A 72,089-nucleotide genomic window follows, 5' to 3' on the forward strand; every position below is an offset into this window, starting at 1 on the left:
AACAGGCATCGAAGGCCTAAAATAAAAAAATTGGGCTGGCTGTAGGCAATTTTAAATTGGTTCCAGGGGTACACGGGCAGCAGTGGTGTGGTCAGTGGAGGCCTAGTGGAAGGAGTGACCGCAGACAGGCATCGAAGGCCTAACATAATAACACATGGCTGTAGGCAATTTTAAATTGGTTCCGTGGGTACACGGGCAGCAGTAGTGTGGTCAGTGGAGGCCTAGTGGAAGGAGTGACCGCAAACAGGCATCGAAGGCCTAACATAATAACACATGGCTGTAGGCAATTTTAAATTGGTTCCAGGGGAACACGGGCAGCAGTGGCCTGGTCAGTGTAGTAGTAGTAGAAAGAACGGACCGCAGACAGGCATCGAAGGCCTAAAATAAAAAAATTGGGCTGGCTGTAGGCAATTTTAAATTGGTTTCAGGGGTACACGGGCAGCAGTGGTGTGGTCAGTGGAGGCCTAGTGGAAGGAGTGACCGCAGACAGGCATCGAAGGCCTAACATAATAACACATGGCTGTAGGCAATTTTAAATTGGTTCCGTGGGTACACGGGCAGCAGTGGTGTGGTCAGTGGAGGCCTAGTGGAAGGAGTGACCGCAAACAGGCATCGAAGGCCTAAAATAAAAAAATTGGGCTGGCTGTAGGCAATTTTAAATTGGTTCCAGGGGTACACGGGCAGCAGTGGTGTGGTCAGTGGAGGCCTAGTGGAAGGAGTGACCGCAGACAGGCATCGAAAGCCTAACATAATAACACATGGCTGTAGGCAATTTTAAATTGGTTCCGTGGGTACACGGGCAGCAGTGGTGTGGTCAGTGGAGGCCTAGTGGAAGGAGTGACCGCAGACAGGCATCGAAGGCCTAACATAATAACAAATGGCTGTAGGCAATTTTAAATTGGTTCCGTGGGTACACGGGCAGCAGTGGTGTGGTCAGTAGAGGCCTAGTGGAAGGAGTGACCACAAACAGGCATCGAAGGCCTAAAATAAAAAAATTGGGCTGGCTGTAGGCAATTTTAAATTGGTTCCAGGGGTACACGGGCAGCAGTGGTGTGGTCAGTGGAGGCCTAGTGGAAGGAGTGACCGCAGACAGGCATCGAAGGCCTAACATAATAACACATGGCTGTAGGCAATTTTAAATTGGTTCCGTGGGTACACGGGCAGCAGTGGTGTGGTCAGTGGAGGCCTAGTGGAAGGAGTGACCGCAAACAGGCATCGAAGGCCTAACATAATAACACATGGCTGTAGGCAATTTTAAATTGGTTCCAGGGGAACATGGGCAGCAGTGGCCTGGTCAGTGTAGTAGTAGTAGAAAGAACGGACCGCAGACAGGCATCGAAGGCCTAAAATAAAAAAATTGGGTTGGCTGTAGGCAATTTTAAATTGGTTCCAGGGGTACACGGGCAGCAGTGGTGTGGTCAGTGGAGGCCTAGTGGAAGGAGTGATCGCAGACAGGCATCGAAGGCCTAACATAATAACAGATGGCTGTAGGCAATTTTAAATTGGTTCCAGGGGTACACGGGCAGCAGTGGTGTGGTCAGTGGAGGCTTAGTGGAAGGAGGGACCGCAGACAGGCTTCGAAGGCCTAACATAACAAAATAGGGCTGTTGGCAATTTAAAATTGGTACCATGGGTACACGGGCAGCAGTACAATGGTCAGTGGAGGCCTAGTGGAAGGAGGGACCGCAGACAGGCTTCAAAGGCCTAACATAAAAAATAGGGCTGTTGGCAATTTAAAATTGGTTCCAGTGGTACAAGGGCAGCAGTACAATGGTCAGTGGAGGCCTAGTGGAAGGAGGGACCGCAGACAGGCTTCGAAGGCCTAACATAAAAAAATAGGGCTGTTGGCAATTTAAAATTGGTTCCAGGGGTACACGGGCAGCAGTACAATGGTCAGTGGAGGCCTAGTGGAAGGAGGAACCGCAGACAGGCTTCGAAGGCCTAACATAACAAAAATGTCAATACAATGGTATTGTCAGTGCCAGGCATTGAAGGATGTCAGCGCATAGACTAAACATTGGTGGAGCTGTGAGAGATAATTTTGCAAGTGGTAGAGCACTGTTTGAGCTGGGGGGGAAGGAACTGTCTTGTGGCCGGCGGTACAGGCCCAGGGCCCCTCATATTACAACGGTGTGTCTGACGTTGGGTGCGCACCACCACCGCCAGAGACACTTTATTGTACTATGAGGGACCCAGTGGCAGTGCCGTCGACCAAAAGCGGGCACACCCACCTCTTCAGACAAACAGCACTCTCACAGGTGCTGGCGCCAAGTGGCGATACCACGGCCCCGTGTGGGGAGTTTGGCCATTTAGTGAGGTGTAAACATGTCGTATGCTGGACAATCAGGTGCAGAAAATTACGAGATTGGAAAAGTCATTCAGAATAGTCCACAGGCAAGACCTTTTCATAGGAAAGCTAGGTGTCAGCCGGGCAAGGTGGGGCAAAAGATTTCGAAATCCAGTTGTGGTTCATTTTAATGAAGGTTAGATCATCTACATTTTGGGTAGCCAGACGAGTCCTTTTTTCTGTTAGTATTGAACCTGCAGCACTGAATACTCTTTCTGATAGGACACTAGCTGCCGGGCAAGCAAGCTCCTGCAATGCATATTCTGCCAATTCTGGCCAGGTGTCTAATTTGGATGCCCAGTAATCAAATGGGAATGACGGTTGAGAGAGAACGTCAATAAGGAATGAAAAATAGTTTGCAAGCAAGCTCCTGCAATGCATATTCTGCCAATTCTGGCCAGGTGTCTAATTTGGATGCCCAGTAATCAAATGGGAATGATGGTTGAGGGAGAACGTCGATAAGGAATGAAAAATAGTTTGTAACCATACTGGACAAATGTTGTCTCCTGTCACTTTGAATTGATGCTGCAGTACCTGTCCTGTCTGCGGTCATAGCAAAATCACTCCACAACCTGTTCAGAAAACCCCTCTGGCCAACGCCACTTCTGATTTCTGCCCCTCTAACACCTCTGGTCTGCTGGCCCCTGCAGCTCGTGTGAGAACGATCACGGGCGCTGTGTGCAGGGAATGCCAGAAGCAAACGGTCAACAAGAGTTGATTGTTTGGTTGCTAATATTATTTCCAAGTTGTCATGTGGCATTATATTTTGCAATTTGCCTTTATAGCGAGGATCAAGGAGGCAGGCCAACCAGTAATCGTCATCGTTCATCATTTTAGTAATGCGTGTGTCCCTTTTGAGGATACGTAAGGCATAATCCGCCATGTGGGCCAAAGTTCCAGTTCTCAAATCTGCGGTTGTGCTTGGTTGAGGGGCAGTTTCAGGCAAATCCACGTCACTTGTGTCCCTCCAAAAACCAGAACCCGGCCTTGCCGCGCCAACAATTTCCAGTGGCCCCGGAAAAGCTTCCTCATTAAAAATATAATCATCCCCATCATCCTCCTCGTCCTCCTCCTCAAGCCCGCTACCTCGTCCTGTACACTGCCCTGGCCAGACAATGGCTGACTGTCATCAAGGCTTTCCTCTTCCTCAGCTGCAGACGCCTGATCCTTTATGCGCGTCAAACTTTGCATCAGCAGACGCATTAGGGGGATGCTCATGCTTATTATGGCGTTGTCTGCACTAACCAGCCGTGTGCATTCCTCAAAACACTGAAGGACTTGACACATGTCTTGAATCTTCGACCACTGCACGCCTGACAACTCCATGTCTGCCATCCTACTGCCTGCCCGTGTATGTGTATCCTCCCACAAAAACATAACAGCCCACCTCTGTTCGCACAGTCTCTGAAGCATGTGCAGTGTTGAGTTCCACCTTGTTGCAACGTCTATGATTAGGCGATGCTGGGTAAGGTTCAAAGAACGCTGATAGGTCTGCATACGGCTGAAGTGTACGGGCGAAAGGCGGATATGTGAGCAAAGTCCACGCACTTTGAGGAGCAGGTCGGATAACCCCGGATAACTTTTCAGGAAGCACTGCACCACCAGGTTTAAGGTGTGAGCCAGGCAAGGAATGTGTTTCAGTTGGGAAAGGGAGATGGCAGCCATGAAATTCCTTCCGTTATCACTCACTACCTTGCCTGCCTCAAGATCTACAGTGCCCAGCCACGACTGCGTTTCTTTCTGCAAGAACTCGGACAGAACTTCCGCGGTGTGTCTGTTGTCGCCCAAACACTTCATAGCCAATACAGCCTGCTGACGTTTGCCAGTAGCTGCCCCATAATGGGAGACCTGGTGTGCAACAGTGGCAGCTGCGGATGGAGTGGTTGTACGACTGCGGTCTGTGGACGAGCTCTCGCTTCTGCAGGAGGATGAGGAGGAGGAGGAGGGGGTGCGAACGGCTACAGCCAACTGTTTCCTAGACCGTGGGCTAGGCAGAACTGTCCCAAACTTGCTGTCCCCTGTGGACCCTGCATCCACAACATTCACCCAGTGTGCCGTGATGGACACGTAACGTCCCTGGCCATGCCTACTGGTCCATGCATCTGTTGTCAGGTGGAGCATCATCTCTAACGAGATTAGTCTAGCTATGTGGGCGTTCAAACCCTGTGTACGCGGATGCGAGGCTAAGTACTTCCTTTTTCTAACCATAGTCTCATGTAGGGTGAGCTGGACTGGAGAGCTGGAGATCGTGGAACTAGCGGTGGTGCCGGTGGACATGGCAGACTGAGAGACGGTGGGAGATGGTATTATTGCCGCCGGTGCCCTAGATGCAGTGTTTCCTACTACGAAACTGGTGATTCCCTGACCCTGACTGCTTTGGCCTGGCAAGGAAACCTGCACAGATACTGCAGGTGGTGCGGAAAATGGTGGCCCTACACTGCCGGAAGGGATGTTGATGACTAGCTTCATTGGCCGAGGGTGCTACAACCTTAAGGGACGTTTGGTAGTTAGTCCAAGCTTGCAAATGCATGGTGGTTAAATGTCTATGCATGCAACTTGTATTGAGACTTTTCAGATTCTGCCCTCTGCTTAAGGTAGTTGAACATTTTTGACAGATGACTTTGCGCTGATCAATTGGATGTTGTTTAAAAAAATGCCAGACTGCACTCTTTCTAGCATCGGATACCTTTTCAGGCATTGCAGACTGAGCTTTAACCGGATGGCCACGCTGTCCTCCAACAGGTTTTGGCTTTGCCACGCGTTTTGGGCAAGATACGGGCCCGGCAGATGGAACCTGTTGCGATGTTGATGCCTCCTGCGGCCCCTCCTCCTCCGCTTCAGAACTGCTGCCGCCTGCACCCTGTTCCCCCAATGGCTGCCAATCGGGGTCAAGAACTGGGTCATCTATTACCTCTTCTTGTAGCTCGTGTGCAACTTCGTCTGTGTCACCGTGTCGGTCGGTGGTATAGCGTTCATGATGGGGCAACATAGTCTCATCAGGGTCTGATTCTCGATCATTACCCTGCGAGAGCAATGTTGTGGTCTGAGTCAAAGGACCAGCATAGTAGTCTGGCTGTGGCTGTGCATCAGTGCACTCCATGTCAGATTCAACTTGTAATGGGCATGGACTGTTAACTGCTTCACTTTCTAAGCCAGGGACGGTATGTGTAAAGAGCTCCATGGAGTAACCCGTTGTGTCGCCTGCTGCATTCTTCTCTGTTGTTGTTTTTGCTGAAGAGGACAAGGAAGCGACTTGTCCCTGACCGTGAACATCCACTAACGACGCGCTGCTTTTACATTTACCAGTTTCACGAGAGGAGGCAAAAGAGCTAGAGGCTGAGTCAGCAAGATAAGCCAAAACTTGCTCTTGCTGCTCCGGCTTTAAAAGCGGTTTTCCTACTCCCAGAAAAGGGAGCGTTCGAGGCCTTGTGTAGCCAGACGACGAACCTGGCTCCACAGCTCCAGACTTAGGTGCAATATTTTTTTTCCCACGACCACCTGATGCTCCACCACTACCACTACCCTCATTACCAGCTGACAATGAACGCCCCCGGCCACGACCTCTTCCACCAGACTTCCTCATTGTTTTAAAAACGTAACCAAACTAACGGTATTTGTTGCTGTCACACAACTTACACGGTGAGCTATAACTTCAGTATGATTTAGCTACCCCTTTACAGGTGGGTGAGACCACAACGAAAATCAGGCACAATGTTACACACTCTGTGTTTGGTGGCAACAAATGAGAGAGATGCCACACACGCAGGACTGTCACTGAAGCACAAATGTAAATATTAATCTCCCACTGATTTGATTATTTTTTTTTTTCAGGGAGACTTTAGAAAAAAAAAATAATAGAATAAAATGATTTTTTCAGGAAGAATTTAGAAACCAAATAAAATAAAATGATTTCTTCAGGGAGAATTTAGAAAACAAATAAAACAAAAAATAGTCTTTCTATGGCCCACTGAGTGAGAGATGAAGCACACAGGAGTCAGGAGTGGCACACAAGCCCAGAGGCCAATATTGTTCTCCCAATAATTGATGTAGTGATTTTTTCAGGTAGATTTTGGAACCCAAATCAAGCTAAAAAAATAATAGTCTTTCTATGGCCCACAATTGGAGAGAGAGAGAGAGATGGCACACCCAGGAGTCAAGACTGGCACACAAGCAGAAAGGGCAATATTAATCTCCCACTGATTTGATTTTTTTTTTTTCAGGGAGACTTTAGAAAAAAAAAATAATAAAAAAAAAAAGATTTTTTTCAGGAAGAATTTAGAAACCAAAGAAAATAAAATGATTTTTTCAGGGAGAATTTAGAAAACAAATAAAACAAAAAATAGGCTTTCTATGGCCCACCGAGTGAGAGATGACGCACACAGGAGTCAGGAGTGGCACACAAGCCCAGAGGCCAATATTTATCTCCCACTGATTGATTTAGTGATTTTTTCAGGTAGATTTTGGAACCCAAATCAAGCAAAAAAAATAATAGGCTTTCTATGGCCCACAATTGGAGAGAGAGAGAGAGAGATGGCACACCCAGGAGTCAAAACTGGCACACAAGCAGAAAGGGCAATATTAATCTCCCACTGATTTGATTTTTTTTTTTTTTCAGGGAGACTTTAGAAAAAAAAAATTAAAAAAAATGATTTTTTCAGGAAGAATTTAGAAACCAAATAAAATAAAATGATTTTTTCAGGGAGAATTTAGAAAACAAATAAAATAAAAAATAGGCATTCTATGGCCCACTGAGTGAGAGATGACGCACACAGGAGTCAGGAGTGGCACACAAGCCCAGAGGTCAATATTGTTCTCCCAATGATTGATGTAGTGATTTTTTCAGGTAGATTTTGGAACCCAAATCAAGCAAAAAAAATAATAGGCTTTCTATGGCCCACAATTGGAGAGAGAGAGAGAGATGGCACACCCAGAAGTCAAGACTGGCACACAAGCAGAAAGGGCAATATTAATCTCCCACTGATTTGATTTTTTTTTTTTCAGGGAGACTTTGGAAAAATAAAAAAATAAAAAAAAATGATTTTTTCAGGAAGAATTTAGAAACCAAATAAAATAAAATGATTTTTTCAGGGAGAATTTAGAAAACAAATAAAACAAAAAATAGGCTTTCTATGGCCCACTGAGTGAGAGATGACGCACACAGGAGTCAGGAGTGGCACACAAGCCCAGAGGCCAATATTGTTCTCCCAATGATTGATGTAGTGATTTTTTCAGGTAGATTTTGGAACCCAAATCAAGCTAAAAAAATAATAGGCTTTCTATGGCCCACAATTGGAGAGAGAGAGAGAGATGGCACACCCAGGAGTCAAGACTGGCACACAAGCAGAAAGGGCAATATTAATCTCCCACTGATTTGATTTTTTTTTTTTTCAGGGAGACTTTAGAAAAAAAAATAATACAAAAAAATGATTTTTTCAGGAAGAATTTAGAAACCAAATAAAATAAAATGATTTTTTCAGGGAGAATTTAGAAAACAAATAAAACAAAAAATAGGCTTTCTATGGCCCACTGAGTGAGAGATGACGCACACAGGAGTCAGGAGTGGCACACAAGCCCTGAGGCCAATATTTATCTCCCACTGATTGATTTATTGATTTTTTCAGGTAGAATTTAGAACCAAAATCAACCAAAAAAATAAATAGGCTTTCTATGGCCCACTATTTGTGAGAGAGATGGCACGCTCAGGACTGGCACACAAGCCCAGAGGCCAATATTAATCTCCCACTTTTTTTTTTTTTTTTCATGAAAAATTTATAAACCCAATAAAAAAATAATAAATAGGCTTTCTATGGCCCACTATCTGAGAGAGAGAGATGGCACGCTTAGGACTGGCACACAAGCCCAAAGGCCAATATTAATCTCCCTTTTTTTTTGTTCAGGGAGAATTTATAAAACCCAAAAAAAAAAAATAAATAGGTTTTCTATGGCCCACTATTTGTGAGAGAGATGGCACGCTCAGGACTGGCACACAAGCCCAGAGGCCAATATTAATCTCCCACTTTTTTTTTTTTTCAGGGAAAATTTATAAACCCAATAAAAAAAATAATAAATAGGCTTTCTATGGCCCACTATCTGAGAGAGAGAGATGGCACGCTTAGGACTGGCACACAAGCCCAAAGGCCAATATTAATCTCCCTTTTTTTTTTCAGGGAGAATTTATAAAACCCCCCCAAAAAAAATAAATAGGTTTTCTATGGCCCACTATTTGTGAGAGAGATGGCACGCTTAGGAATGGCACACAAGCCCAAAGGCCAATATTAATCTCCCACTGATTGATTTATTGATTTTTTCAGGTAGAATTTAGAGCCCAAATAAAGCAAAAAAAAAAAATAGGCTTTCTATGGCCCACTGAGTGAGTGATGATGCACACAGGAGTCAGGAGTGGCACACAAGCCCTGAGGCCAATATTTTTCTCCCACTGATTGATGTAGTGATTTTTTCAGGTAGATTTTGGAACCCAAATCAAGCAAAAAAATAAATAGGCTTTCTATGGCCCACTGACTGAGAGATGGCACACACAGGAGTCAGGAGTGGCACACAAGCCCTGAGGCCAATATTTTTCTCCCACTGATTGATGTAGTGATTTTTTCAGGTAGATTTTAGAACCCAAATCAAGCAAAAAAATAAATAGGCTTTCTATGGCCCACTGAGTGAGAGATGGCACAGACAGGGATGGCACTCTAGCAGAAATGCCAATCTTAATCTCCCACAAAAAAAAAAAAAAAAAAAAAAGGAACTGTCCTTCAATTACTATCTCCCTGCAGTAATCTCAGCCAGGTATGGCAGGCAGCAATAAGGAGTGGACTGATGCACAAATTAAATAAAAAGTGTGGACAAACAAACAAGATAGCTGTGCAGAAAGGAAGGACACAGTGGTGTTGGACAGTGCAAATCGCTACAGCACAAGCGGTTTGGTGGTTAATGGACCCTGCCTAATGCTATCCCTGCTTCTGACGAAGCGGCAGCAACCTCTCCCTAAGCTCAGATCAGCAGCAGTAACATGGCGGTCGGCGGGAACGCCCCTTTATAGCCCCTGTGACGCCGCAGACAGCAAGCCAATCACTGCAATGCCCTTCTCTAAGATGGTGGGGACCAGGACCTATGTCATCACGCTGCCCACACTCTGCATTTACCTTCATTGGCTGAGAAATGGTGCTTTTCGCGTCATTGAAACGCAACTTTGGCGCGAAAGTCGCATACCGCATGGCCGACCCCGCACAGGGGTCGGATCGGGTTTCATGAAACCCGACTTTGCCAAAAGTCGGCGACTTTTGAAAATGAACGACCCGTTTCGCTCAACTCTAGTCTTGACCGATCATAAGAATCTGATTTACCTCGAGTCTGCCAAATGGCTGAATCCTAGACAGGCTCGATGGTCCTTGTTTTTTTCCCGTTTTGATTTCGTAGTTTCGTATCTTCCGGGTTCTAAGAATATTAAGGCTGATGCCCTCTCTAGGAGTTTTTTGCCTGATTCTCCTGAGGTCCTTGAACCGGTCGGCATTCTGAAAGAAGGGGAGGTCCTTTCTGCCATTTCCCCTGATTTACGACGGGTTCTTCAGGAATTTCAGGCTGACAGACCTGACCACTGTCCAGTGGGGAAACTGTTTGTTCCTGACAGATGGACTAGTAGAGTGATTTCTGAGGTTCACTGTTCTGTGTTGGCTGGTCATCCTGGCATTTTTGGTACCAGAGATTTGGTTGGTAGGTCCTTTTGGTGGCCTTCTTTGTCCCGTGATGTGCATTCTTTTGTGCAGTCCTGTGGGACTTGTGCGCGGGCCAAGCCTTGTTGTTCCCGTGCTAGTGGGTTGCTTTTGCCATTGCCAGTCCCTGAGAGGCCCTGGACGCATATTTCTATGGATTTTATTTCTGATCTTCCGGTTTCCCAGAAGATGTCTGTTATCTGGGTTGTTTGTGACCAGTTCTCTAGGATGGTTCATTTGGTGCCTTTGCCTAAATTGCCTTCCTCTTCAGATTTGGTTCCGTTATTTTTTCAGCATGTGGTTCATCTGCATGGTATTCCGGAGAATATTGTGTCCGACAGAGGTTCCCAGTTTGTTTCTAGGTTTTGGCGGGCCTTTTGTGCTAGGCTGGGCATTGATTTGTCTTTTTCTTCTGCATTTCATCCTCAGACAAATGGCCAGACCGAGCGAACTAATCAGACTTTGGAGACTTATTTGAGATGCTTTGTGTCTGCTGATCAGGATGATTGGGTGGCCTTCTTGCCATTGGCCGAGTTTGCCCTTAGCCCTCCGTCACATACAACTGATCTGACAGGCGCTTCTCTTTTACTTTCATTTCTCCTTCCTCACCAGATTGTGAGGAAACCCCCTCCCTCCAGGTAGTCTCCTGTCTCTTGAAGGTCTGTGAAACCTGATATCACAGTTGGATTTCAGAGCTTCAGGGGAGAGGATATAGCTGCACAGATCTCTCAGGCTCATTGTATGTGAATACGTCACATTCAGTAAGGTTGGTATTTTATGTTTTTATTCATCACAATAGTTTATTTAGCTTGTTTTATGAATGTATAGCACAAAATGTGAGGATATTTCATAGAAATAAGGGAGATTTTATAAAAGAAAGTGTGCTGCTCAGGCATATACAGTAGTTCCCTAACATATTCCTTCTCTTGCTTCAGATTATCTGCTGAAATGGAGAGGAAAATGTACAATTTATCCAAACAACTTGATGTTGAGGAAGTAACAAACATGCTGTTAGATGATAGAGACCTCACACTGAATGAGGATTTAGGAGAGGAAAGTGAGATTGATTCTCATGATGAGGTAGAAGAATGTGTCCTGGATTCTGAAACAGAGCAAGATGGTGACAGTGGTGAGGATGAAGAAGTTGGATCATATTATATTGGAAAAGAACTAGTACTTGGAGAGCTACGCAGGAGAAGCGTGAAAACAATCGGTATCCCCTCTCGCCTTCAAGTTCAGCTCAAAAGGTTCCGCCCAGAAGATGATGGTGAAAAGTCACCATCTGCACCACCTCACAAAAGAAGGAGATGCACCACCTGCCAAACGGAAAGCGGAACCAGAAGGCTTTCAAATTATGAATGTCTCAAATGTCATAAAGCAATTTGCCTGACACATGCAAAAATGGTGTGTAATTCTTGCTATTTGCTCTGCAAGTGTGACTTTTCTGGGGAAACCTCAGCATCTACTTCTGATTGAATATGTTTTTAATAGTACTTAAGGTACCTTAAAATTAAGTTTGTGTTCAAAAATGTTCTTTGTACATTTTTTTGAGAGAGTCGAACTGGGGACTATTTGGCGGGAGTTTTGAAAAGTTTGTATTTCATAGTTATTAGTTTTATGTTAAGTAAATGTTTTTTTTTGCAACTGATTATGTGTAGTCTCTTTTATTACATCCCTATGAAGGTCACTGATCACTTTTAGAGCACTGAAATTGCAAACATTAGATATTATAGGTATTTTTCCAGCAGGCGCCTGACAGGCACATTGTATGTGAACTCGTTAGTCCGAATATTGTATGTGACGGAGGGTTAATAATCGGGCTAGTTCGGCTACTTTGGTTTCGCCTTTCTTTTGTAATTTTGGTTTTCATCCTCGTTTTTCTTCTGGGCAGGTTGAGCCTTCTGACTGTCCTGGTGTGGATTCTGTGGTTGACAGGTTGCAGCAGATTTGGGCTCATGTGGTGGACAATTTGGTGTTGTCTCAGGAGGAGGCTCAACGTTTTGCTAAACGTCGTCGGTGTGTTGGTTCCTGGCTTCGGGTTGGGGATCTGGTCTGGTTGTCTTCCCGTCATGTTCCTATGAAGGTTTCTTCCCCTAAGTTTAAGTCTCGGTTTATTGGTCCTTATAGGATTTCTGAGATTATTAATCCAGTGTCTTTTTGATTGGCGCTTCCGGCTTCTTTTGCTATCCATAATGTCTTCCATAGATCTTTATTGCGGAAATATGTGGTGCCCGTTGTTCCCTCTGTTGATCCTCCGGCCCCTGTGCTGGTTGATGGGGAGTTGGAGTATGTGGTTGAGAAGATTTTGGATTCTCGTTTTTCGAGGCGGAGGCTTCAGTACCTTGTCAAATGGAAGGGTTATGGCCAGGAGGATAATTCTTGGGTTTTTGTCTCTGATGTCCATGCTGCTGATTTGGTCCGTGCCTTTCATCTGGCTCGTCCTGATCGTCCTGGGGGCCCTGGTGAGGGTTCGGTGACCCCTCCTTAAGGGGGGTACTGTTGTGAATTCTGCTTTTGTGTTCCCTCCAGTGGTTGTAGGTGGTAATGCAGTTGTCCCTTAGTTGCAGTCCTGGTCAGGTGTTTCTGCTGATTGCAGTTCTGACTGGGGTATTTAGGTGTGCAGGATTCATTAGTCCTTGCCAATTGTCCATGGTTCTGGGAGGTTTTGGATCTTTGTCTGGTTCCTCCTGCCTTGCTGCCAATTCAGCAAAGATAAGTGTCTGGTTTTTGTTTCTGTGGCACACATGCTGTGTGCTTAATAATTCTGTGCTATTCATTTGTTTTCTCTTGTCCAGCTTAGACTGTGTCAGTTTTTTCTCAGTCTTCTTGGATTCTCTGGAGTTGCAGATATACGCTCCGCATCTTTAGTTAGATGGTGGAGTTTTTTGTATTTTCTGCTGTGGATATTTTTGGAAGGATTTTAATACTGACCGCTTAGTATTCTGTCCTATCCTTTCCTATTTTAGCTAGAGTGGCCTCTTTTGCTAAATCCTGTTTCCTGCCTGCGTGTGTCTTTTCCTCTACTACTCACAGTCAATATTTGTGGGGGGCTGTCTATCCTTTGGGGTTCTGCTCTGAGGCAAGGTAGAATTCCTATTTCCATCTATAGGGGTATTTAGTCCTCCGGCTGTGTCAAGGTGTCTAGGATTTGTTAGGCATACCCCACGGCTACTTCTAGTTGCGGTGTTAAGTTCAGGATTTGCGGTCAGTACAGTTTATACCAACTCCAGAGAAGGTTCCATGTGGCTCCAAGGTCACCGGATCATAACAGCCTGCCCCTCTCTCCCTTTCCCCCTTTTTGTTTATGTGTTAAATGGTTTGGCTCATTTTTTGGTTGGTTCCCGCCCTCCTGTCCATCTCAGCCCTAGCCCCATTCCTTCTCCTGCACTGCGAGCAGGGCGTTCATGTGACCGCAGGGCAAGCAGGGCAAGCAGGGCAGCCCCACCCACACCAGCTCTGTCTGATGTAGCTCTGCCCCCTGTCTTTCAGAGCACGGTAACTCCGCCCCCTGCCTTTCATAACGTGGAAGCTCCACCCCCTGCCTTTCATAGCGCTGTAGCTCTGCCCCCTGTCTTTCATGGCGTGGTAGCTCCGCCTCCTATCTCTTCGATCATTGCTGCTCAGCCTGCCACTACTAATGTTTTCATTCCTTCTGTCAGTCGCTCACATGCATGGAATTCAGAAGGAGGGAGCAAACTTAATCTTTCCCTGGCCACTCTCCCTGCTCCGCAGCCTGCTGAGTTAGTAATGATTCACTCGGGCCGGACAGAGCGTGTGGCTCTGCCCACTGTGCCCCAGCCCAGTCTCCCCCCTCCCACAGGTCGACGTGCAGGGCACTGTGGACTGGACACCATTACTGAGGCTCCAATTTTAACCCCTCGGCCTCAGTATTTATTGATCAGAAGAATTCAGTTAAAACGGTTGAGCTACCGCTAGCCAGTATATTTAAAGATTCCCTATATTGCGGGATTAGCCCACTTGGTTCTCATTTAGATAGTGAAACTAAGAATAAAATATGGTCGAACAATTATATAGATACAGTATATGGTCATTAGTATCAGTGGATCAGCATATGATCGATAAGGAGAGGTGAATTAATGATAGGCCGTTTGATAGGAGCAGGTAGAAGGTCGCAAAAACCATGAGTAATTGGTTACAGGCTTTTTCGATTTTGGGCTGTGTCATGGGCCAGAAACATCTGGAACAGTGTTCTGATTTGCTCATTTATCAGGACATGATTTACACTTCTTACAAGGCCCACAGCGGTTCCGCCTGGGGGCGCTACGATGAGGAGTTCCGGAGGCTGCTGGCCCTGCAGCCTGAAATTGGTTGGGGGTAAAAGCTACGGACATGGGGATCAGGTTAATGTTTTCCCAAAACCTGCCCTCCTTTCCAACAGTGGCAACTAGTCACCCCACAACAGCAGGTCACAACTCAGTGGTCGTCCGGAGACCTGGAGCCTGCTGGTTGTTCAATGAGGGACACTGCCATTTCTTTGGGTTATACAAGTACAAGCATGCGGAGGAGCTCATCCTGTGGCCTGCTGTCTTCATCCAATGAGCAAACTGCCAGTCAAGCCTGCCTCTAGTGAAAGCAGGGAATATAAGGACCTCGGTGAACATATCTGCGATGGGCCCTTGGCTAGACCGTTATCCTAATAAAGACGCGGCTGGCCAACTTGGTTTTGCATATGGGGTTTTTATCCCTTTCAAATTTAGTGGATCCCCTTCGTTTGCTGCAAATTTGAAATCTGCCTGGGACCACTCTGAGGTTTTACGCGAGAAAATCATTAAAGAAGTGAAGCTAGGCAGGATTTCTGGCCCGTTCAAAACTCCTCCTTTTTGGAACTTTAGAGTTTCCCCTTTGCGTTTATTTCTGAAAAAGGAACCTGGCAGTTTTCGTCTTATACACCATCTATCCTACCCCAAGGGTGAGTCTGTTAATGATGGAATTTCCACGGAGGACGCACCGGTATCATACATTTCATTTGACAGGGCGGTGGCCTTAGTCCGCCAGGCTGGCGCCGGCGCCCTCCTCGCGAAGTCTGATATCGAATTTTGAACTCTTCAGTTCCTTTTTGGATTGGGTTGTTGGATCCGGAACGGGTTACAGGTCTGTCACACACTTGGATGATTATCTGTTTGTGGGTCCTAAAGATTCAACCGTTTGTGTGCAGTTATTGAATTTTTTCAAGGAAATAGCACACCAGTTTGGGGTCCCGTTATCTGCGGAAAAAACTGTGGGCCCAGTTACAACCCTGTCATTCTTGGAGATTGAAATCGACACTGTGAATATGGTTTATCATTTACCTTCGGAAAAAGTGGAGAAGCTGATTGCATGATTGAAGGTTTTTGTTCAGTTAAAAAAGTTACCCTCCTACAAATGCAATCCTTACTCGGGCTATTGGTTTCTGCCTGTAAAGTCATGCGGGCGGGTAGAGTTTTTTAACGGCGTTTGTCATTAGCAACAAGAGGGGCTACCTTCCCAGTCATAAAATCTGGTTAACAAGAAGTTTACGGGCTGATTTGGCGGTTTGGAAAATTTTTTTGATTTCATTCAATGGCCGTAATTGTTCTATGTCCTCAGAAATTTATAGCAAGGAGTTAAAATTATTTTGGGATGTGGCCGGGTCAGCTGGCCGGGTCAGCTGGTTTTGGTACCATTTTAGGAGATCAGTGGTGTGCGGCCCTTGGCCAGAGTCGTGGAAGTTGCAAGGGCTTTGAAAAAACCTTACGCTATTGGAACTTTTTCCCATTGTAGTAGCTGTGGAGATATGGGGCACTCAATTTGCCAACAAAAAAATATGCTTCTTGTGCGACAATCTCAGGGTGGTCCATTGTATAAATCGCTTGTCTTCATCTTCTCCTCCGGTTCTCAGTCTACTTCGTCACCTAGTCCTTGTCTGTTTAAATAAGAACATATGGTTTTGGACCCGCCATGTTCCAGGAGTGGAAAATGATATCGCTGATGCTTTGTCACATTTTAATTGGCAGGTCTTCAGGGAGCTTCTCCCCAGTGCACAACAGGAAGGCTTGCTGTGCCCTTCTTCCCTATGGGACATTGTGGCCAACAGTTAATCCCATTGGTCTGTTCGTCAGTGGCTCCCTCTACTTAGCAGTCATACGGTAAGTCTTGGGTGGAATGGTGTCATCTGATCAATGGGAGACTGTTATGGACCTGGTGGTTAGGAGCGCCCGGAACGACCTGATGGTTAAACTCACACAGGACAAGCTCTGGGAAGTGGGAACTCTGCTGACCGCAACCCCTAATCCTATCACACAACTAGAAATAGCCATGGAGCGTACCTAACATGACCTAGACACCTCTTCACAGCCTAAGAGCTAACTAGCCATAAAGATAGAAAATAAAGCCTACCTTGCCTCAGAGAAATTCCCCAAAGGAAAAGGCAGCCCCCCACATATATTGACTGTGAGTTAAGATGAAAGTCACAAACACAGAAATGAAACAGGTTTCAGCAAAGGGAGGCCAGACTTACTAAACAGACTGAGGATAGGAAAGGTATCTTTGCGGTCAGCACAAAAAACTACAAAAGACCACGCAGAGTGTGCAAAAAGACCTCCGCACCGACTCACGGTGCGGAGGTGCCACTCTGCATCCCAGAGCTTCCAGCTAGCAAGACAAAATCATGATAGCCAACTGGACAAGGAAACAATGAACAAATAATTAACTAGCAGGGATTTAGCTTCTGCTGGAGTACACAGGTCACCAGAAAGATCCAAGAGCGAACTGAACCAGTACAAGAACATTGACAGCTGGCATGGAGTAATGATCTGAGTGGAGTTAAATAGAACAGCCAGCCAAAGAATAAACTACGTCACCTATGGAAGGAACCTCAGAAGCAGCAGCTCCACTCACAGCCACCAGAGGGAGTCCATGGACAGAACTCGCCGAAGTACCATTCATGACCACAGGAGGGAGTTCGAAAACAGAATTCACAACAGTACCCCCCCCCTTGAGGAGGGGTCACCGAACCCTCACCAAAGCCCCCAGGCCGATCAGGACGAGCCAAATGAAAGGCACGAACTAGATCGGCAGCATGAACATCAGAGGCAAAAACCCAGGAATTATCTTCCTGACCATAACCCTTCCACTTGACCAGGTACTGGAGTTTCCGTCTCGAAATACGAGAATCCAAAATCTTCTCCACCACATACTCCAACTCCCCCTCAACCAACACCGGGGCAGGAGGATCAACAGAGGGAACCATGGGCGCCACGTATCTCCGCAATAACGACCTATGGAACACTTTGTGGATGGCAAAAGAAGCTGGAAGGTCCAAACGAAATGACACAGGATTAAGAACTTCAGAAATCTTATACGGACCAATGAAACGAGGCTTAAACTTAGGAGAGGAAACCTTCATAGGAACATGACGAGATGACAACCAAACCAAATCCCCAACACGAAGTCGGGGACCAACACAGCGCCGGCGGTTAGTGAAACGTTGAGCCTTCTCCTGGGACAATGTCAAATTGTCCACCACATGAGTCCAAATCTGCTGCAACCTGTCCACCACCGTATCCACACCAGGACAGTCCGAAGGCTCAACCTGCCCTGAAGAGAAGCGAGGATGGAAACCAGAATTACAGAAAAAAGGCGAAACCAAAGTAGCCGAGCTCGCCCGATCATTAAGGGCGAACTCAGCCAAAGGAAAGAAGGACACCCAATCATCCTGATCAGCAGAAACAAAGCATCTCAGATATGTCTCCAAAGTCTGATTAGTTCGTTCGGTTTGGCCATTTGTCTGAGGATGGAAAGCCGAAGAAAAAGACAAATCAATGCCTATCTTAGCACAAAAGGACCGCCAAAACCTCGAAACAAACTGAGAACCTCTGTCCGAGACGATGTTCTCCGGAATGCCATGCAAGCGAACCACATGCTGGAAAAACAATGGCACCAAATCAGAAGAGGAAGGCAATTTAGATAAGGGTACCAAATGGACCATCTTAGAGAAGCGATCACAAACCACCCAAATGACCGACATCCTGTGAGAGACAGGGAGATCTGAAAAAAAATCCATGGAAATATGCATCCAGGGCCTCTTCGGGACCGGCAAGGGCAAAAGCAACCCACTGGCACGAGAACAGCAGGGCTTAGCCCGAGCACAAGTCCCACAGGACTGCACAAAAGAACGCACATCCCGTGACAAAGAAGGCCACCAAAAGGATCTAGCCACCAAATCTCTGGTACCAAAGATTCCAGGATGACCCGCCAACACCGAACAATGAACCTCAGAGATAACTCTACTAGTCCATCTATCAGGGACAAACAGTTTCTCCGCTGGACAACGGTCAGGTCTATCAGCCTGAAACTTCTGCAGCACGCGCCGCAAATCAGGGGAGATGGCAGACAAAATTACCCCCTCTTTGAGAATACCCGCCGGCTCAGGAACACCCGGAGAGTCAGGCACAAAACTCCTTGACAAGGCATCAGCCTTCACATTCTTAGAGCCCGGAAGGTATGAAACCACAAAATCAAAACGGGAGAAAAACAGCGACCATCGAGCCTGTCTAGGATTCAACCGTTTGGCAGACTCGAGATAAGTCAAATTCTTGTGATCCGTCAAGACAACCACGCGATGCTTGGCTCCTTCAAGCCAATGTCGCCACTCCTCGAATGCCCACTTCATGGCCAACAACTCTCGATTGCCAACATCATAATTGCGCTCAGCAGGCGAGAATTTTCTAGAAAAGAAGGCACATGGTTTCATCACCGAGCCATCAGAACTTCTTTGCGACAAAACAGCCCCTGCTCCAATCTCAGAAGCATCAACCTCAACCTGAAACGGGAGCGAAACATCTGGCTGGCACAACACAGGGGCAGAAGAAAAACGACGCTTCAACTCCTGAAAAGCCTCTACAGCCGCCGAGGACCAACTGACCACATCAGCACCTTTCTTGGTCAAATCAGCCAACGGTTTAGCAACACTAGAAAAATTAGCGATGAAGCGACGGTAAAAATTAGCAAAGCCCAGGAACTTCTGCAGGCTCTCCACAGATGTCGGCTGAGTCCAATCATAAATGGCCTGAACTTTAACAGGGTCCATCTCGATAGTAGAAGGGGAAAAAATGAAACCCAAAATTGAAACCTTCTGAACCCCAAAGAGACATTTCGACCCCTTCACAAACAAGGAATTCGCACGAAGGACCTGGAACACCATTCTGACCTGCTTCACATGCGACTCCCAATCATCCGAAAAGACCAAAATATCATCCAAATATACAATCATAAATCTATCCAGGTACTCTCGGAAGATGTCATGCATAAAGGACTGAAACACAGATGGAGCATAAGAAAGCCCGAATGGCATAACCAGGTACTCAAAATGGCCCTCGGGCGTATTAAATGCTGTTTTCCATTCATCGCCCTGTTTAATTCGCACAAGATTATACGCCCCTCGAAGATCTATCTTGGTGAATCAAGTAGCCCCCTTAATCCGAGCAAACAAATCAGACAGCAGCGGCAAAGGGTACTGAAATTTGACTGTGATCTTATTAAGAAGGCGGTAATCAATACAGGGTCTCAAAGAGCCATCCTTCTTGGCCACAAAAAAGAACCCTGCTCCCAACGGTGATGACGACGGGCGAATATGACCTTTCTCCAAGGATTCCTTTATATAACTCCGCATAGCGGCGTGCTCTGGCACAGATAAATTAAACAGTCTGCCCTTAGGAAACTTACTACCAGGAATCAAATTAATAGCACAATCGCAATCCCTATGAGGAAGTAGGGCACCGGATTTGGGCTCTTCAAATACATCCCGGTAAACTGACAAAAACTCAGGGACTTCAGAAGGAGTGGAAGGCGAAATTGACAGCAATGGAAAATCACCATGTACCCCCTGACAACCCCAGCCGGACACAGACATAGATTTCCAATCCAATACTGGATTATGGACCTGTAGCCATGGCAAACCCAAAACGACCACATCATGCAGATTATGCAACACCAAAAAGCGAATATCCTCCTGATGTGCAAGAGTCATGCATATGGTCAATTGAGTCCAGTACTGAGGCTTATTCTTGGCCAAAGACGTAGCATCAATTCCTCTCAATGGAATAGGATACTGCAAGGGCTCCAAGAAAAAACCACAGCGCCTGGCAAACTCCAAGTCCACCAAATTCAGGGCAGCGCCTGAATCCACAAATGCCATAACAGAATAGGACGACAGAGAGCAAATCAGAGTAATGGACAAAAGAAATTTAGACTGTACCGTACCAATGGTGGCAGACCTAGCGAACCGCTTAGTGCGCTTAGGACAATCGGAGATAGCATGAGTGGAATCACCACAGTAAAAACACAGCCCATTCCGACATCTGTGTTCTTGCCGTTCCGCACTGGTCAAAGTCCTATCACATTGCATAGGCTCAGGCCTATGCTCAGAAAATACCGCCAAATGGTGCACAGCTTTGCGCTCACGCAAGCGCCGATCGATCTGAATGGCCAAGGACATAGACTCATTCAGACCAGCAGGCGTGGGAAATCCCACCATGACATCCTTAAGGGCTTCAGAAAGACATTTTCTGAAAATTGCCACCAGGGCACACTCATTCCACTGAGTAAGCACAGACCACTTTCTAAACTTCTGACAGTACACCTTCGCTTCATCCTGACCCTGACACAAAGCCAGCAAGATTTTCTCTGCCTGATCCACTGAATTTGGTTCATCATAAAGCAATCCAAGCACCAGAAAAAACGCATCTACATCACGCAATGCAGGATCTCCTGGAGCAAGGGAAAATGCCCAGTCTTGAGGGTCACCACGCAACAAAGAAATAATGATTTTTACTTGTTGAACGGGGTCACCAGAGGAGCGGGGTTTCAAAGCTAGAAACAGTTTACAATTATTTTTGAAATTCAGGAATTTAGATCTATCCCCAGAAAACAAATCAGGAATTGGAATTCTAGGCTCTAACATCGGATTCTGAACCACAAAATCTTAAATGTATTGTACCCTTGCAGTGAGATGATCCACACAAGAGGACAGACCTTGAATATCCATATCTACACCTGTGTCCTGCGCCACCCAGAGGTTAAGGGGAAAAGATAGACAAAAAACACTGCAGAGAAAAAAAACAATGGTCTCAGAACTTCTCTTATCCCTCTATTGAGATGCATTAATACTTTGGGCCACCTGTACTGTTATGGACCTGGTGGTTAGGAGCACCCGGAACGACCTGATGGTTAAACTCACACAGGACAAGCTCTGGGAAGTGGGAACTCTGCTGACCGCAACCCCTAATCCTATCACACAACTAGAAATAGCCATGGAGCGTACCTAACACGATCTAGACACCTCTTCACAGCCTAAGAGCTAACTAGCCCTAAAGATAGAAAATAAAGCCTACCTTGCCTCAGAGAAATTCCCCAAAGGAAAAGGCAGCCCCCCACATATATTGACTGTGAGTTAAGATGAAAGTCACAAACACAGAAATGAAACAGGTTTCAGCAAAGGGAGGCCAGACTTACTAAACAGACTGAGGATAGGAAAGGTATCTTTGCGGTCAGCACAAAAAACTACAAAAGACCACTCAGAGTGTGCAAAAAGACCTCCGCACCGACTCACGGTGCGGAGGTGCCACTCTGCATCCCAGAGATTCCAGCTAGCAAGACAAAATCATGATAGCCAACTGGACAAGGAAACAATGAACAAATAATTAACTAGCAGGGACTTAGCTTCTGCTGGAGTAGACAGGTCACCAGAAAGATCCAAGAGCGAACTGAACCAGTACAAGAACATTGACAGCTGGCATGGAGTAACGATCTGAGTGGAGTTAAATAGAACCGGCAGCCAAAGAATAAACTACGTCACCTGTGGAAGAAACCTCAGAAGCAGCAGCTCCACTCACAGCCACCAGAGGGAGTCCATGGACAGAACTCGCCGAAGTACCATTCATGACCACAGGAGGGAGTTCGAAAACAGAATTCACAACAGGAGACCAGTTCATTCTCACTGTCAGGCCAGACTTGAGGTGACAGTTGAATTTTTGTTGCTAATCTGGAATTCCGGAATTTCTGGTTTTTCAGCACAACAGTGGTTATCTGGTTTGGCCTTTTATTTTCAGTTGCTAGGTTGGCCAGATGTTACAAAGGCCTTTATAATCAGGCAGGCCTTTAAAGGGTGGAAGAGAGCTCAACCCTGTAAAGAAAGTAGACGCCCCATTACCATTTCTTTATTACATCAGTTGGTCCCATCCACCCCTGTTATTTGCTCTTCACAATATGAAGCTGCTCTTTTTTTCCGCTGTGTATGTCATCCTGTATTTTGAAGCTTTACGCATTAGTGAGTTAGTCCCTAGATTGAAAAATATGCCAGATAAGGGTTTATTGAGTGAAGACGTGGTGGTAGTAGAAGATGCGATACATCTCCGTATTCGCAGATCAAAAACAGACCCTTCTTTGAGGGGTGCCTGGATTCTGGTAAGCACAGTTTCAGGATGCCCAGTTTGCCCAGTTAAGACGGTTTTAAAATATCTGGAATTCAGAAATAATGGAGAATTTTCCTTGCACATGCGGATGGGTCCTCATCGACTAAATTTCAATTTCAGTCGGTTTTTCTCAAGGGCCTACAGGCTTCCGGTGTCCAACCTGGGGAATATGGGACACACTCCTTTCGTATAGGGGTCACCACGGAGGCTGCAAAAGCGGGTTTACCAGAGTCGGAGGTTCAGAGGATAGGCAGATGGCGCTCTGCTTGTTATGCTAGGTACATTAGACCGGATTTACTAATCTGATTTCTTTTCTTTTGGTTGTTTAGGTCGTTCCAGGCCAACAGTGTGGTTCCTAGGCCATTCATATATTTTCTGGGCTACTCAGAGAGCGGAATGCCGTCCTGGAGGAAGAAATATGGGTTTTCATGGTTTGGATGTTAATTGGCTGGGCATTCAGGGTCTGAGATGGCCTCAAGTGCTACAAGAAGTGGTTGATATCGGGAGGGATATGTTTGGGCCAGTAATTCTAGTTTTGCATGTTGACGGGAATGATTTGTGTTCCTACAAGGTTGCTGAGCTGCTGACTATGATGAGGTCTGACTTGGTAAGATTTCCTAGTTTTTTCCCGGAGCTCATACTAGTATGGTCAGAGATAGTACCTAGAGCTGTGTGGCAGGGTACTCGGGATGGGATGGCAGTAGAGCGGACTAGATGCACCATAAGCGCACGTGAGGGATAAGTTCGGTGTGGTGGTGAGGCATCGCCAGCTGGAGGGTGACAATTCAGCTCTCCTGAGGTCAGATGGCGTAAATCTCACTAATATCGGTTTGGATAGCCTGTTGTCAGGGCTTCAAGATGGGATAGAACAAGCGTTGTACTTGATGGGTGGGGGTTGGAGTCCCGTGTAGGACTACACGGGATCCTCCATGGCTGTTTCAACAATAGGAAGCACCGGAAGGTTGAGGCTAAGTAGGCTGACTTGCCTGTAGATGTTACAGGGCATTTGGTTACTGGTCTGTTGTGAAGTTGAAAGTGCTTCCTTCCATTGTTATATATGAAAAAAGAAATTAAGGCTGTGACCCTCACCCAGCATTTACTTGTGTTGTTTCTTTATTGGGAGATGGAATCCTATGCGGGAGGGGGGGGAGAGTGGTTTTGCTGGGGGAGGGGGTGTTTATTGGGGGTCGCCGCAGTCTCCCAAATACAAGTATTGTCAGATCACTAAACACAGTTTTTCAACCTTTCAGTCAATGGTCACCAAAGAAAGGTTTCATATCAACCATTTTTTTAATTGAAATACTTTTTGTCATTTATCTGCTTGATTGTGACTTGAATCTCCAATATGTTGGTAGAATGATATACAACCCATCCATCAAATTAATAAGCACAGATATAATATACAAAATGGTGTTCTGTACCCTTCGTGAGGTGCACCTGTGGCACTCCCGAGTTCAGGCGCAGTGTGCCTGAAGGGCAGAGGTTAACCCACAATGTATAATTATCTCAAGTTCAGGACTCTAAGGCTAAGTGTGCACGTTGCGTATTTGCTTGCAGAAATTTCTGCAAGGTTTCTGCATCTCTTGGCAGAAAAACACAACTGAAAATACGCACATTTTTTATGTGTTTTTTATGTTTTTGCATGCATTTTTGTAAATCCATAGAGCTGCATAAAGATATATAATTTAAAAAAAAAGAATTGTGATGTAATTTCCTTGTTAAACCTCTTCAGCCAGATACCCTCATTAATGTTAAATAAAGACATACACACACCAGCTTATGTACAGTGGGTACGGAAAGTATTCAGACCCCTTTACATTTTTCACTCTTTGTTTCATTGCAGCCATTTGGTACATTAAAAAAAAGTTTTTTTCTTCACAATAATGTACACTCTGCACCTCATCTTGACTGAAAAAAGCATAAATGTAGAAATTTTCTCAAATTTATCAAAAAAGAAAAACTGAAATATCACATGGTCATAAGTATTCAGACACTCATATTTAAGACACATGCTGTCCATTTCCTTGTGTTCCTCCTTGAAATGGTTCTAATAATAATAATCTTTATTTTTATATAGCGCTAACATATTCCGCAGTGCTTTGAACAAATTATCGTCACTGTCCCTGTTGGGGCTCACAATCTAAATTCCCTATCAGTATGTCTTTGGAATGTGGGAGGAAACTGGAGTACCCAGAGGTAACCCACGCAAACACATACAAACTCTTTGCAGATGTTGTCCTTAGTGGGGCTTGAACCCAGGACTCCAGCGCTGCAAGGCTGCTGTGCTATGGGTACAGAGCCCTGTGGTCAGGTGATTGTTATGTTCCTTGTGGTGGTTTATATTCAAAATTAATGAAGACACCCATGGAAACATCAGATTTGAAAAGTGTTTGTGTGGATGAATCAGCCAAAAATATACCTAAGGAATGCATGTGACTATTTTCTACATACAGTAGGCATCTTGAAGCTGTCATCAACAACAAAGGCTTTTGTATGAAGTATTAATTAAATTTCAGTGTGTGTAATAGTTTTTCCAGTGTAATTTCTCATTATTACATATAACTTAATTTATGGACATGTAAGGATTGATTTCTTTGCCTGTGCGGATTGGATGGGTTGTCACCGACATCTGGTGACAATTTTATGTCAATAACACTTTTAGAAATATATTTATTTAGAAAATTGGTGATGTGTTCAATACCTATTTTAACTTCTGAATAATATGATGCTGACTTTGAATCAGCAAATATTTTGGCAAAGCACCAGGTGAGCAAAACCTTTGCATTTTATAATCTTCAAAATGTATTGAAATCATCTACCTCTTTTAACTGATGGTCATAAAATGGTATATGAGCAATTAACAATCTGTCTTTTAGCTGTGTGTTACCAAAATGGGAACATGCATACAAAGTCCAGTAGATATATATATGTGCCTTATCAGGAGTAGGCCAAGCTTCTAAAATCAGTTTCCTCCAGATAAGACTCTACCATAGTGATCTTCGGAAGTGAGCCCATACTGCTGCCTTGTAAGTTTACATAAGAAAGGAAATAATCAATTTATGGTTGTCACTGAATAAGCCCTTATCGTGCTCATTTCCTCACTATTGCTTCACAAGCTAAATATTGCATGTTCAAAGTTAACTTCAGAGAGACAGCTAAATGATTCCTGAGCAGTACAGAGATTGATCACTAGGTGACATGATGAATAACTTTTTTTTTTAAATAAAAGCACATCTGTTCATATCAATGTAGCAAATTTGTAACACAACACAATCACCACATACAGCAGAAGACCTATAGATCATGATCTCTGCAACCTCTATTGGGTCCACCTGTGGAGTCATGCAAATGATGATATAAGTTTGCAATGCGTCGGCCCGACGTACCGACGCACGTTGTGAAAATTGTGCACAACGTGGGCAGCAGATGCAGTTTTTCAACATATCCGCTGCCCAGTCTATGTCCTGGGGAGGAGGGGGCAGAGTTACGGCCACGCATGCGCGGTCAGAAATGGCAGATGCGACGTACAAAAAAAGTTACATTGAACTTTTTTTGTGACGATGGTCCGCCAAAACACAACGGATCTAGTGCACGACGTGACGTGTGACCATCCGTCACGATCCATCGGCAATACAAGTCTATGGGCAAAAAACGCATCATGCGGGCACATTTGCAGGATTTTTTTTTTGTCCAAAACGACCGATTGCGATGGATGCCACACGACGCAAGTGTGAAAGTAGCCTTAGGGCTAGGGTTAGGGCGGGGGCTAAAGTTAGGGCTAGGGTTAGAGTTGGGCTAGGGTTAGGGTTGGGGCTAAAGTTAGGGCTAGGGTTAGGGTTGGGGCTAAATTTAGGGTTAGGGCTAGGGTTAGGGTTGGGGCTAAAGTTAGGGCTAGGGTTGCAGCCAAAGTTAGGGTTAGAGTTGGGATTAGGGTTAGGGTTTGGATTAGGGTTGGTATTAGGGTTAGGGTTGGCATTAGGGTTACACTTGGGATTAGGGTTACACTTGGGATTAGGGTTAGGTTTGGGATTAGGGTTAAGGTTAGGGATAGGATTAGGGTTAGGGGTGTATTGGGATTAGGGTTAGGTTTGAGGTTAGGGTTGAGATTAGGATTAGGGGTGTGTTGGGTTTAGGGTTTTGATTAGGGTTATGGTTAGGGTTGAGATTAGGGTTCTTTTGGGGTTAGGGTTGTGATTATCGTTAGGGTTGTGATTAGGATTATGGATCGAGTTGGGATTAGGGTTAGGGGTGTGTTGGGGTTAGGGTTGGAGTTAGAATTGGGAGGTTTCCACTGTTTAGGTACATCAGGGGGTCTACAAACACAACAGCCAATTTTGTGCTCAAAAAGTCAAACGGTGCTCCCTCCCTTCTGAGCTCTGCCGTGCGCCCAAACAGTGGTTTACCCCCACATATGGGGCATCAGTGTACTCGGGATAAATTGGACAACAACTTTTGGGGTCCAATTTCTCCTGTTACCCTTGTGAAGATAAAAACTTGGGGGCTACAAAATCTTTTTTGTGAAAAAAAAATATTTTTTATTTTCACGACTCTGCATTATAAACTTCTGTGAAGCACTTGGGCATTCAAAGTTCTCACCACACATCTAGATAAGTTCCATGGGGGGTCTAGTTTCCAAAATGGGGTCACTTGTGGGGGGTTTTAATGTTTAGGTACATCAGGGGCTCTGCAAATGCAACATAACACCCACAGACCATTCTATCAAAGTCTGCATTCCAAAACTGTGCTCCTTACTTTCCGAGCTCTGCCGTGCGCCCAAACAGTGGTCCCCCCACACATCGGGTACCAGCATACTCAGGACAAATTGAACAACAACTTTTGGGGTCTAATTTCTCTTGTTAATCTTGTGAAAATAAAAACTTAGGGGCTAAAAAATCTTTTTTGTGGAAAAAAATATTTTTTATTTTCATGACTCTGCATGACTTCTCATGCACTTCTCATGACTTCTGTGAAGCACTTGGGCACTTAAAGTTCTCACCACACATCTAGGTAAGTTCGTTGAGGGGTCTAGTTTCCAAAATGGGGTCACTTGTGGGTAAAAAATTGCAGGCTAAAAAATCATTTTTGGAGGAAAAAAAGGAATTTTTATTTTCACGGCTGTACTTCATAAATTTCTGTGAAGCACGTGGGGGTTTAAAGTGCTCACCATGCATCTAGATAAGTTCCTTAAGGGGTCTAGTTTCCAAAATGGGGTCACTTATGGGAGGTGTCTACTGTTTGGGCACATCAGGGGCTCTCCAAACGCGACATGGCATCCGATCTCAATTCCACCCAATTCTACATTGAAAAAGTAAAACGGCTCTCCTTCTCTTCCAAGCTCTGCGGTGCGCCCAAACAGTGGTTTACCCCCACATATTGGGTATCAACGTACTCAGGAGAAATTGCACAACAACTTTTGTGGTCTAATTTCTTCTGTTACCCTTGTGAAAATAAAAATTTTGGGGCAAAAAGATCATTTGTGTATAGAAAAAACGCGATTTTTTTTATTTGCACGGCTCTACTTTATAAACTTCCGTGAAGCACCTAGGGGTTTAAAGTGCTTACCACCAATCTAGATAAGTTCCTTAAGGGGTCTAATTTCCAAAATGGGGTCACTTGTGGGGGTTTCCACTGTTTAGGCACATCAGCGGCTATCCACACGCGACATGGCGTCCGATCTCAATTCCAGCCAATTCTACATTGAAAAAGTAAAACGGCACTCCTTCTCTTCCAAGCTCTGCGGTGCGCCCAAATAGTGGTTTACCCCCACATATGGGGTATTGACGAACTCAGGAGAAATTGCACAACAACTTTTGTGGTCTAATTTCTCCTGTTACCCTTGTGAAATTAAAAATTTGGAGGCAAAATGGTGGTTTACCCCCACATATGGGGTATCGGCGTATTCAGGAGAAATTGCACAACAAAATTTATGGTTAAATTTCTGTTTTTATATTTGTGAAAATAAAAAAAAATGGTTCTGAATTAAAATGTTTGCAAAAAAAAGTTAAATGTTCATTTTTTTTAAACACTCCAAAAATTCCTGTAAAACACCTGAAGGGTTAATAAACTTCTTGAATGTGGTTTTCAGCACCTTGAGGGGAGCAGTTTTTAGAATGGTGTCACACTCGGTTATTTTCTATCATATAGACCCCTCAAAATGACTTCAAATGTGATGTGGTCCCTAAAAAAAAGGTGTTGTAAAAATGAGAAATTGCTGGTCAACTTTTAACCCTTATAACTCCGTAACAAAAAAAAATTGTGCTGATGTAGACATGTGGGAAATGTTATTTATTAACTATTTTTGTGTCATATCTCTCTGATTTAAGGGCATAAAAATACAAAGTTTGAAGATTTCAAAATTTTCAAAATGTTCGCCATATTTCCATTTTTTTCATAAATAATCGCAAGTAATATCTAAGAAATTTTGCCACTAACATGAAGTACAATATGTCACGAAAAACAGTCTCTGAATCAGCGGGATCCGTTAAAGCGTTCCAGAGTTATAACCACATAAAGTGACAGTGGTCAGAATTGTAAAAATTGGCTCGGTCATTAAGTACCAAATTGGCTCTGTCACTAAGGGGTTAAACCAGAAAGATCCCACCAGCATGCAATGGAAAATTATAGGAAATTCCATCTCTCATAATTTATTGGGGCTCTACATGTGGGACCCTTCCCCAATCTCGAGAACAAAGGGGGCATTAGTGTTATGTTATTTAATCAGATTGGGGAAATGTCTCATATGTGCTCATAAACAGTTGTTCGGGTGCACATCTGAACTAAAAAGTTAAAAAATGCCATTTAGCTCTTGAAGTGTATAATTTGTGGAATGTTTTTCAGGAACAATGATACATTTGCAAATCATGAGATATGACGTTTTGAAATAACTGCTTCACTCCCATCACATAAACTGTACAATTACAATGGCAAACATTTAAAGCCACAGGCCATAAGCTCTAAGTGGAAATAAGTTAAAGAGAGCCTTTCGCCAAATTTTTCATGTAAATCTGTTCACATAATTTATTTTTGGCTGCAGAATGGAATTTTTTTAAATATATATTTCACCTCAACATTGCAGAGATATTAGGAATTAAAGTATCTGTCACCTAATGAGTTAACTTTAATCCAAGTGGGTGTTAGATAGTTTTCTCTCAGGGCATGTACTTCTCCCTGTATGATGCTGACCAATCATAACCAGACAGCTGTTATCTGATAACTTTTGTTAAGTCCAAGTGGGTGTTAACTTATTATATGCCAACAGAGAGGCAAAATTAAAAAAAAAATGTTTATTCCTTCTTCAGCCACTATTGCAGCGTGTGTCCAGCTCAAAATGAAAAAAAAGAGTTAAAGGTCCTCTTTAAAGATTGCCTCATGGAAGTAAATGCAAAGCATTTATAAAAAAATTACTTTCTTTCTCACTCTAAAAAAGGAAATTATTGTAAATACTTAAAATGGCACATTCTACCAATTTACCAGAGCCACCATTACATTGTAATTGTCAGTATCGCTGTTTTTATTTTTAGTTGTATATGGATAAGAACTTTAAGGTGGTTTTCCTTTTCTACAGTTTTTTCTTCTATCATTGACTAGTTATTAAACTGTATCTTGTTAAATAACAATTCCCACAAACCATTTGAACAGGTGTGTATTGTCGTTTTAGTATTTTTAGAGTCTGTGTCAAATTTGATAAAATAGAGCATTCTCTAAGCATGCTGATTATTCTGATTATTACTCTTGTGAGTTTTACAATAGAATTTAAAGGGAATTTATCAGTAGGATTAGCCCTCCAAAGTTGTCTATATGGGCATGCAGGTCATAGGAAGCTGAATTCAATGATACCATGATGTCTGTGATTTGAAGTCTCTTTTCAGAAACATTAATATTTTCCTTATATGTAAATGAGTTGTTCAGGACTATGGTCCAGACATTGATCTGCATGAGAATCTGCCTCCAGAGCTTATTTTAAATAAAAAGGTATTTACCAGTGTGATGTGTAATCACCGCTCTCTGATCTCCTGGTCTCACTGCAGAGCTGTGTGTGATTATAACTGACACATCTGCAGGTTCCTCTCAGCTTCAGCTTCTATCTAACTGGAATCCAATATTATAATACTGCAGCAAATGTGTTTGGAAGGAGACAAAGAGCAGTTCTACATTTCTGAGTTAGTTACATGTCTCACACTGATATTTCCCCCTATTATTAAAATAAGCTCTGGAGGCAGATTCTCAAGCAGATCAGTATCCTCCTATAACATAGAACAGCTCATGTACACATAGGAAAAACATGGATTTCTTTGGAATAAGACGTTAGTTCACAGATATCAAGATATTATTTTATTAATCTTCCTATGAACTGCATGGCTTAGAATGGTTGTTCCTCCTGACAGATTCACTTTAAAATTCCTATTAAAATGCTAGCACAATGACACAAAATAAGAATCACCAAAAGATTTTGTTCACACATAGCTTTTGTCATTCAATTTGTCCGCATGAAAAACAGACTAAGGTCACAAAACTGAAGCAGATACTGCATGCAATTTGGTGCATTTCGATCAGGGGCATACATAGAAATCACAGGACCTTTTAGCAAATGTTCTAACTCTAATCCAGCTCATAAACCCCATACTGGTCGTGTGGTCTGATACTTTAGATGATACACCCCTGATTGTGATGCGGTTTGTTATACTGTTTTATTGCATTTTTCTTTGTACTTACCCATTTTGATCTCATGTGCAGTAAAACGCTAAAAACAGTGTTTCAAATCTTTTTATTTTTCTCAAAATCACCACAGGTAAATAAAACACAAAAAGTGCACCATGAGAGCGAAATGTTAGAAATCTCATACAGTTTGCTTCTTCTGTAAAATATGCTGAAATAATATTTGTGAAATACCTTCCGAGGATCTGTCACGTCCCACGATGTAAATCGATTCCATCTGAAGGGGTTAATTTTTTTTACAGCCAGGAGCTCTGCTATAATGCAGCTATGCTCCTGACTGTAAAACCCCAGCGAATGAATGGAAACTAGGTCAATGACCTGTAGTTACCTTCATTCGCGGTGAGGCGCCCTCTGCTGGTTGTCCTTTGAGCGTGGGAAAAAATCAGAAAAGTTCCCAGGCTCGAGTTTATATGAGGACAACCAGCAGAGGGCGCCTCACCGCGAATGAAGATAACTACAGGTCATTGACCTAGTTTCCATTCATTCGCTGGGGTTTTACAGTCAGGAGCATAGCTGCATTATAGCAGAGCTCCTGGCTGTAAAAAAAATTAACCCCTTCAGATGGATTTACATCGTGGGACGTGACAGATCCTCGGAAGGTATGGATATTGTTGGTTTATTATTTTTTCTTTGTCACAGAGCGAGGGACTTCAGGTGGATTACCAGAATAATAATATATTCAAACAACATGTGTTTTTATTTCATTAAAAGACTTTTAAATAATGTGTTTGTGTTTTTTTAACCATTTCAGACTATTGGATTAATAATGGATAGGTGTCATAATTGACGCCTCTCCATTATTAATCTGGCTTAATGTCACCTTACAATAGCAAGGTGACATTAACCCTTCATTACCCCGTATCCCACCGCTACACAGGAATGGGAAGAGAGTGGCCAAGTGCCAGAATAGGCGCATCTTACAGATGTGCCTTTTCTGGGGTGGCTGGGGCCAGATGTTTTTAGCCGGGGGGAGGGGCAATAACCGTGGACCCTCTCCAGGCTATTAATATCTGCCCTCAGTCACTGGCTTTACTACTCTGGCGGAGAAAATTGCACGGGAGCCGACGCCTTAAATTTAATAGCTAGAGCACCCAAATTTTGCACATACACACTACTAACATTAGTAGTGTGGAATATGCAAAAAAATGGGGATATGAGATGGTTTACTGTATGTAAACCATGTCTCATATCATGTCGGGTTTTGGAAGGAGATAGCAAAAGCCGGCAATTGAATTACCGGCTTTTAAGCTATCTCGCGCTAGATGAAATATTAATATATATATATATATATATGTGTCTCACTAACATATATATATATATATATATATATATATATATATATATACGGTACATATGTTTTTATGTTTTGAGCACATGGATCCCTTGTATATCCGTATGTCGGTTTTGCAAGCCTGCGAGAAAATCTCGCAGTACGGATGCCATACGGATTACATACGGAGGATGCCATGCGCAAAATACGCTGACACACCCTGCCTACGGAGGAGATACAGACCACTATTTTGGGGACTTTTCTGTGTATTACGGCCGTAAATTACGGACCGTATTTTTATACGCTGAGTGTGACGCCGGCCTAAGCCTATCAGTGCCTCCTGAATAAAGGGAAAATTTGGGGGCTGTTTGTTAAAAACTGCCCACCCCCTGTGTGATATAGTCACAGATTATTTAGTTTGTATCATCTGTGTGTAAAGACCAGCATGCCTGGCATCTGCCGCACAAGGGGATTATTTTTGGACCATTTTTTCAATTTAAGCAGACTAAAAAGCGTATTTGTAAAGCAGATTATTGCTATGTAATCTGAGGTAGGCGTTAAAACATACATATCAAAGATGTGTCACATGTCATGTTGTTGTCTACTTAAAGGGGTATTGCCATCTCTTAGATCTTATCCCAATTTGTAGTAGGAGCAATATTAATAATAATATTAGTAAATACCACCTATTAGAAATGTAGCATAGTTTTTCTGATTTGCTATGTCTCTTTCCTCATGTGCAGGCATTACAGGACCTTAGCCTGTATGTGCATTGCAGATAAGCTTCATTCATTACATTGGAGCTTAGTTACAATTCCAGAGATAACCCAAGTGGTACTATTTCTGGAAGAGAAAAGCCTTGTTTTTCTAATTTGAATTGAAATTATAATAATATTTTTTAAATAAAATTAAATCTTGGTTTTCTGTGCTTAGGGAATGATGTCATTGTGTAATGCCTATTACACTGATGGATAATTCAGACTACAAAAATATTGCTAATTGTTTGACATTGTAACTATCAAATTTGTCACAGTAAGCATCTATTTTATTAAGTGGTCCAGCAGTAATTTTAGAGTAATATCTGAGATTTGATTTAATAGTTTTGTTCAACCCTTTGCACAAAAACATTTGGATCAAGTCCCAACAAGACCTCCTGACTGCAGTTTATACAGAAGTCCTAATCCATCCAAATGAGGTATTTCTAGTATCCAAAGAATGTTTTCATCACAAAAGTTTATTGCAAAGCATTATATTAACAAACAGAAGCATTATATAGCATTATAGGAAGATATCTGTGAACAAATTGAGGGTGAAGTTTTCATAAACCAAGGTGAAGATTTTTTTTTCTGATAGTTTTTTGACAGCTAACGTTACCAGGGCAACTTTTTTGCTTAGACATACTTGAAATGAATGAAACCGCTCGGCTTGCCTGGCTTATGATCAGATCCTTTCATGTTATAACATGCAGGAAAGAGGCTACAGGAAGTTGAACAAAAGGAGAAAACCCTTTAAAATATACACACAAAAGCTATAAAATTTGTTATGAGGTGAGTGTGGAGCAATAAGCCTGCTCACAAACATCCTTTAGCATTTACCTACACACAAACTTCATTTTGGGTACAGATACTTCCGTGCTGCTAAGGAAACCATACAGTAAAATTGTTAACATATGTATACATTAAATATTCACATTTTATAAAAAATTTACATCTAAAAGAGTATGCAAGCATAATAGAGAACACAATGAGTGCCATTAAAACATAACAGAGGGAGTAAAGAGTTTGCTAGATAATGCTGTGTTCCAAAGAGCCCACACTCTAGCTATTGGGATATAGATTACAGTTTACAGAGTACATAATACTTAAAAGAAGATCAGCCACAACTAAAAAAATTCAGTTAAATACCTTGTAATAATAATTGAAAAGTCATGTTTCTGACACTCTTTTCTGTTTTGCAATGCATCACTGCATTGCAAAGATAGTCAGATTTGTTGTTTTTAGTGTGCAATATGTGAAATCTCTGCATGAAGTGCAACTGGGCATTTCTTCACAGTCTTCTCTTGATATATGTACTTCTTTCCCCTCCATCGGAGTCTCTGCTCGGTAGTGTCTGACAGTGATGGATCAACTGCCGAGCTGTGATTGGCAGAGTCTGAGAGAGATAAGTAAAAGCACATACCCCCTGCCCAGACCGTGAAGAAATGCTCAGTTAGACCACAGAGATTTCATCCGAATAGCTCCGCAAAGGAGTAACACAGCACACAAAGGAAAAAGCTTCAGAATCATTGGAGCCAAGGCATTTTTAAGAGAGTAAGAAGCCATGTTTATTGGTAGCGGTATTGCAACATTAACTTAAATACAAGACACTAGGTTATTTTGTCCCCACAGTCCTATGAATAAAATCTAAAATGGACTATTGGTACCACAGCATCCCAATTGAGATATTAATATGTAATATTTGAATTGTTTGTGGGCACGATGACACTTAAGTACAGGGGGGGGAATAAGTATTGGATACACTGCTGATTTTGCAAGTTCATCCACTTAAAAATAATTGAGAGGTATGTCATTTTTATCGCAGGTACACTTCAACTGTGAAAGACTGAATCTAAAAATAAAAAACAGAAAATCACATTGTATGATTTTTAAATAATTACATTTTTTTTAATACATGAAATAAGTACTTGATCAACTATAAATCATCAAGAATTCTGGCACTCACAGACCTGTTAGTTTTTCTTTAAGAGGCCCTCCTACTCTGCACTTATTAACTGTATTGATTGCATGTTTGAACTCGTTAGCTTTTAAAGTACACTTGGCCACAAACGCGATCAATCACACTCCAACCTGTCTACCATGGCCAAAACCAAAAAACTGTTTAAGCACACCAGGGATATAATTGTAGACCTTCACAAGGCTGGTATGGGCAGGACAAGGAGGAGGAGGAACAACCAAGTTCACAGCAGGGTGTGTTCAGAGAAGTTCTCGGGCGTCACTGAAGCATGACAACACATCAGAAGGTAGGGTTAGCGTGGATGAAATGTGGCAAAACTTTATGAGCATGCCAAAACAACTGGCACTACTGTGATGATTCCACAACTTGACACCCCACCTAATGTCTCTATTTTGTTGAAGTGATCATGCGATATGGTCTCTTCACTTCGTGACATTACAAACCTCCTGGGGGACATGTAAGGTCAACTTGGCACATATTTACACAGATACCCCCAGTCTATATGGGCCTAAGGAAGCAAAGGGAGTGAGAGGATGTTGCCCATGCAGTTGCTCACATTGCACTACACTCACAACCCTGACAGACTGAGAGGCCCCTTTCTCTAGCACCAGTGAAACATTGTCAGGTGAACCTTGTAGGACTGCAACCAATTCCTCGTTAGATATAAGCCCGATACATTAATTGGATTATATTTAGCCAGACACCAGCTCCGCTAGCATGGAAAGTTAAAACAGATAAAACACGTGTGGATGCATGAATCGAGATAAAAGAGCACCTTAAGGTTAAATTATATATGCACCATAAGGGTGCACTAGACAATGCACTATATACACAGTGGTTATACAGTGAGGAAAGTATTAAGATCCCTTTAAATTTTTCACTCCTTGTTTCATTGCAGCCATTTGGTAAATTCAAAAAAGTTATATTTTTCTCATTAATGTACACTCTGCACCCCATTTTGACTAAAAAAATAGAAATGTAGAAATGTTTCAAATGTATTAACCCCTTCATGACCCAGCCTATTTTGACCTTAATTTGGCCGTTTTTTGCAATTCTGACCAGTGTCCCTTTATGAGGTAATAACTCAGGAACGCTTCAACGAATCCTAGCGGTTCTGAGACTATTTTTTCGTGACATATTAGGCTTCATGTTAGTGGAAAATTTAGGTCGATAATTTTTTGTTTATTTGTGAAAAAAATAGAAAGTTGGCAAAAATTTTGAAAATTTCGCAATTTTCAAATTTTGAATTTTTATTCTGTTAAACGAGAGAGTTATGTGACAAAATAATTAACAAATAACATTACCCACATGTCTACTTTACATCAGCGCAATTTTGGAAAAAAAATTTTTTTTTGCTAGGAAGTCATAAGGGTTAAAAGTTGACCAGCGATTTCTCATTTTTACAGCAACATTTACAAAACCATTTTTTTTAGGGACCACCTCATATTTGAAGTCAGTTTGAGGGGTCTATATGGCTGAAAATACCCAAAAGTTACACCATTCTAAAAACTGCACCCCTCAAGGTGCTCAAAACCACATTCAAGAAGTTTATTAAACCTTCAAGTGCTTCACAGCAGCAGAAGCAACATGGAAGGAAAAAATTTAACTTTTTAGTCACAAAATGATCTTTTAGCAACAATTTTTTTATTTTCCCAAGGGTAAAAAAGAGAAACTGGACACCAAAAGTTATTGTACAATTTGTCCTGAGTACGCCGATACCCCATATGTGGGGGGAACTACTGTTTGGGTGCACGACAGGGCTCGGAAGGTAAGGAGCGCCATTTGACTTTTTCAATGAAAAATTGGCTCCAATCTTTAGCGGACACCATGTCGTGTTTGGAGGGCCCCTGTGTGCCTAAACATTGGAGCTCCCCCACAAGTGACCCCATTTTGGAAACTAAACCCCCAAGGAACTTATCTAGATGCATAGTGAGCACTTTGAACCCCCAGGTGCTTCACAAATTCATCCGTAAAAATGAAAAAGTACTTTTTTTTTCAAAAAAAATTTCTTCTAGCCTCAATTTGTTCATTTCCACATGGTCAACAGGATAAAATGGATCCAAAATGTGTTGGGCAATTTCTACTGAGTACACCAATACCTCATATGTGGTCACAAACCACTGTTTGTGCACACGGCAAGGCTCGGAAGGGAAGGAGCGCCATTTGACTTTTGAATGAAAAATTAGCTCCAATCGTTAGCGGACACCACGTTGTGTTTGGAGAGCCCCTGTATGCCTAAACATTGGAGCTCCCCCACATGTGACCCAATTTTGGAAACTAAACCCTCAAGGAACTTATCTAGATGCATAGTGAGCACTTTGAACCCCCAGGTGCTTCACAAATTGATCCGTAAAAATGAAAAAGTACTTTTTTTTCACAAAAATTTTTTTAGCCTCAATTTGTTCATTTTCACATGGCAACAGGATAAGATGGATCCTAAAATATATTCGGCAATTTCTCCTGAGTACACTGATACCTCACATGTGGGGGTAAACCACTGTTTGGGCACACGGCAGGGCTCGGAAGGGAAGGAGCACCATTTGACTTTTTGAATGAAAAATTAGCTCCAATCGTTAGTGGACACCATGTCGCGTTTGGAGAGCCCCTGTGTGCCTAAACATTGCAGCTCCCCCACATGTGACCCCATTTTGGAAACTAGACCCCCCAAGGAACTTACCTAGATGCATAGTGAGCACATTGAACCCCCAGGTGCTTCACAAATTGATCCGTAACAATGAAAAAGTATTTTTTTTTCACAAAAAATTTATTTTGGCCTCAATTTGTTCATTTCTACATGGGCAACAGGATAAAATGGATCCTAAAATGTATTGAGCTATTTCTCCTGAGTACAGTGATACCTCACATGTGGGGGTAAACCACTGTTTGGGCACACGGCCGGGCTTGGAAGGGAAGGAGCGCCATTTGACTTTTTGAATGAAAAATTAGCTCCAATCGTTAGCGGATACCATGTCGCGTTTGGAGAGCCCCTGTGTGCCTAAACATTTGAGCTCCCCCACATGTGACCCCATTTTGGAAACTAGACCTCCCATGGAACTAACCTAGATGTGCGGTGACCACTTTAATCCCCCAAGTGCTTCACAGAAGTTTATAACGCAGAGCCGTGAAAATAAAAAATCATTTTTCTTTCCTCAAAAATTATTTTTTAGCCCGCAATTTTTTATTTTCACAAGAGTAAAAGGAGAAATTGGACCCCAAAAGTTGTTGTCCAGTTTGTCCTGAGTACGATGATACCCCATATGTGGGGGGGAACCACTGTTTGGGCACATGTCGGGGCTGGGAAGGGAAGTAGTGGTGCTTTGAAATGCAGACTTTGATGGAATGGTCTGCGGGCGTCATGTTGCATTTGCAGAGCCCCTGATGTGCCTAAACAGAAGAAGCCCCCCACAAGTGACCCCATTTTGGAAACTAGTCCCGCGAAAGGAACTTATCTAGATATGTGGTGAGCACTTTGAACCCCCAAGTGCTTCACAGAAGTTTACAAAGCAGAGCCGTGAAAATAAAAAAAATCATTTTTCTTTCCTCAAAATGATGTTTAGCAAGCAATTTTTTATTTTCACAAGGGTAACAGGAGAAATTGGACCCCAATAGTTGTTGCCCAGTTTGCACTGGGTATGCTGGTACCCCATATGTGGGGGTAAACCACTGTTTGGGCACACGTCGGGGCTCGGAAGGGAAGTAGTGATGCTTTGAAATGCAGACTTTGATGGAATGGTCTGCGGGCGTCATGTTGCATTTGCAGAGCCCCTGATGTGCCTAAACAGTAGAAACGCCCCACAAGAGACCCCATTTTGGAAACTAGATGCCCCAAGGAACTTATCTAGATATCTGGTGAGCACTTTGAACCCCCAAGTGTTTCACAGAAGTTTACAACGCAGAGTCGTGAAAATAAAAAATCATTTTTCTTTCCTCAAAAATGATGTCTTAGCAAGCAATTTTTTATTTTCACAAGGGTAACAGGAGAAATTGGACCCCAATAATTGTTGCCCAGTTTGTCCTGAGTACGCTCTTACCCCATATTTGGGGGTAAACTACTGAATGGGCACACTTTGGGGCTCGGAAGGGAAGTAGTGGCGTTTTGAAATGCAGACTTTGATGGAATGGTCTGGGGGCGTCACATTGCATTTGCAGAGCCCCTGATGTGCCTAAACAGTAAAACCGCGCACAAGTAACCCTATTTTGGAAACTAGACCCCCAAAGGAACTTATCTAGATATGTGGTGAGCACTTTGAACTCCCAAGTGCTTCACAGAAGTTTATAACGCAGAGCCGTGAAAATAAAAAAATAATTTTACTTTCCTCAAAAACGATGTTTTAGCAAGCAGTTTTTTTTATTTTCACAATGGTAGCAGGAGAAATTGGACCTCAATAGTTGTTGCCCAGTTCGTCCCAAGTATGCTGGTATCCCATATGTAGGGGTAAACCACTGTTTTGGCGCACGTCGGGGCTTGGAAGGGAGGGAGCACCATTTGACTTTTTGAACGCAAGATTGGCTGGAATCAATGGTGGCGCCATGTTGCGTTTGGACACCCCTGATGTGCCTAAACAGTGGAAACCCCTCAATTCTAACTCCAACACTAACTCCAACACACCCCTAACCCTAATCTCAACTCTAGCCATAACCCTAATCACAACCCTAACCCCAACACACCCTTAACCACAGCCCTAACCCCAACACACCCCTAACCATAAGCCAAACCCTAATCCAAACCCTAACCCCAACACACCCCTAACCACAACCCTAACCCCAACACACCCCTAACCATAACCCTAACCACAAGCCTAATCTTAACCCTATTTCCAACCATAGCCCTAATTCCAATCCTAACTCTAATTCCAACCCTAACCCTAAGGCTATGTGCCCACGTTGCGGATTCGAGTGAGATTTTTCCGCAACATTTTTGAAAAATCCGCGGGTAAAAGGCACTGCGTTTTACCTGCGGATTTACCATGGATTTCCAGTGTTTTTTGTGCAGATTTCACCTGCAGATTCCTATTGAGGAACAGGTGTAAAACGCTGCGGAATCCGCACAAAGAAGTGACATACTGCGGAAAATACAACACAGCGTTCCCACGCGGTATTTTCCGCACCATGGGCACAGTGGATTTCGTTTTCCATAGGTTACCATGGAACTGTAAAGCTGATGGAAAACTGCTACGAATCCACAGCGGCCAATATGCTAAGGATCCGCAGCCAAATCCGCATCGTGTGCACATAGCCTAATTCTAAGGGTATGTGCACACGATGCGGAAAACGCTGCGGATCCACAGCGTTTCCGCTGCTGCGGGTCCATAGCAGTTTCCCATGAGTTTACAAAAAACCCTGGGCACATGCTGCGGAAAAAACTGCGCGGAAACGCAGCGGTTTACATTCCGCACATTTCACTTTCTGCGGATTCCGCAGCGGTTTTTCAACTGCTCCAATAGAAAACTGCAGTGAAATCACCAGAAAAACCGTGGTAAATCCGCAATAAATCCGCAGCGGTTTTGCACTGCGGATTTATAAAAACCGCTGTGGAAAAATCCGCAGAGGACCAGAACACATGTGCACATTCCCTAACCCTAACACTAACTGTAGTGGAAAAAAAATGTCTTTATTTTATTATTGTTCCTACTTATGGGGGTGATAAAGGGGGGGTTCATTTACTTTATCTTTTATTTTGATCACTGTGATAGGTTTTATCACAGTGATCAAAATGTACATGGAACAAATCTGCCGGCCGGCAGATTCGGCGGGCGCACTGCGCATGCGCCCGCCATTTTGGTGGCGGCACCTATGGAAAAGACGGACGGACACCAGGAGCCTCGGTAAGTATTAGGGGGGGGGAGATCGGGGCACGGGGGGTGTCGGAGCACAGAGGGGTGGCATAGGAGCACGGGGGGAACGGGCAGGATGACGGGGGAGCGGAGCACAGGACAGAGGGGAGCGGACCACAGATCGGTGGACTGGGGGGGCAATCGATGGGGTGGGGGGTCACATCAGTGTTTCCAGCCATGGCCGATGATATTGCAGCATCGGCCATGGCTGGATTGTAATATTTCACCAGTTTTTTAGGTGAAATATTACAAATCGCTCTGATTGACAGTTTCACTTTCAACAGCCAATCAGAGTGATCGTAGCCATGGGGGGGTGAAGCCACCCCCCCCCGGGCTAAAGTACCACTCCCCCTGTACCTGTAGATCGGGTGAAATTGGAGTTAACCCTTTCACCCGATCTGCAGGGACGCGATCTTTCCATGACACCACATAGGCGTCATGGGTCGGATTGGCACCGACTTTCATGACGCCTACGTGGCGTCATGGGTCGTGAAGGGGTTAAAAAAGAAAAACTGAAATATCACATGGTTATAAGTATTCAGACCCTTTACGCAGATACTCATATTTGTCACATTCTGTCCATTTCCTTGTGATCCTCCTTGAGATGGTTCTACTCCTTCATTGGAGTCCAGCTGTACTTAATTAAACTGATAGGACTTGTTTTGGAAAGGCACACACCTGTCTATATAAGACCTCACAGTGAATGTCAGACCAAATGAGAATCATGAGGTCAAAGGAACTGGCGATGAGGCTCAGAGACAGAATTGTGGCAAGTCCAAGGTTACAAAAGAATTTCTGCAGTACTCAAGGTTCCTAAGAGCACAGTGGCCACCCTAATCCTAAAAATGGAAGAAGTTTGGGACTACCAGAAGTCTTCCTAAACCTGGCTGTCCAGCCTAACTGAGGGAGGGAGATGGGAGAAAGTTTCAAAAGTCAACTATCACTGCAGCCCTCCACGCAGGCATTTATGGCACAGTGGCCTAATGGAAGCCTCTCCTCAGTGCAAGACATATGAAAGTCAAGCCTGCATAGTGTTTGCTAAAAACACATGAAGAACTCCCAGACTATGAGAAATAAGATTCTCTGGTCTAATGAGATGAAGATAAATCTTTTTGGTGATAATTCTAACAGGTATGTATGTAGAAAATCAGGCATTGCTCATCACCTGCCCAATACAATCCCAACAGTGAAGCATGGTTGTGCCAGCATCATGCTATGGGGGTGTTTTTCAGCTGCAGGGACAGGATGAATGGATGTCATTGAGAGAAACATGAATGCGGCCAAGTACAGAGATATCCTGTATGAAAACCTCTTCCAGAGTGCTCTGGTCCTCAGACTTGGCCGAATGTTCACCTTCCAACAAGACAATGACCCTAAGCACACAGCTAAAATAATAAAGGAGTGGCTTCAGAACAACTCTCTGACCATTCTTGACTGGCTCAGCCAGAGCCCTGGCCTAAACCTAATTGAGCATCTTTGGAGAGACCTGAAAATGACTGTCCACAAAAATTCACTATCCAACCTAATGGAACTGGAGAGGATCTGCTAGGAAGAATGGCAGAGGATCCCCAAATCCAGGTGAGCAAAAGTTATTGCATCATTCCCAAGAAGACTCATGGCTGTACTAGCTCAAAAGGGTGCTTCTACTCAATACTGAGCAAAGGGTCTGAATATATATGACCATGTGATATTTCAGCTTTTCTTTTGTAATAAATTTGCAACAATTTCAACATTTCTGTTTTTTTCAGTCAAGATGGGGTGCAGAGCAGGGGTGTCAAACTGCATTCCTCGAGGGTCTCGTGTTTTCAAGATTTCCTTTGCATTATACAAGGTGCAGGAATTATTCTGTGCAGGTGATTAACCCCTTTACCCCCAATGGTGGTTTGCACGTTAATGACCGGGCCAATTTTTACAATTCTGACCACTGTCCCTTTATGAGGTTATAACTCTGGAACGCTTCAACGGATCCCAGTGATTCTGACATTGTTTTCTCGTGACATATTGTACTTCATGATAGTGGTAAAAATTCTTTGATAGTACCTGCGTTTATTTGTGAAAAAAATTGAAATTTGGCGAAAATTATGAAAATTTCGCAATTTTCCAAATTTGAATTTTTATGCAATTAAATCACAGAGATATGTCACACTAAATACTTAATAAGTAACATTTCTCACATGTCTATTTTACATCAGCACAATTTTGGAACCAACATTTTTTTTTGTTAGGGAGTTATAAGGGTTAAAAGTTGACCAGCAATTTCTCATTTTTACAACACCATTTTTTTAGGGACCACATCTCATTTGAAGTCATTTTGAGGGGTCTATAAGATAGAAAATACCCAAGTGTGACACCATTCTAAAAACTGTACCCCTCATGGTGCTCAAAACCATATTCAAAAAGTTTTTTAACCCTTCTGGTGCTTCACAGGAATTTTTGGAATGTTTAAATAAAAATGAACATTTAACTTTTTTTCACAAAAAATTTACTTCAGCTCCAATTTGTTTTATTTTACCAAGGGTAACAGGAGAAAATGGACCCCAAAAGTTGTTGTACAATTTGTCCTGAGTACACCGATACCCCATATGTGGGGGTAAACCACTGTTTGGGCGCATGACAGAGCTCGGAAGCGAAGTGATAATGTTTTTTGCCTCGTTTTTTTTTTTTCTTACGGTGTTTACTGAAGGGGTTAACTTGTGGGCCAGTTTTATAGGTTGGGTCGTTACGGACGCGGCGATACTAAATATGTGTACTTTTATTTTTTTTTTTTAATTTAGATGAAGAAATGTATTTATGGGAATAATATTTTTTTTTCATTATTTAGGAATATATATATATATTTTTTTACACATTTGGAAATATTTTTTTTTACTTTTTTATTTTGTCCAAGGGGGGGACATCACAGATCGATGATCTGACAGTTTGCACAGCACTCTGTCAGATCACCGATCTGACATGCAGCACTGCAGGCTTCACAGTGCCTGCTCTGAGCAGGCTCTGTGAAGCCACCTCCCTCCCTGCAAGACCCGGATCCGCGGCCATCTTGGATCTGGGCCTGGAGCAAGCAGGGAGGGAGGTAAGACCCTCGCAGCAACGCAATCACATCGCGTTGCTGCGGGGGGCTCAGGGAAGCTTCCCTATACCGCCGGCACATCGCGGTTTGATGTGTTTGATCGCGGTGTGCCAGGGGTTAATGTGCCGGGGCGGTCCGTGACCGCTCCTGGGACATAGTGCCGGATGTCAGCTGCGATAGGCAGCTGACACCCGGCCGCGATCGGCGGCGCTCCCCCCGTGAGCGCTGCCAATCGCATATGACGTACTATCCCGTCGGTGGTCATAGGGGCCCACCTCACCTCGACGGGATAGTACATCTAATGTCAGAAAGGGGTTAAATTATCACCTGTGCAATACAAGGAAATCCTGAAAACATAACCTGTTTGCGGCCCTCGAGGAATGCAGTTTGACACCCCTGGTGCAGAGTGTACATTAATGAGAAAAAAAAATCAATTTTTCTTACTTTACTAAATGACTGCAATGAAAGAAAGCGTGAAAAATTTAAAGGGGTCTGAATACTTTCCATGCCCACATTCATGCGTCCTTCAATGGCAACCGGTCATTCTGGTCCTGCAGCTGAAATACACCCCCATAGCATGATGCTGCCACCACCATGTTTCACTGTTGGAATCGTATTGAGCAGGGAATGAGTAGTGCCTGGTTTTCTCTACACATACTGCTTAGTATTATCACCAAATAGGTCTATCTTATTTCTCATAGTTTTGGAGTCCTTCATGTGTTTTTTTAGCAAACTCTATGCGGGCTTTCATATGTCTTGCACTGAGGAGAGGGTTCCGTCAGGCCACTCTGCAATAAAGACCCAACTGGTGGAGTCAGTGTGCCGGAAACTGCAAACGCTGCTGAAGCATGGCTCGGGCGGCGGAAGCTATAACTAACTTTCTAAATTGGGCACACAGGCAGCGTACTTTGACAAGCAGATTTGGCTGCTCCGGGTAGGTTTTGAGAAACCGCTGAACCACGAGGTTAAGCACATGGGCCTGGCATAGTATGTGTGTGAGCTTGACTCACCTCAGAGCTGCAACCACGTTCCGGCCATTGTCACACATGTCAATGCCTGGCTGTAGGCTCAGCGGTGTCAGCCACAGATCTGCCTGCTCTTTCAGAGCTGGTGACAACTCTTCAGCATTGTGCGGTTTGTCACCTAAGCATATTAGCTTCAGCACAGCCTGTTGCCGCTTGGCTGAGGCAGTGCTGCTTGTGACTCATGCTGTCATTTTGGAGATGGAGGCTGAAGAGCAGGAGGATGAGGTGCAGGATCTGTAGACTGTGGGGGCAACCCTGATTGACCTAGGGCCCGCAATCCTCAGTGCCGGCAGGACGTATTCCATCCCATGGTTTGACTGGGTCCCAACTTTCACTATGTTAACCCACTGTACCTTCAGCTAGCAGTACCGTCCCTGCCCACAAGTTATTGTCCACGTGTCCGTGGTTAGGTGGAATTTCCCAGTAACTGCATTGTTGAGGGCACGGCTAATGTTGTGGGACTCATGCTTGTGTAATGCCGGTACGGCACAGTGAGAGAAGTAGTGGCAGCTGGGGACCCAGTACCAAGGAATGACGACCACCATCAGGTTGCGGAAAGTTTCCATCTCCACGAGCCTAAAGGGCAACATTTTGAGCACAGGCAGCAGCAAAATGTGGGAATTTAGTATCGTAGACTGTGCGGCGTTGGCTGCGTATTTGCGCTTGTGTTCCAAGGACAGGTGTATGGACAACTGAACGCTGCGCTGTGACAAGGACATGGACGTGCTTGCTGATGGTGCTAGTTGAGTGTGTGCAACGACAGGTGCAGGGCAGGAGGCATCTTTGCATGCATCATGGGCAGGGGATTGGCTTGCATGCACAACAGCAAAAGAAGCAGTGATGTTACACGCAGACATTGTTCCTGGACCCTGGGTTTCGCCCACAAAGTCAGGTACTTTGCTGCCATGTGCCTGATCATGGTGGTGGTGATCAGGCTGGTAGTTTTGCTACCCCTGCTTATGCTGGCTTGCCAGGTGGTGGAAATGGCCTTTTTAGGGTTATCGGTAGTGATGAGCGAACGTGCTCTCCACTGCTCGCTACTCGCCCGAGTATCACTATGCTTGGTGTACTCGGTGAGCATCGAGCATTTCCGGGATTATTCGGAGGTAACTGGTATCTCCACCCAGAATTTTTGGTGGACTTTAGAGACCCAATCATGCTGCAGGGATTGTCTGCCAGGTCATGAAACGCAGCGGCCATCTTTTTTGTGGTAATGCAGTGATTGGCTTGGCGACACAGCATCATCCCAGGTATAAGAGACCTGGTACAGCCCTGCTCACCGCATTCTTTTCCGGATTCAGCAAGAGTTGGGAGAGCTGCTGCCAAGATAGGGTCAGAATCATGGTTTTTAGTTAGCGTAGGTCTGCAATTCTTAAATCCACAACTCCTGAGAAACCAACAGTCCTTTTTAGGGCTAATTAGTGGGTCCCGATATTGCAGCGCTAGGTAGGCAGGGCACAGCATATCAACATCAGTGCAAGGCCTGCAGGCACCATATGTACGTATATTGCTCCCACTGCATTCCTCCCATAGCTCTATAACTGTCTGCTGCTGCAGCTTCTTTACTATATACCTAGTTCCTTTTTTCCAAAAAATTCACCCAAAAAATATACAGTGTGTTCTGTCAGACTGAGGCCTGTTTAAAAATCATAATTTGTCATGCATATGTAGCATAGTTATGTGTGCTAGCCTTGTGCCTCTTTTTTTTTGGTGTTTTAAATTCACCAAATAAGGCCTCATATATCTGCGTGCTCCAAGTTTTTGCATTTTACGCCGTTTTGCCACTGTTTTGCTGTCTGTTACTCTAATTATATACAGCACTATTTGGCATTTAAAAAAAAAAGGCCACATATTTGCCAGTGTGGTATTTCCGTGACAGCCCTCATATATCTGCTTGCTCCAAGTTTGGGCATTGTAGGTCGGTGTACCACTTTTTTTTGCTGTCTGCTACTCTAACTACAGTCATGGCCAAAAGTTTTGAGAATGACACCAAAATTATATTTTCACATGTACCGCTGCCCTCTGGTTTTTATTAGTGTTTGTCTGATGTTTATATTACATACTGTGAGGCAGTGACCCCTGTAACAGGTAGGGGGCGCTGCATGGTCTCCCCAGTATGCGCACGGAGGCGTATTGCGGCCATGAGAGTGCGTGGCAATTATGTGCATGGATGTGATAGTGAGTCAGTGTCTGGCATTGTGGTTAATGGGAGGTATGTGTCACAGGGATGGATGCTCCCTGCGATGCAACCCGGAGTATCTTGTCTTTAGAGCGCGTGAGCACTAAAGATGTCATTTAGTGCACCTGGGTCCGGGTTGCGGGTAGCTATGAGAGATGGGAGGGTCTGGCTACCCACATACCTCACTCTGAGTGGGGGTGCTCACTGTATCTTTTTCCCTGCAGGTGTTTGAGGACCTGCCGTGATGTCATGATCATGTGACCAGTGCATGTGATGTTACCTCACCTGTGGGTGTGGTTACAGGCTACCTAAAGGAGGTGTGTTAGCACATGGTAGTGAGTGTTTGGGAGTCTGCAAGTCTGAGCAGACTTCCATGTGTCCAGGCAGGACACTACAGAGCATTCCTGTATGCTCTCTGAGTGTATGTTCCTGTAGGTTCCTGTATGCTCTCTGAGTGTGGACCTGAGTGGTTCTGTGCTGAACAGTCCTGGAAGCCGGAGTGTTGACTCCCTGGGGAGCACGTGGTGGGACTCTGGTACTGGTGGCCTGGGGTGTTGGATGGTCCCAGCCGGGCGACGGACGTCCTGAAGATCACCCAGACAGGTCACCTGTGGTGAGGACCATGGACTGACGAGGAGTCAGCCTGTGGAGCAGGAGCTCTTACGAGGTAACCCCGGGTCTGGGGAAAGGACTATGTGCCTTAATGAAGGTCAGTTACTGAACTGTGTGGCATGCAGTCACCCAGGACAACTGGACAAAGTAAAGTCCTGCATGTTTACTTACTGACTGTGCTTCAAAGCCGTATATTGTGAAGTGCTAAGTAATATGTGAGGTCTGTGATGTGGAACATGGCCTTCCGTGGTTTATGCTGAGTGGATAATAAACCACATGGACTATTTATGTGAAAAACCGTGCCTGTCTATGTTTATCTTGCTGACAAGCGAGTATTCCCCAATACGCTAGTGAGCGCTATTTCACATATGGTGGAGAATGCGGGCATCGTTCCAGGTGGCACGTACAGAGTTAATTGCTGTGGCTCGGCGTGGCCACGAAGATGGCGTCTAGCCTGTAACTCGGCGGGTTACGAAGGTGACAAGCATCTGGCTGTGGATCGGCGGGTCCACGAAGGTGACAAGCGGCTTGCTGTGGATCGGCGGGTCCACGAAGTTTGCGGTGGAGCCGTGCAGAGCCTTGTGGAGCATAGCTGCAATTGCAGCAAAAGGTTGCACAGCAGCTGGAGCTGCAGTGGCTTGTCGTCGTCAGCCGGAGGTGCCGGTTATATGTGTTTGCAGTGGGAGCTGTGGCAGTACCAGTAGGAGCTGGTGAAGTGACATAAAAAAATAAATAAATAAATTTTTTCCCCTTTTCCCAGATCGTGCAGACTCTTAAAGGGCCAGTACAAGCCCAGAGACATAGTGGTGTACTGTGCGAACTTGGGCCTGAGTGCCGTGGGGAAGTCCACGGGGTGTACCCCAGGGAAGGGGGTGTCCCTAAAAGTGGGTGGGGACCCAAACGGGGATGGTTGCCCAAAAGGGGGCGGAGTCCCAAAAAGGGGCGGTACCCCGAACAGGGGTAGTAGCCCAAAAAGGGGTGGAATCCCAAAAGGGGCCTGTAACCCAAACAGGGGTGGTGTCAAAAAGCGGAGCACTTGCCCAGAAGGGGGCAGGGCCAAAAAAAGGGGCGGTAACCTGAAGTGGGGTAGAAGCCCAAAAAGTGGTGGAATCTGGGGAAATGGTGGTTTCCAAAAAGAGGGAGGAGCCTCCCAAAGATGTACCGCAGACAAATGGGTACCCAGGGCGTATAAGTTATGTGTGTCCGGTATGCGATGTGAACTATCCCCCTGGTGAAACTTTACGTGGGTGTGCCGTGCGGATGCATGAGATAGAGATGTACGGACTGGTCGATTCTGGGGGCCCTGTGACTCTAGTGAGGGTTGCACCTGACTGATTTGAAATGCCTGATAGGAGAGTCAGTGTAACCTGCATCCATGGGTACACCAAGGGCTGTCCAGTGGCCAGGGTGGTCCTTGAGACGGCCAAGGACAGTGCAATCCATGATGTGGCCATAGTCTCAACCTTACCCTGCCCAGTGATAATTGGCCGGGACTCTAGGTTGTTCACAGAATTGTGGGAGAAGGGAGCTTCTTTACAACAAGAGAATGGAAGGCTCTCAGGTGGTGGGGTTGCATACCTTAAAGCATTTATTTTTCCCAAAGTAGTTGGGGCCGACGACGGGTTGACCAGTGGGGAAGGTGAGTCTGCCCAACTTACGGACATGTCACCTGAAGTGTACCCCAGGAAGACTGATGGGTCACGTATAAGGGTGACCAGAGGAAAAGGTGCGTCTGCCGAACTTACTGACCTGACGTCACCTGACATGTGCGACAATGTGACTGGTAATGAACTGGTAGATAAGGATGTGGTGGTTAAACAAAGTGGAGCTGACACCCAGTTAGAGTGTGACTTGAGGGGTCGCCTTATTGTGGGGTGTGACACAGACTCCAAGGGTGACTGTGACATGACATGGCCAGTAACAAGTGCTACAACTGAGTATGATGTACCGGTATCAGAAATACTGACACAGGGGAACGACAGGGCTCCACAGGGTGAAGACAGGATGGCAGTGACAGCCATGCCAGAAATTGTGACCTGTTTAAGTGGGGACTGTCGGTTCCAGGAAGACCAATTGGGTGGTGGTGACTTCCATTCAGATGATGACACCAGTGGAAAAGAGTGCAGTAAGGCTGACTCAGGTACCGCTGGCAAGTCTTCCTCCCGTCGCCGGAGACGTAGAAAAGACAAAGGGGCTGAACCAGTTGCACCTTGTGAAGATGTGACGGAAGAGGGTGAAGGCTCCAGGAAATCTGGTGCTGAGGACTTGAAGTGTCTGGAGTACTTTAAAGTCCCAGGGGAACGGAACGAACCTAAGGATGTCACCGCTGAGACCCCAGAGAGGGTTGACGCTGACAGTGCAAAGTCTGAGGGTGCAGAAGTGGAGGAGGCCACCAAAGAAGTGGTGCCTGAATTAGATACCTCCTCAAGTGATGCATGCTCCACCAATCCGGAGGATGGGAGAAGCGAGATAGAGCTGCCCAAAGAGTCTCTCGAACAAGAAAAGGCCCTGAGACAAATGGCAGAGCACAGGTTGGATGAGCTGGAGAAGGAGGTCTCTGAGCTCAGAGGTCACCTGACAGTGTGGCACAGTGAGAATAAGGCCTTAGGCAAAAATATGGTAGTGCTCTGAGAAGCAGTAAGAAGTCTTCTGTCAGAGGAGAAGTTACGGGTCCGAGACTTACAGCAGTCATCCCCGAGTGATAACAAGGCGGAGCTGCCGATACCCATCTTGGCAAAGGTTGTTGAGAAGGGTAAAACTGAGGAAGAGCAAGACAGTTGCCCGGTCGTGACCGATGTCTTGATGGAAGTTCCGAAGGTAAACCAGGAGCCATCTGTTCATGAAGAAAATGAGACCTCGTTCTTCAAGTGTGTTGTGGAGATACCCGAGGACGTGCGGAGTGCATGTGCCAGTGAGGGTGCGCATGAGGCTTTTAAAAAGGCAGTGGAAGCATGTAGTGTGCACTGGGCACCAGAGACAGAACAGTTGGTGATTTTGTCGACTAAAGAAGTCACAATGAAGCGGGTGGCTATCCTGAGGGATATGCATCTACAATGTCTCCACACGAAACGGATGATCCTGTTGAGAAATGAGGAAGCTGCTCGACGTCTGGAGCTTGCGAAAGAAGCTCAAAAACGGCTAGGCTTTGTGGAAGAAGTCATCCTGGTACCCGGAAGTTTGGTGGGGAAAATCGTCGGAAGACTTGGGAGAGTGATGCAGGAGATAGTGAATAAATCCGGTGTGAAGAGACTGAGGATTCTCGCTGATGACGAGGCCCAGGATGTGGGTGAAGATGGGATGGTTCCATTCCTTGTTCTCGGGTCCGTAGAAAGTCTTGAGAATATCCGGATGCTCCTTGGGTATCGCGTGGCGTACCTAAAAGAAATCGAGCAGCTAAGACGTGAGAGGGACCAGATCAATAAAGAGCTGCAGAAAATGCAAAACAGATGGCCGCCAGCATCATCTCACGAGTTAGAGAGGCGAAGAGGTTCGCTAAGGGCTGAAGGTCCTCAAGATGAAGCGAAAAGAGGACATAAAGACAATAGAAGAAATGGCCAGCAGAGAGGTTACAGAAAGAGGCCTGATGAAAGAGACAAAAGTAGTGTCGTCTCAGTTAGCTCAGGGCTGAGTGACTTAGGTGGGAGACCCGGTAGCGGATGTGTTGACAAACAGTCAGTCCAGACAGGTCGTATGGGTGCAAGGGGATTGCGACGCCAGATTGACCATGATGCCCAAAACCCGACTGAGAGGGCCCTCTCGAGTGGTAGGGCAAGGTTACTTGGGTACCCGGTCTCGAGGCCCCTGGGTGAAGACAAATGTTCAACCCCACAAGTTTGAACAGAGGGGGGGTATGTGAGGCAGTGACCCCTGTAACAGGTAGGGGGCGCTGCATGGTCTCCCCAGTATGCGCACGGAGGCGTATTGCGGCCATGAGAGTGCGTGGCAATTATGTGCATGGATGTGATAGTGAGTCAGTGTCTGGCATTGTGGTTAATGGGAGGTATGTGTCACAGGGATGGATGCTCCCTGCGATGCAATCCGGAGTATCTTGTCTTTAGAGCGCGTGAGCACTAAAGATGTCATTTAGTGCACCTGGGTCCGGGTTGCGGGTAGCTATGAGAGATGGGAGGGTCTGGCTACCCACATACCTCACTCTGAGTGGGGGTGCTCACTGTATCTTTTTCCCTGCAGGTGTTTGAGGACCTGCCGTGATGTCATGATCATGTGACCAGTGCATGTGATGTTACCTCACCTGTGGGTGTGGTTACAGGCTACCTAAAGGAGGTGTGTTAGCACATGGTAGTGAGTGTTTGGGAGTCTGCAAGTCTGGGCAGACTTCCATGTGTCCAAGCAGGACACTACAGAGAATTCCTGTATGCTCTCTGAGTGTATGTTCCTGTAGGTTCCTGTATGCTCTCTGAGTGTGGACCTGAGTGGTTCTGTGCTGGACAGTCCTGGAAGCCGGAGTGTTGACTCCCTGGGGAGCACGTGGTGGGACTCTGGTACTGGTGGCCTGGGGTGTTGGATGGTCCCAGCCGGGCGACGGACGTCCTGAAGATCACACGGACAGGTCACCTGTGGTGAGGACCATGGACTGGCGAGGAGTCAGCCTGTGGAGCAGGAGCTCTTACGAGGTAACCCCGGGTCTGGGGAAAGGACTATGTGCCTTAATGAAGGTCAGTTACTGAACTGTGTGGCATGCAGTCACCCAGGACAACTGGACAAAGTAAAGTCCTGCATGTTTACTTACTGACTGTGCTTCAAAGCCGTATATTGTGAAGTGCTAAGTATTATGTGAGGTCTGTGATGTGGAACATGGCCTTCCGTGGTTTATGCTGAGTGGATAATAAACCACATGGACTATTTATGTGAAAAACCGTGCCTGTCTATGTTTATCCTGCTGACAAGCGAGTATTCCCCAACACGCTAGTGAGCACTATTTCACAATACAGAAATATAATTGCAATCATATTATGAGTACCAATAGGTTATATTGACAGTTAGAATGAGTTAATGCAGCAAGTCAATATTTGCAGTTTTGACCCTTCTTCTTCAAGACCTCTGCAATTCTCCCTGGCATGCTCTCAATCAACTTCTGGACCAAATCCTGACTGATAGCAGTACATTCTTGCATAATCAATGCTTGCATTTTGCCAGAATTTGTTGGTTTTTGTTTGTCCACCCATCTCTTGATGATTGACCACAAGTTCTCAATGGGATTAAGATCTGGGGAGTTTCCAGGCCATGGATCCAAAATCTCTATGTTTTGTTCCATGAGCCATTTAGTTATCACCTTTGCTTTATGGCAAGGTGCTCCATCATGCTGGAAAAGGCATTGTTGGGCGCCAAACTGCTCTTGGACGGTTGGGAGAAGTTGCTCTTGGAGGACATTCTGGTACCATTCTTTATTCATGGCTGTGTTTTTAGGCAAGACTGTGAGTGAGCTGATTCCCTTGGCTGAGAAGCAACCCCACATATGAATGGTTTCAGGATGCTTTACAGTTGGCATGAGACAAGACTGGTGGTATCGCTCACCTCTTCTTCTCCGAATAAGCTGTTTTCCAGATGTCCCAAACAATCGAAAAGGGGATTCATCAGAGAAAATGACTTTGCCCCAGTCCTCAGCAGTCCACTCCCTCTACCTTTTGCAGAATATCAGTCGGTCCCTGATGTTTTTTCTGGAGAGAAGTGGCTTCTTTGCTGCCCTCCTTGAAACCAGGCCTTGCTCAAAGAGTCTCCGCCTCAAAGTGCGTGCTGAAGCGCTCACACCAGCCTGCTGCCATTCCTGAGCAAGCTCGGCACTGCTGGTAGTCCGATCCCACAGCTGAAACAGTTTTAAGATACAGTCCTGGCGCTTGCTGGTCTTTCTTGGGTGCCCTGGAGCCTTTCTCCTTGAAGTTCTTGATGATGTGATAGATTGTTGACTGAGGTGCAATCTTTGTAGCTGCGATACTCTTCCCTGTTAGGCCATTTTTGTGCAGTGCAATGATGGCTGCACATGTTTCTTTAGAGATAACCATGGTTAGCTGAAGAGAAATAATGATACCAAGCACCAGCTTCCTTTTAAAGTGTCCAGTGATGTCATTCTTACTTAATCATGACTGATTGATCGCCAGCCCTGTCCTCATCAACACCCACACCTGTGTTAATGGATCAATCACTAAAACGATGTTAGCTGCTCCTTTTAATGCAGGACTGCAATGATGTTGAAATGTGTTTTGGGGTTAAAGTTCATTTTCTGGGCAAATATTAACTTTGCAAGTACAGTAATTGCTGTTAAGCTGATCACTCTGACATTCAGGAGTATATGCAAATTGCCATTAGAAAAAAATGAAGCAGTAGAATTTGGAAAAATTAATATTTGTCTCATTCTCCAAATTTTTGTCCATGACTGTATGTTCAGCACTATTTAGCTTCAAAAAATATAAAAAGGCCACATATTTGCCAGTGTGGTATTTCCGTGACAGCCCTCATATATCTGCGTGCTCCAAGTTTGGTCATTGTAGGCTGGTGTACCACATTTTTTACTGTCTGATACTCTAATTTTATACAGCACTATTTAACATATAAAATATAAGAAGGTCACATATTTGCCAGTGTAGTATTTATGTGACAGTCCTCATATATCTGCATGCTCCAAGTTTGGGCATTGTAGGCCATTTTACCACTGTTTTTGTTGTCTGGTACTCTAATTATATACAGCACTATTTGGCATTTAAAATAAAAAACGGCCACATATTTGCCAATGTTGTATTTCCGTGACAGCCTTCATATATCTGCGAGCTCCAAGTTTGGGCATTGTAGGCTGGTGGACTACTTTTGTTGCTGTCTGTTACTCATTATATACAGCATTATTTAGCTTCAAAAAATATAAAAATGCCACATATTTGCCAGTGTGGTATTTTTGTGACAGCCTTCATATATCTGCGTGCTCCAAGTTTGGACATTGTAGGCCGGTGGACCACTTTTTTTGCTGTCTGTTACTCTAATTATATACAGCACTATTTAGCATAAAAAAATATAAGAAGGTCCCATATTTAACAATGTGTTACTTCCGTGACAGCCCTCATATACTTGCACGCTACAAGTTTGGGCATTGTAGTCCGGTGGACCCATTTTTTTGCTGTCTGTTACCCTAATTATATACATCACTATTGAGCATAAAAAATATTAAAAAAACACATATTTGACAGTGTGTTACTTCCGTGACAGTCCTCATATATCTGCGTGCTCCAAGTTTGGGCATTGTAGGCCGTTTTGCCACTGTTTTTGTTGTCTGGTACTCTAAATATACAGCACTATTTGGCATTTAAAAAAAAAGCAAGCCACATATTTGCCAATGTGGTATTTCTGTGACAGCCCTCATAAATCTGCGATCTCCAAGTTTGGGTATTGTAGGCCGGTGGACCACTATTTTTGCTGTCTGTTACTCTGCTTATATACAACACTATTTTGCATAAATTAACTTAAAAAAAACCCCCAAAATTGAATACAGTCTGTTATTTCAGGCTGAGGCCTGCCTGGTGTTTGGGATTGAAAAATCGTAGATTTGCAGGCATACTGATCAGATAATAATTAGCTACGAATAAATATATTTGTGTTGAGCATTTGAAATAGTGCAGTAGTCCATTTAAAATGGGCAAGGCAAGGGATGGGGAAGTGGACGTGGTGATGATGATGGTGCATGTAGAGGACGAGGCCATGGCCAAGGTGAAAGTGGGCAACAACAAAGACCCACATCTTCTCACTCGACCTTCCAGTCCCAGTTTCTAGGAGACCGCCGCACACCACTATTGAAGCCAGAGCAGTGTGAATCGGTTAATTGTTGGATAGCGGATAATGCTTCCAGTCATTTAGCCACCACCACCATGTCTTCCACATGGTCAAGTCTGAGTAGCCATTAGGGTTGCCAAGATATTCCCCATCCTGATCCTCCTGCCTCCCACCATGCCGAGTTCCCTGAGACAACTAATTCCACACTTGAACACTCTGAAGAGCTGTTCAGTTTTCCATTTCAAGATTCAGAACTCTTGGCCGGTCAATTTGAAATGGGGACAGATGAGATCGCATGTAGAGATGCCCAAAGCTTTGACCAGCCTCGGTCACATAAAGGCGATGGTGGGAGGGCAGTAGCACACATGGGGAATGAGGCATATCACCCCAACAGGCAGGAAGAAGCAGTGTAGTGGCCACAGACAGAAGGTGTGCATTCATTCTCCATAACACCAACATGAGGGAAGTTGCCATTCCAACTGTTAGATCTTCCCGAGTCTGGTTATTTTTTAAAGACACTGCCAATAACCCCAAACCGGCCATTTGCAGCACCTGCCATGCCTGCATCAGCATGGGTAGCAAAACAACCAGCCTGACCACCACCAGCGTGATCTGGAACATGGCAACAAAGCACCCGACTTTGTGGGATGAACCCCAGGCTCCAGGACCACTGCCTGCAGGTCACACCACTGCTTCTTCAACTGTTTTGTGGAGAAGCCAATCCCTAGTACACCGTGCATGTGAAGATGCCTCCAGCCCTGCACCTGTTGTGGCCCACAGTCAAGCAGCACCATCATCAAGCCTGTCCACGTCCTTGTCCCAGCATAGCCTTCAGTTGTCTATAACTCAGTCTTTGGAACGCAAGCAGAAATACGCAGCCAATGCCTCACAGGCCACAGTCCTAAATTCTAATATTTCTCTTCTGCTTGTGCTAGAAATGCTGAGTTTTAGGCTTATTGAGACAGAAGCTTTCTGCAACCTGATGGCGGCGGCCGTCCCAAGGTACTGGGTCCCCAGTCGCCACGATTTCTCCCAGTGTGCCATACCGGCATTACACCAGCATGTGTCCCACAACATTACCCATGCCCTCAACAATGCTGTTACAGGGAAAGTCCACCTAAACATGGAAACCTGGACAAGTGCTTGTGGACAGGGACGGTACATCTCACTGACGGTACACTGTTTTAACGTAGTGGAAGTCAGGACCCAGTCGGACCTAGGGATGGAACACATCCTCCCCACGCTGAGGATTGCTGGCCCTATGTCAATCAGGGTTGCCCCCACAGTCTACAGCTCCTGAACCTCCTCCTCTTCCATCTCTAAGGCTACATTCACATTTGCGCCGCTCCCGGCTGCGTCGGGCGCAGCCGCAGCGACGCACGCGCCATGCGCCTCTATATTTAACATGGGGGCGCATGGACATGCGTTGCATTTCCATTTTGCGACGCATGCATCGCTGCAGCGCATGCGTCAGGGCGCAGGGAACGCAGCATGATGCAGTTTTTCCTGCACCCAGAACCATGCAAAAAGCGACGCATGCGTGGGAAAACGCAGCGTTTGTGCATGCATTCATATTTGCGTTGTGCGTTGTTTTCTGTTCTGAAAAGCTACCTTGAGCTGCCGGATCTGCTAGTGAAAGGACGACATCTGTCTGCCCATTTTAGAAAGTCAGCTACAGCTTCAGCTTCCCTTGTTGTGCTTCAGCAGCGTTTGCAGCTTCCAGTACAAATGCAATCGGTGTGTAAAAATCAGACACCACTCGCATGGTCTGCGTGCTGTGTGATTTTTTTTTTCCGCACCCTTTGACTTCTATTCCGAGAAGTGCTTCAATTTCTGACTTTTTTCCAGTCTGATCGTGGTCTGATCCGAGCTGGCAAAAAAAGCAGATAGACACACAATGATAGAATAACATTGGTCCAAATTTAATCCGATTTTCTATCAGATTGCATTCGTCAGATTTTGTCGCAAATGGGAATGAGCCCTAAGAAAGGTCACACTTACTAATATGTTTAAAATACCAGTTCGCTGCAGGACGCAGACATGCCCTAATGTGTTATGATGGAAATAGTCTATTACTTTTGTCAGTGACTCATATTCATTTTATGCTGCTTACTTTACTAATTTCAGTATATTTCATTCATTTCTTTATAATCCGCAACTGAAAAAAATCAGTAGTAGGGGAGTTTTTTTCAGTTCACATAAGGCAAACTAGATTTCTGCATTCCTGAAATAGGAAACATGTTGTATAGAAAGGAATGGGCTGTTTTATAAACATGACAGAGTTCCTTTTGCCTGCATTATCAGCCACACTTCATTTACTTGTGGAATGCAACTCCATATGGCTTCTATAAGTGTTAAATGTTTCTATGTAGCTATAGAACACACATAATTGTGGGTCAATGATTCCCGCACCACTACACATCCTCTTCTTTTTTCACACTGAAAAGTCAAAGGACAAAGAAACATTGTACAATTTATGGCAGTACTCTTAGTAATCAATGCAGACCATCTCTACATTATGATAGCATAGGTATAGTAACTATTTATAATATTGGAAGTTGTGGGAGATTTTGTGGACATCCCAATCCAAATGGAACATCTGCATGAAGTTTGTATGTTCTCACAGGGTTTGCATGGGTTTCCTACCACATTCCAAAAAAAAAAAAGTTAAGCAAGTTGTCTGAGAAACTGCGAAATTCAACTAGCTACTAGGGATGATCTAAACTTCTCAGTGATACTTGGCTATCACTCGAATATCTGGGTGCCCAAATGTGCTAGGCACTCATCCTTGAATCCCTGTCCCACATGTTTGGTGCCTGTTACACAGCCAATAAGCAAGCCCCCACTTGCTTATTAGCTGTGTAACAGACACCAAACATGTGGGATTGGGATTCAAGGATTGTAAAGCCGTAACAATCTTGTGGTATTACTGTGATTGGTTGGCTACATTACCTGATTAGAGATTATAAAAGGACCGGTGCTGGTGTGCTCGGCTCATTGACGCTATTGCGCAGCTCAGGGACAGTTCTGATTGGAGGGTGAGAAGTTATCCAGGCCTGTATCTGCACAGTTTAACTAATCAGCTTCCTCTATTGTCAAAACTGGTGCCCATGCTGAACCATCATGCTAAGGGTACCGTCACACAGTGGCACTTTTGTCGCTATGACGGTACGATTTGTGACGTTCCAGCGATATCCATACGATATCGCTGTGTCTGACACGCAGCAGCGATCAGGGACCCTGCTGAGAATCAGACGTCGTAGCAGATCGTTTGGAACATTCTTTCGTCACTGGATCTCCCGCTGTCATCGCTGGATCGGTGTGTGTGACACCGATCTAGCGATGCATTCGCTTGTAACCAGGGTAAACATCGGGTTACTAAGCGCAGGGCCGCGCTTAGTAACCCGATGTTTATCCTGGTTACCAGCGTAAATGTAAAAAAAAAAAAAAACAGTACATACTTACATTCCGGTGTCCGTCAGGTCCCTTGCCGTCTGCTTCCCACACTCACTGACTGCCGGCCGTAAAGTGAAAGCAGAGCACAGTGGTGACGGCACCGCTGTGCTGTGCTTTCACTTTACGGCCGGCAGTCAGTGAGTGCGGGAAGCAGACGGCAAGGGACCTGACGGACACCGGAATGTAAGTATGTACTGTTTTTTTTTTTTTACGCTGGTAACCAGGGTAAACATCGGGTTACTAAGCGCGGTCCTGCGCTTAGTAACCCGATGTTTACCCTGGTTACCCGGGGACCTCGGCATCGTTGGTCGCTGGAGAGCTGTCTGTGTGACAGCTCTCCAGCGACCACACTACGACTTACCAACGATCACGGCCAGGTCGTATCGCTGGTCGTGATCGTTGGTAAATCGTATAGTGTGACGGTACCCTAACAGTCCTTCTAGGGGCTAATCTTGTGCTTTGCTGTTAATATAAGATACATTCTGCATTTAGCATAGGGACAATTGCAGGAGCAGGAAGAGTAGCAGCATACAGCCTCTAGGCAGGGCATAGAGTTTTGCAGCCAATTGCTAAATATATAGCTGCTGCAATAAAACATTTTTTTTTTTTTTTTTTGGGGGGGGGGGGCGGTGAAAAAATGTACTATATTGTTATCCATAGAGTATTATGTGCTTTGTGTTACATTACGGTGGTATATAACATTCAAAAAAACATTCAAATATGTTTCTAGTTTCAAACAGTCATCCACAGAGTGTTATGTGGTTTGCAATACATTTCAGTGGTATGAGTATATAACATTCCAAAAAAGTGTTCAAAATTTTTTTCTGGATTGAATTTGTCATCAACATAGTATTACTTAGTTTGAGTTATACAGCTCTGGCAAAAAAATGAGAGCACCACGTCAAAACCCTGTCATGGGCAGCCCAATCTCCAGGCCTGAACCCCACTGAAAACCTCTGGAATGTAATCAAGAGGATGATGGATAGTCACAAGCCATCAAACACTGCCAGAAGCAGTGTGAAAGACTGGTGGATAGATTTCCAAGAGGCATGAAAGCTGTGATTAAAAATCATGTTTATTCCACAAAATATTGATTTCTGAACTCTTTCTGAGTTAAAACATTAGCATTGTTGCTTGTAAATGATTATGCACTTGTTTTCTTTGCATTATTTAAGGTCTGAAAGCACTGTTTGTTTGTTTTTAATTTTGACTTTTTTAGAAAAAAAATACAAAATCTATTGCTTGGAAACTCGGAGACATATTGTCAGAAGTTTATAGACTAAAAGAGAAATTTACATTTTACTCAAAAATATACCTATGAAGAGAAAAATCAGACAAACTGAACATTTTGCAGTGGTCTCTTAATTTTTGCCAGAACTGTATTTCAGTGGTATATAACACTCCTAAAAAGCATTGACATTTTTATTCCGGATTTAGTTAGTCATCCATGCAGCAGTACATGCCTTATGTTACATTTTGGTAGCATATACCACTCCAAAAAGAATTGAAAAATGTTTCTGGATTCAACTAGTCATCCATAGAGTATTACGTGCTTTCAATTACATGTTGATGGATTAAAATAGAGTTGTGCGACTTTTACTTTTTTAGGATCGAGTCGGGTTTCGCGAAACCTGACTTTCTCAATAGTCGGGTCGGGTGAAATCGGCCGATTATTTTGAAAAGTCGGGGGCCGACCGAAACACGAAACCCAATGCAAGTCAATGGGGAATCAAAGGCGGCAGTGAGTGGAGGACAGGAAATCACCTACAGTGCCCATTTTAATGCCAAAAACATCAATTCTTATTTCTTAAGCTTGTCAATCTTAATTTAGTTCATAATAATAGTTAGGCATTGAAAACAGGGGATCATTTGGCTAAAGTTGTGGCGGTAGGGCTGGCTCAAGATTTTCGTGGGACCAGGAAACGCGGAATACGTCACAGCGGTGGAGCAGGGAAAGGAAAGTATTTCAACTTTGCAAGTGCTGTGATCCTGAGCAAGCAGATGGGGCCCACTAGTTGGCCCTGGCACAGGGCACCTCATAGTATGGCGGTGTGTTTGACAGCGGTTGGCACCTCCCACTGCCAAAGACACTTTTGCATACTATGAGGTGCCCTGTGCCAGTGCCAACGAGTATGCCCCCCCACCTGATGAAGGAACCTGCACTTTCATCTGCACCTTCCTCTTTGTCCCCGTGTAAGGTGGTATAGTATGTGGGAAGGGGAACCTGACTTTCAGCAGGGTCAGTTTCTGGCTGTGTAGAGTGCAAGGGGAATGTAGTGGTCTGGGTCAATGTACCAGCAGACTCATCTAGCAGTGGCTGGGCAATGGGCAGGATGAGGAGGAAACACAGATATAGGCCCAAAATAAAATCCTGAGGAAGTGGCACTGGTGGGGACCATCGCCCGACCGCCCCCCCTACCTCTGAGTATTGGTAAGTGCTAGCACCCTTTTTCCACCACCATACTTAATGGCATTACTATAGAATCCCACTGCTTTGGGGTGACCTTGGTTGGATAGTGTAGGTGCTTTTTCTTATGCATACCATTACAAGGGTATTTACATCTGGAGGAGTGGGGGGATGGGCGCTTTTCCAGCATTGCTGGGACATTCATCCTGTGCTCTAGTCATTAGATAATGTAATATTTTGATATATGTTTTTGTATTATTTATGGCAATTAAAGTTTGTTTTATAAATCATTGCTCTGAATTGCTCTCCTTTTGGCATGGTTTGTTTTGAGCTGATTTGGTGAGGTCGGGGTCTTTTGGTGTATTTACTGCCAGACCTCGTGCGCTCACAATATGTATCTGGGAGTTTTGTATCCAAAATAAAACTGTAGTCTAAATGCAGTTCAAAATTGGTAACAGGACTAAAAAGGTGGCATAGCTTTGTTCAGTGGAGGACAATTGTAATGAGTGGCGAAGACACAGTTAGTAGGCCCAAAATAAAAGAGTAGGCTAAACACAATTCAAAATGGGTAACAGGACTAAACAGGTGGCATAGCTTTGTTCAGTGGAGGACAATTGTAATGAGTGGCGCAGACACAGTTAGTAGGCCCAAAATAAAACAGTAGGCTAAATGCAGTTCAAAATTGGTAACAGGACTAAACAGGCAGCATAGCTTTGTTCAGTGGAGGACAATTGTAATGAGTGGCGCAGACACAGTTAGAAGGCCCAAATACAAAAGTAGGCTAAAAGCAGTTCAAAATTGGTAACAGGACTAAACAGGCGGCATAGCTTTGTACCTTGGAGGACAATTTTAATGAGTGGTGCAGACACAGTTAGTAGGCCCAAAATAAAACTGTAGGCTAAATGCAGTTCAAAATTAGAAAAAGGACTAAACAGGTGGCATAGCTTTGTTCACTTGAGGACAATTGTACTGATTGGCGCAGACACAGTTAGTAGGCCCAAAATAAAAGAGTAGGCTAAACACAATTCAAAATTGGTGACAGGACTAAACAAGTGGCCTAGCTTTGTTCAGTGGAGGACAATTGTAATGAGTGGCACAGACACAGTTAGTAGGCCCAAATACAAAAGTAGGCTAAAAGCAGTTCAAAATTGGTAACAGGACTAAACAGGTGGCCAACTTTGTTCAGTGGAGGACAATTGTAATGAGTGGCACAGACACAGTTAGTAGGCCCAAATACAAAAGTAGGCTAAATGCAGTTCAAAATTGGTAACAGGACTAAACAGGCAGCATAGCTTTGTTCAGTAGAGGACAATTTTAATGAGTGGCGCAGACACAGTTAGTAGGCCCAAAATAAAACAGTAGGCTAAATGCAGTTCAAAATTGGTAACAGGACTAAACAGGCGGCATAGCTTTGTTCAGTAGAGGACAATTGTACTGAGTGGCGCAGACACAGTTAGTAGACCCAAAATAAAAAAGTAGGCTAAATTCAGTTCAAAATTGGTAACAGGACTAAACAGGCGGCATAGCTTTGTTCTGTGGAGGACAATTGTAATGAGTGGAGCTGACACAGTTAGTAGGCCCAAAATAAAACAGTAGGCTAAATGCAGTTCAAAATTGGTAACAGGACTAAACAGGCGACATAGCTTTGTTCAGAGGATGACAATTTTAATGAGTGGTGCAGACACAGTTAGTAGGCCCCCCAAAAAACTGTAGGCTAAATGCAGTTAAAAATTAGAAACAGGACTAAACAGGCGGCATAGCTTTGTTCAGTGGAGGACAATTATAATGAGTGGCGCAGACAGTTAGTAGGCCCAAAATAAAACAGTAGGCTAAAAGCAGTTCAAAATTGGTAACAGGACTAAACAGGTGGCATAGCATTGTTCAGAGGATGACAATTGTAATGAGTGGCGCAGACAAAGTTAGTAGGCCCAAATACAAAAGGAGGCTAAAAGCAGTTAAAAATTGGTAACAGGACTAAACAGGCGACATAGCTAGGTACTGGGGTGGGCTCCTCTGCTGAGTAGCAGACAGTGGTAGTAGGCGCAAAGTATTAAATGGTTTAAATGGAGGCCAGGGCCCCTGTATATTTTAACTATCATCTATCATTTCAACAAATTTGTATTGGCAATGCCATTGAATGATTTAACAGCACAGATTACACAGTGGTGGAGCAGGGAGAGGTAAGTATTGCAAGTGGTAGAGCACTCTTCGAGCTTGGGGGGAACACTCTCTCATGGACGGCGGTACTGGCACAGGGCCCCTCATATTACGACAGTGTGTCTGACGCTGGTTGTGCACACCACCATCCGAGACACTTCATTGTACTATGAGGGACCCTGTGCCAGTTCCATCGCCCAAGAGTGGGCGCACCCACCTGTCCAGGCAAACGGCACTTGCACGGGTGATTGCGCCAACTAGTGACCACGGACCTGTGGGGGGAGTTAACCCATTTAGGGAGGTATAAAAATGGCCTATGGTGGACATTCAGCAGCTGCAAATGGAGGAATTGGAGAAGTCAGTAAGTGGAGGTCAAGAGCAAGACATTTTTCAGGCAAGATAGGTGTCAGCAGAAGAAGGTGGGGCAAAATAATTTGAAATCCATGATTGGTTCATTTTAATGAAGGTTAAATCATCAACATTCTGGGTAGCCAGACGTGTCCTTTTTTTCGTTCAGTATTGAACCAGCAGCACTGAAGACTCTTTCTGATAGCACACTAGAAGCAGGGCAAGCGAGCTCCTGTAATGCATATTCTACCAATTCAGGTCAGGTGTCTATTTTAGATGCCCAGTAATCAAAGGGGAATTGTTATGACCTGGTGGTCAGGACAATAATGGACCTGGTGGTTAAGAGCACACGGAATGACCTGATAGTTACTGATAATAAGGACGAGCTCTGAGACGTGGGAACTCTGCTGACCGCAATCCCTAAACCTATCAAACACACTAGAAATAGCCGTGGATTGCGCCTAACGCTCCCTATGCAACTCGGCACAGCCTAAGAAACTAGCTAGCCCTGAAGATAGAAAAATAAAGCCTACCTTGCCTCAGAGAAATTCCCCAAAGGAAAAGGCAGCCCCCCACATATAATGACTGTGCGTAAAGATGAAAATACAAACACAGAGATGAAATAGATTTAGCAAAGTGAGGCCCGACTTACTGAACAGACCGAGGATAGGAAAGGTTACTTTGCGGTCAGCACAAAAACCTACAAAAAGACCACGCAGAGGGCGCAAAAAGACCCTCCGCACCGACTCACGGTGCGGAGGCGCTCCCTCTGCGTCCCAGAGCTTCCAGCAAGCAAGACAACAAATTAAATAGCAAGCTGGACAGAAAAATAGCAAACCAAAGAAATACAAGCTGGAACTTAGCTTCTGATGGGAAGACAGGTCACAAGAACGATCCAGGAGTGAACTAGACCAATACTGGAACATTGACAGGTGGCATGGAGCAAAGATCTAAGTGGAGTTAAATAGAGCAGCAGCTAACGAATTAACCTCGTCACCTGTGAAACTCAGAAACACCCACCAGAGGAAGTCCATGGACAGAACCAGCCGAAGTACCATTCATGACCACAGGAGGGAGCCCGACAACCGAATTCACAACAGTACCCCCCCTTGAGGAGGGGTCACCGAACCCTCACCAGAGCCCCCAGGCCGACCAGGATGAGCCAAATGAAAGGCACGAACCAGATCGACAGCATGAACATCAGAGGCAAAAACCCAGGAATTATCTTCCTGACCATAACCCTTCCACTTGACCAGGTACTGGAGTTTCCATCTCGAAACACGAGAATCCAAAATCTTCTCCACCACATACTCCAACTCCCCCTCAACTAACACCGGGGCAGGAGGATCAACGGATGGAACCACAGGCGCCACGTATCGCCGCAATAACGACCTATGGAACACATGATGGATGGCAAAAGAAGCAGGAAGGGCCAAACGAAATGACACAGGATTGATAACCTCAGAAATCTTATACGGACCAATGAAACGAGGCTTAAACTTAGGAGAGGAAACCTTCATAGGAACATAACGAGACGACAACCAAACCAAATCCCCAACACGAAGTCGGGGACCCACACAGCGCCGGCGGTTAGCGAAACGTTGAGCCTTCTCCTGGGACAATGTCAAATTGTCCACCACATGAGTCCAAATCTGCTGCAACCTATCCACCACAGTATCTACACCAGGACAGTCTGAAGACTCAACCTGCCCTGAAGAGAAACGAGGATGGAAACCAGAATTGCAGAAAAACGGCAAAACCAAAGTAGCCGAGCTGGCCCGATTATTAAATGCGAACTCAGCCAAAGGCAAAAAGGACACCCAATCATCCTGATCAGCAGAAACAAAGCATCTCAGATATGTTTCCAAAGTTTGATTAGTTCGTTCGGTTTGGCCATTTGTCTGAGGATGGAAAGCCGAGGAAAAAGACAAATCAATGCCCATCCTAGCACAAAAGGATCGCCAAAACCTTGAAACAAACTGGGAACCTCTGTCAGAAACTATGTTCTCCGGGATACCATGTAAACGAACCACATGCTGGAAAAATAATGGCACCAAATCAGAGGAGGAAGGCAATTTAGACAAAGGTACCAAATGGACCATCTTAGAAAAGCGATCACAAACCACCCAAATGACCGACATCTTTTGAGAGACGGGGAGATCCGAAATAAAATCCATAGAAATATGCGTCCAGGGCCTCTTCGGGACCGGCAAGGGCAAAAGCAACCCACTGGCACGAGAACAGCAGGGCTTAGCCTGAGCACAAGTCTCACAGGACTGCACAAAAGAACGCACATCCCGCGACAAAGACGGTCACCAGAAGGATCTAGCCACCAAATCTCTGGTACCAAAGATTCCAGGATGCCCAGCCAACACTGAACAATGAATCTCAGAGATAACTCTACTAGTCCATCTATCATGGACAAACAGTTTTTCCGCTGGGCAACGGTCAGGTCTATCAGCCTGAAAATTTTGCTGCACCCGCCGCAAATCAGGGGAGATGGCAGACAAAATTACCCCCTCTTTGAGAATACCCGCCGGCTCAGGAACACCCGGAGAGTCAGGCACAAAACTCCTTGACAGTGCATCAGCCTTCACATTCTTAGAGACCGGAAGGTACGAAACCACAAAATCAAAACGGGAGAAAAATGATGACCATCGAGCCTGTCTCGGATTCAACCGTTTGAAGATAAGTCAAATTCTTGTGATCTGTCAAGACCACCACGCGATGCTTGGCTCCTTCCAGCCAATGATGCCACTCCTCGAATGCCCACTTCATGGCCAACAATTCACGATTACCAACATCATAGTTACGCTCAGCAGGCGAAAGCTTTCTAGAAAAGAAAGCACATGGCTTCATCAGCGAGCCATCAGAATTTCTCTGCGACAAAACAGCCCCTGCTCCAATCTCAGAAGCATCAACCTCAACCTGAAACGGAAGCGAAACATCTGGCTGAAACAACCCAGGGGCAGAAGAAAAACAATGCTTCAACTCCTGAAAAGCCTCTACAGCCGCAGAAGACCAATTGACCATATCAGCACCCTTCTTGGTGAAATCAGTCAACGGTTTAGCAACAGTAGAAAAATTAGCGATGAAGCGCCGATAAAAATTAGCAAAGCCCAGGAACTTTTGCAGGCTCTTCACAGATGTCGGCTGAGTCCAATCGTAAATGGCCTGGACTTTAACAGGGTCCATCTCGATAGTAGAAGGGGAAAAAATGAACCCCAAAAATGAAACCTTCTGAACTCCAAAGAGACACTTTGACCCCTTCACAAACAAGGAATTCGCACGAAGGACCTGGAACACCATTCTGACCTGCTTCACATGAGACTCCCAATCATCCGAAAAGACCAAAATATCATCCAAATACACAATCAGGAATTTATCCAGGTACTCTCGGAAGATGTCATGCATAAAGGACTGAAATACTGATGGAGCATTGGAAAGCCCGAATGGCATAACCGGGTACTCAAAATGGCCCTCGGGCGTATTAAATGCTGTTTTCCATTCATCGCCTTGTTTAATACGCACAAGATTATACGCCCCTCGAAGATCTATCTTGGTGAACCAACTAGCCCCTTTAATACGAGCAAACAAATCAGACAGCAACGGCAAAGGATACTGAAATTTGACAGTAATTTTATTAAGAAGGCGGTAATCAATACAAGGTCTCAAAGAACCATCCTTCTTGGCCACAAAAAAGAACCCTGCTCCTAACGGTGATGACGACGGGCGAATATGGCCTTTCTCCAAGGATTCCTTTATATAACTCCGCATAGCGGCGTGTTCTGGCACAGATAAATTGAACAATCGGCCCTTAGGAAACTTACTACCAGGAAACAAATTAATTGCACAATCGCAATCCCTATGAGGAGGTAGGGCACCGGATTTGGGCTCATCAAATACATCCCGATAATCCGACAAAAACTCTGGAACTTCAGAAGGAGTGGAAGACGAAATAGACAAAAATGGAACATCACCATGTACCCCCTGGCAACCCCAGCTGGACACACACATAGATTTCCAGTCCAATACTGGATTATGAAACTGTAGCCATGGCAACCCCAAAACGACCACATCATGCAGATTATGCAACACCAGAAAGCGGATATCCTCCTGATGTGCAGGAGCCATGCACATGGTCAATTGGGTCCAATACTGAGGCTTATTCTTGGCCAAAGGCGTAGCATCAATTCCTCTCAATGGAATAGGATACTGCAAGGGCTCCAAGAAAAAACCACAGCGCCTAGCATACTCCAAGTCCATCAAATTCAGGGCAGCGCCCGAATCCACAAATGCCATAACAGAATAGGATGACAAAGAGCAAATCAGAGTAACAGACAATAGAAATTTAGAGTGTACCGTACCAATGGTGGCAGACCTAGCGAACCGCTTAGTGCACTTAGGACAATCGGAGATAGCATGAGTGGAATCACCACAGTAAAAACACAGCCCATTCCGACGTCTGTGTTCTTGCCGTTCAGCTCTGGTCAAAGTCCTATCACATTGCATAGGCTCAGGCCCATGCTCAGATAGTACCGCCAAATGGTGCACAGCTTTACGCTCACGCAAGCGTCGATCGATCTGAATGGCCAAGGACATAGGCTCATTCAGACCAGCAGGCATGGGAAATCCCACCATGACATCCTTAAGGGCTTCAGAGAGACCCTTTCTGAAGATTGCTGCCAGGGCACATTCATTCCACTGAGTGAGCACAGACCACTTTCTAAACTTCTGACAATATATGTCCGCTTCATCCTGACCCTGACACAGAGCCAGCAAGATTTTCTCTGCCTGATCCACTGAATTAGGTTCATCATAAAGCAATCCAAGCGCCAGGAAAAACGCATCAACATCAAGGAATGCCGGATCTCCTGGCGCAAGGGAAAATGCCCAGTCTTGAGGGTCACCACGTAACAAAGAAATAATGATCTTTACTTGTTGAACAGGGTCACCTGAGGAGCGAGGTTTCAAGGCAGGAAACAATTTACAATTATTTTTGAAATTCAAGAACTTAGATCTATCACCAAAAAACAAATCAGGAATTGGAATCCTAGGTTCTGACATCGGATTCTGAACCACTAAGTCTTGAATGTTTTGTACCCTTGTAGTGAGATTATCCATCCAAGAGGACAGACCTTGAATGTCCATGTTTACACTTGTGTCCTGAACCACCCAGAGGTAAAGGGGAAAATAGAGACAAAACACACTGCTAAGAAAAAACAAATGGTCTCAGAACTTCTCTTATCCCTCTATTGAGATGCATTAGTACTTTGGGCCACCTGTACTGTTATGACCTGGTGGTCAGGACAATAATGGACCTGGTGGTTAAGAGCACACGGAATGACCTGATAGTTACTGATAATAAGGACGAGCTCTGGGACGTGGGAACTCTGCTGACCGCAATCCCTAAACCTATCAAACACACTAGAAATAGCCGTGGATTGCGCCTAACGCTCCCTATGCAACTCGGCACAGCCTAAGAAACTAGCTAGCCCTGAAGATAGAAAAATAAAGCCTACCTTGCCTCAGAGAAATTCCCCAAAGGAAAAGGCAGCCCCCCACATATAATGACTGTGCGTAAAGATGAAAATACAAACACAGAGATGAAATAGATTTAGCAAAGTGAGGCCCGACTTACTGAACAGACCGAGGATAGGAAAGGTTACTTTGCGGTCAGCACAAAAACCTACAAAAAGACCACGCAGAGGGCACAAAAAGACCCTCCGCACCGACTCACGGTGCGGAGGCGCTCCCTCTGCGTCCCAGAGCTTCCAGCAAGCAAGACAACAAATTAAATAGCAAGCTGGACAGAAAAATAGCAAACCAAAGAAATGCAAGCTGGAACTTAGCTTCTGATGGGAAGACAGGTCACAAGAACGATCCAGGAGTGAACTAGACCAATACTGGAACATTGACAGGTGGCATGGAGCAAAGATCTAAGTGGAGTTAAATAGAGCAGCAGCTAACGAATTAACCTCGTCACCTGTGAAACTCAGAAACACCCACCAGAGGAAGTCCATGGACAGAACCAGCCAAAGTACCATTCATGACCACAGGAGGGAGCCCGACAACCGAATTTACAACAGGGAATGACCTGTGAGGGAGAACATCGATAATGGAGGAAAAGTAGTTCGTAACCATACTGGAAAAATGCTGTCTCCTGTCACTTTGAATCGATGCAGCACTACCTGTCGTGTCAGCGGTCATTGCGAAATCACTCCACAACCTGGTCATAAAACCCCTCTGTCCAATGGCACTTCGGATTTGTGCCCCTCTAACACCTATGCCATGTTGCCCCCTGCGGCTCGTGTGAGAACCATCACCGTCGCTGTGTGCTGGGAATGCCTGAACCAAATGGTCTACAAGTATTGCTTGTTTGGTAGCCAATATTTGCTAAAGTTTCTCATGTGGCATGATATTTTGTAATTTTCCTTTATATCGTGGATCCAGGAGGCAGGCCAACCAGTAATCGTCATCGGTCATCATTTTGATAATGCGGTGGTCCCTTTTTAGGATACGCAAGGCATACTCAGCCATGTGGGCCAATGTTCCAGGTGTCGATTCACTGCTTGTGCTGGGTTGAGGAGCACTTTCTTGCAAATCAACATCACTTGTGTCCCGCAAAAACCCTGTACCTGACCTTGCAACGCCACCAGTTTCTATTTCCCCCTGAGAAGCATCCTCCTCCCATAAATATTCATCCCCATCATCCTCCTCCTCGTCCTCCTCTTCGTCCGCCACCTCGTCCAGGAGAGTTCCCTGAGCAGACAATGACTGACTGTCATCAAGGCTTCCCTCCTCCTCGGCTGCAGACGCCAGCTCCTTAATGTGCGTCAAACTTTGCATCAGCAGACGCATTAGTGGGATGATCATGCTAATGATGGTGTCGTCTGCACTTTCCAGCCGTGTGCATTCCTCAAAACACTGAAGGACTTGACAGAGGTCTTGGAGCTTCGACCACTGCACACCAGACAACTCCATGTCTGCCATCCAACTGCCTGCCCGTGTGTGTGTATCCTCCCACAAATTAATTACAGCACGCCTCTGTTCGCACAGCCTCTGAACCATGTGCAGTGTGGAGTTCCACCTTGTTGCAATGTCGATTATTAGGTGGTGCTGGGGAAGATTCAGTGATCACTGATGGTTCAGCATACGGCTGGAGTGTACGGGCGACCGGCGGATGTGCGAGCAAAGTCTTCGCACCTTCAGGAGCAGGGCTGGTAACTCCGGATAATTTTTGAGGAAGCACTGCACAACCAGGTTCAAGGTGTGAGCCAGGCAAGGTATGTGTTTAAGTTCTGAAAGGGCTATGGCAGCCATAAAATTCCTTCCGTTATCACTGACTACCTTGCCTGCCTCAAGATGTACACTGCCCAGCCATGACTGAGTTTGTTGCTGCAAGATCTCGGCCAGTACTTCCGCGGTGTGTCTGTTGTCCCCCAAACACTTAATTTCTAACACAGCCTGCTCACGCTTACCACTAGCTGTTCGATAATGGGAAACCTCATGTGCAATACTGGCAGCTGCGGATGGAGTGGTCGTGCGACTGCGCTCTGTGGATGAGCTTTCACTTCTGGAGGAGGAGGAGGAGGAGGAGAGGTGGTGAACACCTACAGCCAACTGTTTCCTAGACCGTGGGCTAGGCAAAACTGTCCCACTATGGCTGTCCCCTGTTGACCCTGCATCCACCACATTAACCAAGTGTGCCATGATGGACACATAATGTCCTTGGCCATGCCTACTGGCCCATGCATCTGTTGTGAGGTGCACCTTTCTACTGACTGATTGCCTGAGTGCATGGACAATGCGGAATTTGACATGCTGGTGGAAGGCTGGGAAGGCTTTTCTAGAAAAGAAGTGTCGACTGGGTAGGTCATAGCGTGGTACTGCGTAGGCCATCAGGGCTTTGAAAGCTTCGCATTCAACCAACTGGTAGGGCATCATCTCTAACAAGATTAGTCTAGCAATGTGGGTGTTCAAACCCTGTGTACGC

The sequence above is a fragment of the Ranitomeya imitator genome, chromosome 1 (genome assembly GCF_032444005.1).
Source record: "Ranitomeya imitator isolate aRanImi1 chromosome 1, aRanImi1.pri, whole genome shotgun sequence".
NCBI lineage: Eukaryota > Metazoa > Chordata > Amphibia > Anura > Dendrobatidae > Ranitomeya > Ranitomeya imitator.